The 72089-nt window shown below is 44.4% G+C and overlaps 1 long non-coding RNA gene across 1 annotated transcript; it reads left to right on the forward strand.

Moving 5' to 3' along the window:
• Positions 1-32083: 32083 nt before the first annotated feature.
• Positions 32084-34258, forward strand: LOC123040204 (uncharacterized). The gene is made up of 2 exons (XR_006418082.1): positions 32084-32401; positions 34023-34258. It is a non-coding gene; the product is annotated as an uncharacterized lncRNA (long non-coding RNA).
• Positions 34259-72089: the final 37831 nt, after the last annotated feature.

Below are 72089 nucleotides of genomic sequence, written 5' to 3' on the forward strand. Positions count from 1 at the left end.
GACTGAAGGCTGCCGAAAACCGAACTGGAAAGCCAAACAGTTGTTGTGGGAGCTTATACGGCCGGCCCATAAGAAACTTTACGTGTGCGCCGCTTATGATTACCAAAGTATTTGGCGCATAAGCACCAAACAGGAAATGGAAGATGAATTTCCATAGGTGGTTCACATAGCTAGTTTCTTGTCGGTAGAAAAACTCTAGCTACATTTCTTTGGTGTTATATGAAAAACCTAGTTTTTGCGGCATCCAGATACCTATTTGGTGTGCCACGGCACTTGTCGAGAAAACATGCACATACATGAGTTGTTGGGCCTAGCCTGGGTGGGGTCTTGCCTGTTTTTTCTTTTTTGACATTCTTTCTCTTCTTTTTTTCCTTTTCCTTTAATTAATTTATCTACTTTATTTTATATACTCGTGAACACTTCTAAATTTTCAGAATATTTTTGGGAAAATTTGCTAACACTTTTTTTAATTTTTTATGAATTTCTAAAATTATAAAAATAAAATAAAATTCATTACTTTTCATAATTCGTAAAAAAATCTAAATTTCAAAAGATTTCTCAAAAATTGACGAACATCTTTTTATAAAATTGTGCACATTTTTAGTTATGTTGCTTTTGAATTCATGAACATTTCTTAGATTCTGATACATTTTTTAACTCATATAATTTTTTGGGATTCTTGAAGAATTTTTAATGCTTTTATAGGCAGTTTTCGAAAAACAATATGATTCCATAACCGGTAAGCCCAACGCATCCTGTAGCCCTTCTATCCCATCCAAAATAATCGATCGAACCAAACTTAAATGTCAGCTGGGATGGGATAGAAGGTCTACCGGATGCGTTGGGCTTACCGATTGTTTTTGAGAAGCATCGTCATGTCCTTGTGACTCGAAGAGAATAGCCAGGACTTTCGTCACACTAGCTAGTTCATAGTCACCACACGTAGGGCAAAGAGTAAACCTATAATCGCCAGATTATTTCCATCGTGTAGAAAACTCCAATTTTGAGGCAGTGGGCACATTGAACTATTAAACCACTAGCCATACATTGCCATTAATTATCCTTTGTTTTATTTTCATTGTTAGCAAAAAAATTCTGTACTTTTCAATTCATATATCACTAGATTGTGTATGAAGAACTTGGGAATAACAATAGTTGGATGAAGCCAATCGGATGGTAGAAACATGTCAAACCCGAGTGTTGTTGACCATTAGATCTAGTTCGTTCCTTTATTAGATTCTGCCATGTCCATGTGTACTACCAAGAAGATTCTGTGGTTGGGCATAAGCCATATAGACATCTTGCAACAAACTTAAAACACACTTCTACTTTATTCTAGAATCTGCCACACTCATATCTCCTAATTTCTTTTTGTATCCAAACTATCATTCATTCCTACTTCGTACTGAAAGCTATGTACCTTCATAAATCATATTTATGTGCGCAGATACAGTAAGAGCTTTGAGACAGCCAAAAAGGACACCTAGAAGAACACGTTCGATATATTTTACGTGATTTTTGCATCTTATAATTCATGCATATGCCTCACAATTCCATCCGCATGTTATAATTAATACAGTAATTATTTGTCTATATTTTGTTGTAGTTTGATTATCCCAGCTCTCACGTGCTATGCACGTATAACTTGCTAGTATTCATCAGTTCTTCTCCATGAGCAATATTACCACAATACCATCGTCGGGAGACATGTTGACGATGGTGTGTCCTAAGATCTAGTTCTTCTGCTCTGGAATTCTCTTTCTGACGATGGTGTGTCCTAATATTTTGCTGAATTAATTAAATCTTGACCCAAAAAGGAGTAATACCAACAAGAAATTAAACATAAGCTTTGTTCTGCTCTTTTAGTTGGATTTTACTTTCGTTGCCTTCAGCATACTAAAATATACGTCTTCCAGTTAGATTGGAATTTCCCAAGTCCATCTGATATCTCTTTGACATTCCATTCCATTTCTTGGTTTTAACTTTATTTTTTTATTGATTTTCATTTTTCCTTCTTCTTTTTTATTTTTATTTTTTATGTTTTTAAATTCCTGAACATTGTTAAATATTGTGAACCTTTTGAGATTTATGAACTTTATTAAAATTCATGAAATTTTCATATTTTGCGAATATAATATATATTCCCCAAAAATTTCAAATTCGTGATTTTTTTAAACGCTTCATTTCAAATCAGTGAGAACCTTTCCAAATTCATGAAGGTTTTACACTAGTAGAAAAAGGGTCAAATGTGAAGCACAATAGTGCCGGTTTGAATTTCAGCCGGCACTAATGTGTACATTAGTGCCGGTTCGTGGCGGCGATCAATAGCACCTGTTCGTGGCGAACCTTTAGTACCGGTTCATGCCACGAACCGGTACTAAAGAGGCTGTGTCAGCCTGCGGTCAGGCTATGGCCCCACCATCACCATTTAGTGTTGGTTCGTACCACGAACCGGTACTAATGAGGTTATGGCAAGCTGTTTTTAGTCCCACCTCGCTCCCCTAACAAGCCTTTTACCATCTTAAATATGTTATTTCTCAAACTATCACAAGCACTTGGTCTTCATTGAACTCTATGTGTCTTCATCGGTTTATAAATCGTTGATGACTCATATTGACAATTCAGATTGTACACACAAAGATCATTGATGATCAAAGTATTTTTTATGTTATAAGATCATATTGACAATTTAGACTGTAAAGAAATATAAGATCATGATCTAAATGCTCTTATATTTTTTGCGTTCAGTATGCACCAACTGCTAGGCGGGAGGAGCTGTTTAGTACCGGTTCGTGGCGAACCTTTAGCACCGGTTGGTGCCACGAACTGGTACTAATGAGGTTGTGTCAGGTAAGGCTTGAACCAGTACTACAGTTTCTTAGTAAGCTGTTTTTTAGTCCCACCTCGCGAAGAGAGAGGGACTAGGAGCGGTTTATAAGCCCTGAGTGCAGAGACGATGAAGAAGAGGCTCAATGCTCACGTTGCTTAGCTTCAAGCCTTCAGGAATATGGTAGACTGCACGGAGCTATGCGCAGTGCAGTTTACACTATTCCGAAAGGCTTGAAGCAAATTAACGAGCATTGCACCTCTTTTTTATTTTTAATAACTTATTACAACTCCGGACTTCTTCTGTTATGGCAAAAACTAATTGCACGTCGGCATTTCTTTTTTTTAAACTTTGGTTATAACTCCAGACTTTGACCATCAAGTTTTGCAGAAAAGAAAAAATTGTTGGAAATATGCCCTAGAGGCAATAATAAAAGTGTTATTATTATATTTCCTTGTTCATGATAATTGTCTTTTATTCATGCTATAACTGTATTATCCGGAAATCGTAATACACGTGTGAATACATAGACCACAATATGTCCCTAGTGAGCCTCTAGTTGACTAGCTCGTTGTGATCAACAGATAGTCATGGTTTCCTGGCTATGGACATTGGATGTCGTTGATAACGGGATCACATCATTAGGAGAATGATGTGATGGACAAGACCCGATCCTAAGACTAGCACAAAGATCGTGTAGTTCGTTTGCTAGAGCTTTGCCAATGTCAAGTATCTCTTCCTTTGACCATGAGATCGTGTAACTCCTGGATACCGTAGGAGTGCTTTGGGTGTGTCAAACGTCACAACGTAACTGGGTGACTATAAAGGTGCACTACAGGTATCTCTGAAAGTATCTATTGTTTTATGCGGATCGAGACTGGGATTTGTCACTCCGTGTAAACGGAGAGGTATCTCTGGGCCCACTCGGTAGGACATCATCATATGCGCAATGTGACCAAGGAGTTGATCACGGGATGATGTGTTACGGAACGAGTAAAGTGACTTGCCGGTAACGAGATTGAACAAGGTATCGGTATACCGACGATCGAATCTCGGGCAAGTAAAATACCGCTAGACAAAGGGAATTAAATACGGGATTGATTAAGTCCTTGACATCGTGGTTCATCCGATGAGATCATCGTGGAACATGTGGGAGCCAACATGGGTATCCAGATCCCGCTGTTGGTTATTGACCGGAGAACGTCTCGGTCATGTCTGCATGTCTCCCGAACCCGTAGGGTCTACACACTTAAGGTTCGATGACGCTAGGGTTATAAAGGAAGCTTGTATGTGGTCACCGAATGTTGTTCGGAGTCCCGGATGAGATCCCGGACGTCACGAGGAGTTCCGGAATGGTCCGGAGGTAAAGATTTATATATAGGAAGTCCTGTTTCGGCCATCGGGACAAGTTTCGGGATCATCGGTATTGTACCGGGACCACCGGAAGGGTCCCGGGGGCCCACCGGGTGGGGCCACCTGCCCCGGGGGGCCACATGGGCTGTAGGGGGTGCGCCTTGGCCTACATGGGCCAAGGGCACCAGCCCCAAGAGGCCCATGCGCCTAGGGAACCCTAGAGGGAAGAGTCCTCAAGGGGGAAGGCACCTCCGAGGTGCCTTGGGGAGGATGGACTCCTCCCCCCCCCTCTTGGCCGCCGCACCAGATGCCATCTGGAGGCTAGCCGCCGCCCCTTGGGGTGGGAAACCCTAAAGGGGGCGCAGCCCTCCCCTTCCCCTATATATATGAGGCCTAGGGGCTGCCCATATCACGCGATTTGATCTCTCTTGGTGCAGCCCTGCCTCTCCTCCTCCTCCTCCTCTCCCATGGTGCTTGGTGAAGCCCTGCGGGATTGCCACGCTCCTCCACCACCACCACGCCGTTGTGCTGCTGTTGGATGGAGTCTTCCTCAACCTCTCCCTCTCTCCTTGCTAGATCAAGGCGTGGGAGACGTCACTGGGCTGTACGTGTGTTGAACGCGGAGGTGCCGTCCGTTCGGCACTTGATCATCGGTGATCTGAATCACGACGAGTACGACTCCATCAACCCCGTTCACTTGAAAGCTTCCGCTTAGCGATCTACAAGGGTATGTAGATGCACTCTCCTCTCTCCTTTCTACTCGTAGCTGGTTTCTCCATAGATAGATCTTGGTGATGCGTAGAAAATTTTGAATTTCTGCTACGTTACCCAACAGTGGTATCAGAGCTAGGTCTATTGCGTAGATTCTTTGCACGAGTAGAACACAAAGTAGTTGTGGGCGTTGATGTTGTTCAATATGCTTACCGTTACTAGTCCAATCTTGTTTCGACGGTATTGTGGGATGAAGCGGCCCGGACCGACCTTACACGTACTCTTACGTGAGACAGGTTCCACCGATTGACATGCACTTGGTGCATAAGGTGGCTAGCGGGTGCCAGTCTCTCCCACTTTAGTCGGAACGGATTCGATGAAAAGGGTCCTTATGAAGGGTAAATAGCAATTGGCATATCACGTTGTGGTTTTGCGTAGGTAAGAAACGTTCTTGCTAGAACCCATAGCAGCCACGTAAAACATGCAACAACAATTAGAGGACGTCTAACTTGTTTTTGCAGGGTATGCTATGTGATGTGATATGGCCAAAAGGATGTGATGAATGATATATGTGATGTATGAGATTGATCATGTTCTTGTAATAGGATTCACGACTTACATGTCGATGAGTATGACAACCGGCAGGAGCCATAGGAATTGTCTTTATTTTTTGTATGACCTGCATGTCATTGAAGAACGCCATGTAAACTACTTTACTTTATTGCTAAACGCGTTAGTCATAGAAGTAGAAGAAGTCGTTGGCGTGACAACTTCATGAAGACACGATGATGGAGATCATGATGATGGAGATCATGGTGTCATGCCGGTGACAAGATGATCATGGAGCCCCGAAGATGAAGATCAAAGGAGCTATATGATATTGGCCATATCATGTCACTACTCTATTTGATTGCATGTGATGTTTATCATGTTTATGCATCTTGTTTGCTTAGAACGACGGTAGTAAATAAGATGATCCCTTACAACAATTTCAAGAAGTGTTCTCCCCTAACTGTGCACCGTTGCTACAGTTCGTCGTTTCTAAGCACCACGTGATGATCGGGTGTGATGGATTCTTACGTTCACATACAACGGGTGTAAGACAGTTTTACACAGCGAAAACACTTAGGGTTAACTTGACGAGCCTAGCATGTGCAGACATGGCCTCGGAACACGGAGACCGAAAGGTCGAGCATGAGTCGTATAGCAGATACAATCAACATGAAGATGTTCACCGATGATGACTAGTCCGTCTCACGTGATGATCGGACACGGCCTAGTTGACTCGGATCATGTGATCACTTAGATGACCAGAGGGATGTCTATCTAAGTGGGAGTTCATAAGATGAACTTAATTATCCTGAACATAGTCAAAAGACCTTTTGCAAATTATGTCGTAGCTCACGCTATAGTTCTACTGTTTAGATATGTTCCTAGAGAAAATATAGTTGAAAGTTGATAGTAGCGATTATGCGATCAGTAGAAAGCTTATGTCCTTAATGCACCGCTTAGTGTGCTGAACCCCAAACATCGTTTGTGGATGTTTGGAACATCGAACATACACGTTTTGATAACTACGTGATAGTTCAGTTAAATGGTTTAAGTAGAGGCACCAAAGACGTTTTTCGAAACGTCGCGGAACATATGAGATGTTTCGAGGGCTGAAATTGGGATTTCAGGCTCGTGCCCACGTCAAGAGGTATAAGACCTCCGACGATTTTCTTAGCCTGCAAACTAAGGGAGAAAAGCTCAATCGTTGAGCTTGTGCTCAGATTGTCTGAGTGCAACAATCACTTGAATCGAGTGGGAGTTGATCTTCCAGATGAGATAGTGATGTTTCCCCAAAGTCATTGCCACCAAGCTGCTAGAGCTTCGTGATGAACTATAATATATCAGGGACATATATGATGGTCCTTGAGATATTCGCAATGTTTGACACCGCGAAAGTAGAAATCAAGAAGGAGCATCAATTGTTGATGGTCGGTGAAACCACTAGTTTCAAGAAGGGCAAGGGAACAAAGGGATACTTCATGAAACGGCAATTCAACTGCTGCTCTAGTGAAGAAACCCAAGGTTGAACCCAAACCCGAGACTAAGTGCTTCTGTAATAAGGGGAACAACCACTGGAGCAGCATTACCCTAGATACTTGGTAGATGAGAAGGCTGGCAAGGTCGATAGAAGTATATTGGATATACATTATGTTAATGTGTACTTTACTAGTACTCCTAGTAGCACCAGGGTATTGGATACCGGTTCGGTTGCTAAGTGTTAGTAACTCGAAATAAAAGCTACGGAATAAATGGAGACTAGCTAAAGGTGAGCTGACGATATATGTTGGAAGTGTTTCCAAGGTTGATATGATCAAGCATCACACGCTCCCTCTACCACCGAGATTGGTGTTTGCGTTGAGCATAGACATGATTGGATTATGTCTATCGCAATACGGTTATTCATTTAAGGAGAATAATGGTTACTCTATTTTTGAATAATACCTTCAATGGTCTTGCACCTAAAGGAATGGTTTATTGAATCTCGATCGTAGTGATACACATTTTCATGCCAAAAGATAGAAGATAGTAATGATAGTACCACTTACTTGTGGCACTGCCATGTAAGTCATAATGGTATAAAATGCACGAAGAAGCTCCATGTTGATGGATCTTTGGACTCACTCGTTTTTTGAAAAGTTTGAGACATGCGAACCATGTCTATTGGTATATATGCATGAAGAAACTCCATGCAAATGGACCGTTTGAACTCACTTGATTTTGAATCACTTGAGATATGCAAATCATACCACATGGGCAAGATGACTGAAAAGCCTCGGTTTCAGTAAGATGGAACAAGATAGCAACTTATTGGAAGTAACACATTTTGATGTGTGCAGTCCAATAAGTGCTGAGACATGCAGTGAATATCGTTATGTTCTTACTTCACAGATGATTCGAGTAGATGTTGAGAATATTTACTTGATGAAACACAAGTCTGAATTATTGAATGGTTCAAGTAATTTCAGAGTGAAGTAGAAGATCATTGTGACAAGAGGATAAAATGTCTATGATATGATCATAGAGATGAATATCTGAGTTACGAGTTTTGGCACACAATTATGACATTGTGGAAATTGTTTCGCAATTAATACCGCCTGGAACACCATAGTGTGATGGTGTGTCCGAACATCATAGTTGCACCCTATTGATATGGTGCGTACCATGATGTCTCTTATCGAATTACCACTATTGTTCATGGGTTAGGCATTAGAGACAACCACATTCACTTTAAATAGGGCACCGCGTAATTCCGATGAGATGACACCGTATGAATTATGGTTTAGAGAAACCTAAGTTGTCGTTTCTTAAAGGTTTGGGGCTGCGACGCTTATGTGAAAAAGTTTCAGGATTAAGCTCGAACCCAAAGCGGATAAAATGCATCTTCATAGGACACCCAAAACAGTTGGGTATACCTCCTAATTCAGATCCGAAAGCAATATGGATTGTTTCTTGAATCAGGTCCTTTCTCGAGGAAAGGTTTCTCTCGAAAGAGCTGAGTGGGAGGATGGTGGAGACTTGATGAGGTTATTGAACCGTCTCTTCGACTAGTGTGTGGCAGGGCACAGGAAGTTGTTCCTGTGGCACCTACACCAATTGAAGTGGAAGCTTATGATATTGATCATGAAACTTCGGATCAAGTCACTACCAAACCTCGTGGGGTGACAAGGATACATACTACTTAAGAGTGGTACGTAATCCTGTCTTGGAAGTCATGTTGCTGGACAACAATGAACCTACGAACTATGGAGAAGCAATGGTGGGCCCGAATTCCGACAAATGGTTAGAAGCCATGAAATCCGAGATAGTATCCATATATCAGAACAAAGCATGGACTTTGATGGACTTGCCCGATGATCGGCAATCCATTGAGATAAATGGATCTTTTAAGAAGAAGATGGACATGGACGGAAATTTCACCGTCTGTGAAGCTCGACTTGTGGTGAAGAGTTTTTCACAAGTTCAAGGAGTTGACTACAATGAGATTTTCTCATTCGTAGCAATGCTTAAAGTCCGTCGGATTCATGTTAGCATCAGCTGCATTTATGAAATCTGGCAGATGGATGTCAAGACAAGTTTCCTTACCAGTTTTCGTAAGGAAAGGTTGTATGCAATACAATCAGAAAAGTTTTGTCGATCCTAAGAATGCTAAAAGGTATGCTAGCTCCAGCGATCCTTCTAAGGACTGGAGTAAGCATCTCGGAGTTGGAATGTATGCTTTGATGATGATCAAAGATTTTGGGTTTGTACAAAGTTTATGAGAAACTTGTATTTCCAAAGAAGTGAGTGGGAGCACTATAGAATTTCTGATGAGTATATGTTGTTGACATATTGTTGATCAGAAATGACGTAGAATTTCTGGAAAGCATATAGGGTTATTTTGAAAGTGTTTTTCAATAGAAAACCTGGATTAAGCTACTTGAACATTGAGCATCAAGATCTATAAGGATAGATCAAAATGCTTAATAATACTTTCAAATGAGCACATACCTTGACATGATCTTGAAGGTGTTCAAGATGGATCAGTCAAAGAAGGAATTCTTGCCTGAGATGTAAGGTACGAAGTTAAGACTTAAAGCTCGACCACGGCAGAATAGAGAGAAAGGACGAAGGTCGTCCCCTATGCTTAAGACGTAGGCTCTTCAGTATGCTATGCTGTGTACCACACCTGAAGTGCGCCTTGCCATGAGTCAGTCAAGGGGTACAAGAGTGATCCAAGAATGGCTCACAGGACAGCGGTCAAAGTTATCCTTAGTAACAAGTGGACTAAGGAATTTTCTCGATTATGGAGGTGGTAAAAGAGTTCGTCGTAAAGGTTACGACGATGCAAGCTTGACACCTATCCGGATAGCTCTGAGTAGAGAGACCGGATACATATAATGGAGCAATAATTTAGAATAGCTCCAAGTAGAACAGTTGTTTGGAATAGCTCCAAATAGAGCGTGGTAGCTGCATCTAGGAGATGACATAGAGATTTGTAAAGCACACACGGATCTGAAAGATTCAGACCCGTTGACTAAAACCTCTCTCACAAGCAACATGATCAAACATAAAACTCATTGAGTGTTAATCACATAGTGATGTGAACTAGACTACTGACTCTAGTAAACTCTTGGGTATTAGTCACATGGCGATGTGACCTGTGAGTGTTAATCACATGGCGATGTGAACTAGATTATTGACTCTAGTGCAAGTGGGAGACTGTTGGAAATATGCCCTAGAGGCAATAATAAAAGTATTATTATTATATTTCCTTGTTCATGATAATTGTCTTTTATTCATGCTATAACTGTATTATCCGGAAATTGTAATACACGTGTGAATACATAGACCACAATATGTCCCTAGTGAGCCTCTAGTTGACTAGCTCGTTGTGATCAACAGATAGTCATGGTTTCCTGGCTATGGACATTGGATGTCGTTGATAACGGGATCACATCATTAGGAGAATGATGTGATGGACAAGACCCAATCCTAAGACTAGCACAAAGATCGTGTAGTTCGTTTGCTAGAGCTTTGCCAATGTCAAGTATCTCTTCCTTTGACCATGAGATCGTGTAACTCCTGGATACCGTAGGAGTGCTTTGGGTGTGTCAAACGTCACAACGTAACTGGGTGACTATAAAGGTGCACTACAGGTATCTCCGAAAGTATCTATTGTTTTATGCGGATCGAGACTGGGATTTGTCACTCCGTGTAAACGGAGAGGTATCTCTGGGCCCACTCGGTAGGACATCATCATATGCGCAATGTGACCAAGGAGTTGATCACGGGATGATGTGTTACGGAACGAGTAAAGTGACTTGCCGGTAACGAGATTGAACAAGGTATCGGTATACCGACGATCGAATCTCGGGCAAGTAAAATACCGCTAGACAAAGGGAATTAAATACGGGATTGATTAAGTCCTTGACATCGTGGTTCATCCGATGAGATCATCGTGGAACATGTGGGAGCCAACATGGGTATCCAGATCCCGCTGTTGGTTATTGACCGGAGAACATCTCGGTCATGTCTGCATGTCTCCCGAACCCGTAGGGTCTACACACTTAAGGTTCGATGACGCTAGGGTTATAAAGGAAGCTTGTATGTGGTTACCGAATGTTGTTCGGAGTCCCGGATGAGATCCCGGACGTCACGAGGAGTTCCGGAATGGTCCAGAGGTAAAGATTTATATATAGGAAGTCCTGTTTCGGCCATCGGGACAAGTTTCGGGGTCATCGGTATTGTACCGGGACCACCGGAAGGGTCCCAGGGGCCCACCGGGTGGGGCCACCTGCCCCAGGGGGCCACATGGGCTGTAGGGGGTGCGCCTTGGCCTACATGGGCCAAGGGCACCAGCCCCAAGAGGCCCATGCGCCTAGGGAACCCTAGAGGGAAGAGTCCTCAAGGGGGAAGGCACCTCCGAGGTGCCTTGGGGAGGATGGACTCCTCCCCCCCCTCTTGGCCGCCGCACCAGATGCCATCTGGAGGCTAGCCGCCGCCCCTTGGGGTGGGAAACCCTAAAGGGGGCGCAGCCCTCCCCTTCCCCTATATATATGAGGCCTAGGGGCTGCCCATATCACGCGATTTGATCTCTCTTGGTGCAGCCCTGCCTCTCCTCCTCCTCCTCCTCTCCCATGGTGCTTGGCGAAGCCCTGCGGGATTGCCACGCTCCTCCACCACCACCACGCCGTTGTGCTGCTGTTGGATGGAGTCTTCCTCAACCTCTCCCTCTCTCCTTGCTGGATCAAGGCGTGGGAGACGTCACCGGGTTGTACGTGTGTTGAACGCGGAGGTGCCGTCCGTTCGGCACTTGATCATCGGTGATCTGAATCACGACGAGTACGACTCCATCAACCCCGTTCACTTGAACGCTTCCGCTTAGCGATCTACAAGGGTATGTAGATGCACTCTCCTCTCTCCTTTCTACTCGTAGCTGGTTTCTCCATAGATAGATCTTGGTGATGCGTAGAAAATTTTGAATTTCTGCTACGTTACCCAACAAAAATAGCAGGAAAAAAAACTATAGCTGAAAAGAAAAAAACTATTAAAATGACCGTGAAATTGAAAATCACTACAAAATAAACTCTGAAAATGTTGAATTTTGGCAAACTAGATGAAAAACTACTCAGAAATAAATAGAAGAAAATAAATATAACAGAAAAGAAAAAACTATACAAAAAACTACGCAGAAATAAATAGAAGAAAATAAAGCAGAAAAGAAAAAACTATAAAAAAATTGGGGCGCTGCCCTGTGGGCCTGCTAGGCCACGGGCGTGTAATTACAGGCCTTAAAGGCCCAGCAGACTCACAGGGCAGCGCGCAGAATTTAGGCCCACAAGCCTGATATATAGAGGAGTTCAAAGAGGTAGCCGCGGCTGGGTTTATAAACCAGTGTGGCTGCCCTTCGCCAGGCGAGGTGAGACTAAACTTTGGGGTGGCAGCGCGAGACCTTTAGTACCGGTTGGTGGCTACAACCGGTACTAAAGATCACCCTTTAGTACCGGTTGGATCCACCAACCGGTACTAAAGTCCTGCTCTTCCTGCCTCTTGGCCTGGCCAAAGTTGGCCTATAGTACCGGTTGGTGGCTACAACCGGTACTAAAGGCCCATCCTATATATATATTACTTACGAAAATTTCAGTTACATCTCCCCACTTTCGTCTCCAACCTCTCGACATCGCCGCGCGCCGCTCGATCCCGTCGTCGCCGCCCGTCGCCCGTCGTCCGTCGTCGTCGTCGCTGTCCCCGCCGCCGCCCGTCGTCGTCGTCGTCGTCTCGCGCCGCCGCCCCGAACGCCGCCGCCGTCCGTCGTCGTCGCCACGTGTCAGGACCCCGACTCGTTGTCACATCGATCTAGCCGGTAACACCTCATATCACTTTGCGGCCTCACGTACGGTATCCCCACGGGTGTCGCCTTACCTTTGCCCGGGACCGATTGCGCATTTTGGCTCACGTATATGATAGTGTCGCTAGCATCCATATGATAAAGATCCCGGGCTGACATGACTAGTCGTAAACCCAAAGTGGCACAGACTTACAGGGATAGGCATCCATGACCCAGCTTCGAACGTGTCGGTCATCAGCAAGTGGGTCCGGGCTGTAGCACTGGGCTAGCAGGACTCTGGTAAACTGGGCTGTAGCGGGCTAACAGGACTCCGGTACTCAAAGCGTGACATTTCCCCGAAGGGACAGACACAGGAACGAAGAAGGACACATGCCGGCCAGCCTAAGTGTTCCAGAGCAGTAGCAAGCTACCATGGCTCAGCGGTAACACTAGGAGACATTTCCCGGTAAGAGAGGCTACTAAAGATAAACAACTAGATAGTCAGATCCCACACATACCAAGCATTTCAATCATACACACAATATGCTCGATATGTGCAAATACAACGAAGCATCACAACATGACTCTACGACACAAGTACTTTATTTAAGGCTCAGGGAGCCATACATAACATACACAAAGGTACGGGTCTCACGACCCAACATACAAGTCATACAGTCATACAAACCAGCAGCGGAAGTAACTTGTCTGAGTACAGACAACTAGTAAAATAAAAGAGGCTTGGAAAGCATAGCTATACTACAAGGTCCTTCACAAGCTCAGGGTCACCACCTGGGTCTTTAGCCTACTCGTTGATGTCAACGTCTACATAGAACCCATCAGAAGGGGTTGCAGCGTCTTCTGTAAAAATGTAGATTATAGCAACATGAGTACAAAGGTACTCAGCAAGACTTACATCAGATCCTACATACATGCATATTATCAAGAAGGGTTGGTGGAGTTATTGCAGCAAGCCAGCTTTGACTCTTGGCTAGACTATCCTACGATACTCCAACTTGAAATGGTTTTGCGCACACGAGTCCACTACTCACCACTTCAATACACTACCGAGGATCCACCTCCGTCTTCCTACGGAAGAGCCATCCTCGGCACTCACACTTATCTTGAGGCTTTTAGCAGTTTCCATTTACTTGTCTATGAACTGTATAGGCAACCAAGTAGTCCTTTACCGCGGACGCGGCTATTCGAATAGATTATGATAACCCTGCAGGGGTGTACTTCTTCATACATGTTTCCACCACTTAGCGTCTGCACACGACATGTGCTCGGCAGACTTCAAGCGAAAGCCGACGTGGGTGTAGACCACGACCTACCTAAACACTTAAGCCTCTAGTCCAGGTTTATCGCCTATTCAGGTTCCATCCGCAGGGAGTCCGGCCGAGGTTTCCCATACGGCCCCGAACGATGTGAACAGGGTTCCCGAGATACCTAACGGGTATTCGGTACACCCGGCCACGTACCTACCGCATCACAGCCCACCCCTACGGTCAGCGCTGTCCACGGCCTCCAGTAGGCTACAAACACCAGAAACTACTTGCAACTCCTGGACAGAGAGCTAGGGTGAATAAGAAGTCGAGCGGGGTCATATTTCAGGGCCCAATGCATGGTAGTAGCTGTATCTTAAATCACACATACAGATCTCAGTGCTTAAGGTCGGCTTCAATGAAACAACCCACCATGTACTCCTACATGGCCTCTCATCGATACCTTTACCAAATCGTGTTCACCACACCACTCTCATTTCCGACATAATCATTTCACTCTAGCCATCACCCAGATGAACCAGACCTGACACAACTCTAAGCATAGCAGGCATAGCAAGGTAGGAACAACACATACATATGGCTCAATCAACTCCTACACATGCTAGTGGGTTTCATCTAGTTACTGTGGCAATGACAGGTCATGCAGAGGAAATGGGTTCAACTACCGTAGCACACAGCAGTTTGAAACGCGTTGTCTTAATGCAGTAAAAGAGAGCAGGAGCGAGAACATGGGATTGTATCGATATGATCAAATGGTTGGTTGCTTGCCTGATGGTTCGATGCACTGATACGGTTCTTCGTTAGGGTAATCACGGTACTCCTCGGAGGCAGAACCTGCCGCAAAGAACATCGATACACAACCATCACCAAACAATGTGCAACAATATGATGCATGCATGAAACATGGCAATATGAGTGTGTTGGGCTAATGCAACTAAAACCAGAAGGGTTTGAACAAATTTGAATCAAAGATTCAAATTTCAAACTCAAACATGGCCTTTTAAAGTGCTTTTCCTTGTTCTGCTTAAAACATCAATTTAACTTGTTTGATCATGCATGAAAATAGTACAGATGGATAGATTGGATTTTTCTGATCATTTTTCATATATAATTTGTCCAATTTGGAGTTACAGAATAAAAGTTATGAATTTTTGAAGTTTAAATAATATTCTGGAATTTCCTGATTTAATTTAAATCCAGAAATATAATATTGCACCAGCATGACGTCAGCATGACGTCAGTGGTCAACTGCGGCTGTCTGGGGTCAAACCTGACGTGTGGGGGCCACACGTCAGTGACAGGGGGGTTTAACAGGATTAAATTAATCCTAATTAGGGATTAGTGGCGCTGGGGCCCACTGTCAGTGTCAGGGGGGGTTGACTAACGGTAATTAGCACTAACTGACCACCTGGCCGATGGGGCCCACGCGTCAGTGACCCTGGGGGGGTCAAACCCCAGGTCAGACAAGTCAAACCCGCCGGCGGTTAGTCGCCGGCGAGGTCCGCGGCGTAAAGGGGCCTCGGGTTTCCTCCGTGGTGCTCCAAACGGCGTGCGGCTAGGTGCGTTGGATAGCTAGCTCGATGGCGCGTCGGACGGTGGCCGTGGCTGGGCCTGGGGTGGCCGGAGTCGACGGCGGCGAGCTCGGCTGCGGCCGCGCCGCCGGGGTTGGAGCTCGAAGGCGAGCTAAGCGAGGTGCTAGGGATGCTCTACGGGGCCTTACGAACTTGTTGGACTCGCCGGGGTGACCAAATGGTCACCGGAGCTGCGTCGACGGCGAGCTCGGCGACGGTGGAGGTTCGGCCGTGGTGGGAACCAGGTTACGGCGTGGGAACGAGGGGAAAAAGAGGGGGAAACGGTGGCGGAGCTCACCGCGGTTGCAGTGGGCGTCGAAGCGGGCTCGGGGACGCGCTGGAGACGGCGAATTGACGGCGATGATCTCCGGTGGCTGAGGAGGGGAACGGCAATGTGGGCGGCGATGCAGGGCTTCCGGAGGCCGTGGAGCGGTGGGGAGGAAGAGGGGGTCGCGGCGGAGCTCCTGAGCTCAGCGGAGGGGCGAGGGGTGGCCGGTGACGGCTACTATGGCGAACGGCGGCGATGGTGGTGTTCGGCCGTGAGAGAGAGAGAGGGAGCAGCACGGGAGAGAGGGGGGATACGGCCAGGGGATCGGGGCGGCACCGAGAAGAAGCGTCGCGGCGTCGCGCTGGCGGGGGAGGCAGGCAGACGAGCTGGTGGCGTGGCGCTCCGGCCGTGCGCGCGCGCCGGCCACACGCCTGGCCGACTGGCGCCAGGAGGACGACGGCGGTGGTGGGCTGGGCTGGCTTGCTGGGCCGGCCAGCTGGCTGGGCCGCACAGGGAGGAGCCCAGGTAAGCTCCTCCTGTTATTTATTTTTCTGTTTTCTAATTTCTGACATTTGTTTTGATTTAAATAATATATTAAATCATTTATTTAACTTATGCCAATTTTTGCAGGAGCTAGATATATTATTCCAGAGCTCCTTTATAATTGGCATAATATTTGGACATATATTAATATATATAATTAATATATTTCCAATGCAAATATTTATGCATTAATTCCAAATGCCCAAAATAAATACCTATGAGCTCTTAAAAATATTGGTTTGATTTTTATCTCTGTCCAATATTTTCAGAGAGCAACATGAGCATTTTCTTGGACCCTTTTGGAGAAATTTTTATTTGGGTCATTTTCAAAATGATTCTGAGGGTTTCACAGATCCCCATTTCAAGTTTCTGATGAAAGAGTAAACATGATGCAACACTCTAATGCATGACTAGCTAGGGTGTGACAACTCACCCCCACTCAAAAGAATCTCGTCCCGAGATTTGGGTTCCTCCGGGAAGAAGGCGGGATACTCAAGTCGAAGACGATCCTCCCTTTCCCAGGTTGCTTCATCCTCAGAATGGTGCGACCATTGAACTTTGAGAAACTTGATATTATGACGTCGGGTGGTACGTTCGGCCTGATCGAGGATACGAATGGGGTACTCTCGATATGTAAGATTATCTTGGAGATCAAGCGTTTCGTGGTCCACTTCACGGATAGGATCCGAGAAGCAACGCCTGAGTTGAGAAACGTGGAAGACATCGTGGACTCTGGAGAGGTGCGGAGGTAGTTCCAACTGGTAGGCAACTTCTCCTCGTTTGGCGAGAATGCGAAAAGGTCCAATGTAACGAGGAGCCAATTTGCCTTTGATACCGAAACGATGGGTTCCCTTCAGAGGGGTGACCCGAAGATAAGCCTTCTCGTCAACCTCGAAAGTCATAGCCTTATGTTTTCGGTCATATTGACTCTTTTGACGAGATTGGGCTGTTTTCAACTTTTCACGAACGATACGAACTTGTTCTTCTGCTTCCTGAATCATATCCGGGCCAAAGAATTGTCTTTCCCCGGTCTCTGACCAGTTAAGGGGTGTTCGACACCGTCGTCCATAGAGAACTTCAAAAGGGGCTTTACCCAAGCTAGATTGATAGCTGTTGTTGTAAGCGAATTCGGCAAATGGAAGGCACTTCTCCCAGTCCATTCCGAATGAGATAACAGAGGCTCGAAGCATGTCTTCTAGAATTTGGTTGACGCGTTCCACTTGACCACTCGACTGAGGGTGGAAAGCGGTGCTAAAGGAGAGACGGGTTCCCATAGCATTTTGGAAACTTTCCCAAAATCGAGAGGTGAAAAGACTTCCTCGATCCGAGTTAATTTCCAAAGGAACACCATGGAGGGACACTATTCGGGAGATGTATAAGTCTGCCAGCTGACTAGCGGTTATACTCTCACGAACAGGTAGGAAATGGGCTACTTTGGAAAGACGATCGACAACGACGAAGATAGCATTATTCCCTCTCTTGGTCCTGGGAAAACCGGTAATGAAATCCATACCAATTTTATCCCATTTCCATTCAGGAATAGCTAAGGGTTGAAGGGTGCCAGCAGGCCGTTGATGCTCTGCTTTTACACGACGACAGACGTCGCAATTAGCAATATACTGAGCAATTTCTCTCTTCATCCTAGTCCACCAGAACCTCTGGCGTAGGTCCTGATACATCTTAGTACTACCGGGATGAATGGTGAGAGGAGATTCATGAGCCTCCTTAAGGATCAACTGCCGTAGATGCTGGTTCTTGGGAACCACTAGACGGTTCTCAAAGTACACAACACCATGATCATTTGTGGAGAAACAACTAGCACCTCCGCTAGCAATGTTCTCTTTGATTTTAGATATTCCCTTATCTCGCTTTTGGGCAGCGATGATTTGATCCGTAAGAGTAGGTTTTGCCACCAAGGTGGAAAGAAAACCTTGAGGAACAATGTGAAGGTTAAGCTTCCGAAATTCCTCATGGAGAAGCGGTTGACTTTGTTGTAACATCAGGTTGTTACAATAAGATTTACGACTTAGCGCATCAGCCATGACGTTGGCTTTCCCTGGGGTGTAGGTTATTCCTAAGTCGAAGTCTGTGATCAATTCAACCCAACGTCTTTGCCTGAGATTCAGATCCGGTTGGGTGAAAATGTACTTCAGACTTTGGTGATCAGTGAATATTTCGCAACGATTACCGAGGAGGTAATGTCGCCAGGTCTTAAGTGCATAGACTACGGCTGCAAGCTCTAGATCATGAGTAGGATAATTCTCCTCATGTGGGTGCAATTGCCGTGAAGCGTAGGCAATTACATGTCGATCTTGCATAAGGATGCAACCTAGTCCTTGTCGCGAGGCGTCGCAGTAGATAACAAAGTCCTTTGGAGAAGTCTGGCGGTACCAGTACGGGAGCAGAAGTCAGGCGTCTTTTCAGTTCCTGAAAGCTGTGCTCACATTGTGGAGTCCATTCGAACTTCTTATCTTTCTTGAGGAGTTCGGTTAGAGGTTTAGCAACCTTGGAGAAGTTCTCGACAAAGCGACGACAATAGCTCGCTAAGCCTAGAAAACTCCGAACTTGCTTGACCGATTCAGGTGGAGTCCAATTAAGGACGGCTTGAACTCGCTCAGGGTTAACAGCAATACCTTTACCAGATATTACATGACCCAGATAGGTCACTTCTGACAACCAGAATTCACATTTAGAAAATTTGGCATAAAGGCGATGCTCTCGAAGTTTCTTCAACACTAGCCTTAGATGTTCGGCATGTTCTTCCTCGTTCTTGGAGTAGATGAGTATATCATCGAGGTAAACCACGACGAATTTATCCAAATACTCCATGAAGATTGAGTTCATTAACCGAGAAAAGGTGGCTGGAGCGTTGGTTAAACCGAAGGACATGACGGTGTACTCGTATTGGCCATAACGAGTAACAAAGGCCGTTTTAGGAATGTCCCCGTTTCTGATTTTGATTTGATGGTAGCCCAACCTCAAATCCATCTTGGAGAAGACTGAGGATCCAGCGAGCTGATCATACAGGTCGTTGATCCTGGGAAGCGGATATTTGTTCTTGATTGTGACCAAATTGACAGGTCGGTAATCTACAACCATCCGGTCCGTACCATCCTTCTTCTTGACGAATAGGACGGGGCAAGCCCATGGAGATGAGCTAGGTCGGATGAAACCCTTTTTCAAGGACTCATCGAGTTGTTTCTTAAGCTCGGCTAGTTCTAGGGGTGCCATCTTATAGGGTCTTCTAGCAATCGGAACGGTTCCTGGAATGAGGTCTATTACGAACTCAACATCCCTGTCAGGTGGAACACCTGGCAATTCCTCTGGAAAGACATCCGGGAAGTCACGGACTACCGGAATGTCCTCAAGGTCTGGCAAAGGGCTGGCGTTAAGAGAATATAATTGTCGCTTGGCTATTCGGGTCAAGACATTGACTATCTTCCCCGAAGGATGGGTGAGTTGAACAGTCCTAGAGAAGCAATCAATTTTGGCTTGATGAGCTGACATCCAGTCCATACCCAAAATGATATTAATATCTGAAGATTTAAGGGCTATCAAAGACGCGAGGAAAACAAGTCTGTCGACTTGGATTTCATTTCCATAACTTACCCTAGAGGTCTGCCATCTAGAACCAGGAGTAGAAATTTCCATAGTGGATGGCATGTCACAGAATGCAACGTTATGCAAACGAGCATAGTTTTCGGATATAAAAGAATGAGAGGCTCCTGTATCGAAAAGAACAGATGCCGGGTGGCAATTAACAAGAAGCGTACCGAGAACGACGTTGGGATCCTCTTGAGCTTCTTCGGCAGAGATACAGTTGACATGGCCACGTGAAGCGGTGACCGGTTTGGCGTGGAATATTTTTCCTGTCGGCTTGCCACGGCCAACAGCTTTAGCAGACTGGTTGGGGTTGGTCTGGGGACACTCACGCATATAGTGACCAGATTCCCCACACTTGAAACAAGTCACGGAACTGGTACGTGGAGGAGCATTGTTAGTTGGACCCCCATAGGGCTTGGCCGGTGCAGACTGTTGAACAGGGCGAGGCGCCTGGAAAGATGGCCTCGGTGTGAACCTGGGTGGCAGGGCGGTGTTGGGTACCCACACGCGGCGCTTCTGAGGACCAGCACCGGATGAGGAACCCATGTCACGGCCATGCTTGCGTGTTGCGTCATAGTCAGTCTGACCAGTTTCAGCACTGATGGCTTTGTTGACAAGTTTCTGAAAAGATGTGCACTCATGCAGACGGAGGTCACGGCGAAGCTCAGGACTAAGGCCCTTACGGAACCTTGCTTGCTTCTTGGCGTCAGTAGAAACTTCCTCGGTTGCATATCGTGCGAGATTACCAAACTCCCTGCTGTAAGCATCCACAGAAAGTCGGCCTTGGGTGAAACTGCAAAATTCTTCACGTTTACGGTCCATGAGACCCTCCGGAATGTGATGTTCACGGAAAGCCTCGCTGAATTCAGCCCAAGTAGTGACATGGCCCGCTGGGCGCATAGCTCCATAATTCTCCCACCATAGACTGGCGGGGCCTTCAAGATGATATGCACCAAAGGTGACCTTGTCAGCCTCCGCTACCAGCGCGGAACGCAGCTTGTGAGAGATACTGCGAAGCCAGTCATCAGCGTCGAGAGGCTCGACGGAGTGGTGGAACGTGGGTGGATGCAATTTGATAAAATCACTGAGTGACACCACGTTAGCCCTCTGATGGTGTGCCGTGTTCTGTTCAATACGCTCCAACAAACGGTTGGTCTCCCGCTTGTTTCTCTCAGCTTCCATCATAACCTCGGCTAGGAAAGGAGGATGAGGCAGATTTTCATTCCTGCCTTCACTGCCTTCGGCCTGCTCTTGAGAAGCAGGGTTAGCGCGCGTGTTGACCATCCTAGGTGAACAAGACAATGATTTAGTCAGGATGATGAAATTCCGACATAGGATAAAAATGTAAGGAATAACTCGAAATGCAAGATGATCATCCGTATGACATGGTAGATACAGAAACTGCTTCTTTATTCCATCGTCATACACACCATACAGGGTTTAGTACAGGACCAAACAAAGTACTATTACGGTGAAAAGAGGATTACATCTCATCGGAGGCATCCCAAGCTCCTATACATTATTTTTCTACTCCTCCGGAAAGAGTACAAACTAGATCATATCCCACGAGTCACGCGGGACGATAGACGACACAGCTAGTGCGAACTAGTGATACTACCACTAACTCAGACCGATCCGTAGTAGTCCTCGTAGAAGTCACCTCCATAGCCTGGAAGTTCAACATGATCATCCGGAAACAGACGATCTCGCGGAGCTTGTGGACCATAGGGGCTAGGATGAGGCCTTGGACCAACAGACGGTGGACTGCGGGGACCACGAGGTGGGGTGATGCCTCCTACATCACGCCAACCCATCACGTCTGGCAGGGCAGATCTCACAGGATAGAGATCGCGCATATCTGAATATCCAGCTTGCACCGCCGGTGCAAACCGAGTCAAAGTGGCCCAGTGGTCAGCACGGGTATTGAAGAGCTCTAACCTCAAGGCCCGATTTTCACGGTCCTTATCCTCGAGCATCTCAGCAGTGGTGCGAGTCCTTGAATCCTCCTGAGTGGGGTCAGCATAGATAGCCTGGAGATACCCTTGTGCTCCCGGAAGTGATCCTGGCATATACCGGAAATCAGAGTCCCGAAATAAACCAGATCTGACTCGCATAATGGTCATCATAGAGTAGGCGGCGTCCTGCACAGCCATCTCAATAGTAACCCCGAGTCCATAGGAGCAGTGAAGGGGCTCGGTGGATCCAGGATAAGATGGAAATATCCGGACAGTGCAGAGATACTGGCTTTGATTGAAGTCCCGAAATTGCTCTTCGACCGTGTACTCGGGATACCAGCGGTATCCAGCCTCAGTCATTACCCTGACCAACTTGGCAGTATGGCCGGGTACATCTAGGCATCGAGTCAGGCGAACCACTTGATTGAGGTCGCGAGTGGCCATCTGAAAGCACAATCATAATGCAAAGGCATTAGAATTTCTAGCAAAATTTCGGCAGCATAACAGCTGTAAATGCTCAAGAAGGATTTTGAGACATTTGACAAAGGATTACATACACACTCATCATCATCATATCAAAGTTCTGAACCATCCTAACAACATAATGTGGTAGTAGAACTGAACTAGGCTTGTATCCATCAAACTTATAAGGTACTACTGATTAGTAACACGTGATCCTGATAGAGAGAACAGATCCTAATTCCTTAACCCCCGGTGGAAGAATGGACTGACTCAGATCAGAATGTCATAAGATAAAGGAGTAAAAAGAGCCTTACGTTCCAACCCACAAACAATTCCCCTACATATAACTAAAGAATTTCTAGACTCAACATCGACCAGTTTGGCTTGGAGAACCTACAGGCAGTCCGGCTCTGATGCCAACGCTGTCAGGACCCCGACTCGATGTCACATCGATCTAGCCGGTAACACCTCATATCACTTTGCGGCCTCACGCACGGTATCCCCACGGGTGTCGCCTTACCTTTGCCCGGGACCGTTTGCGCATTTTGGCTCACGTATATGATAGTGTCGCTAGCATCCATATGATAAAGAGCCCGGGCTGACATGACTAGTCGTAAACCCAAAGTGGCACAGACTTACAGGGACAGGCATCCATGACCCAGCTTCGAACGTGTCGGTCATCAGCAAGTGGGTCCGGGCTGTAGCACTGGGCTAGCAGGACTCCGGTAAACCGGGCTGTAGCGGGCTAACAGGACTCCGGTACTCAAAGCGTGACATTTCCCCGAAGGGACAGACACAGGAACGAAGAAGGACACATGCCGGCCAGCCTAAGTGTTCCAGAGCAGTAGCAAGCTACCATGGCTCAGCGGTAACACTAGGAGACATTTCCCGGTAAGAGAGGCTACTAAAGATAAACAACTAGATAGTCAGATCCCACACATACCAAGCATTTCAATCATACACACAATATGCTCGATATGTGCAAATACAACGAAGCATCACAACATGACTCTACGACACAAGTACTTTATTTAAGGCTCAGGGAGCCATACATAACATACACAAAGGTACGGGTCTCACGACCCAACATACAAGTCATACAGTCATACAAACCAGCAGCGGAAGTAACTTGTCTGAGTACAGACAACTAGTAAAATAAAAGAGGCTTGGAAAGCCTAGCTATACTACAAGGTCCTTCACAAGCTCAGGGTCACCACCTGGGTCTTTAGCCTACTCGTTGATGTCAACGTCTACATAGAACCCATCAGAAGGGGTTGCAGCGTCTTCTGTAAAATGTAGATTATAGCAACATGAGTACAAAGGTACTCAGCAAGACTTACATCAGATCCTACATACATGCATATTATCAAGAAGGGTTGGTGGAGTTATTGCAGCAAGCCAGCTTTGACTCTTGGCTAGACTATCCTACGATACTCCAACTTGAAATGGTTTTGCGCACACGAGTCCACTACTCACCACTTCAATACACTACCGAGGATCCACCTCCGTCTTCCTACGGAAGAGCCATCCTCGGCACTCACACTTATCTTGAGGCTTTTAGCAGTTTCCATTTACTTGTCTATGAACTGTATAGGCAACCAAGTAGTCCTTTACCGCGGACGCGGCTATTCGAATAGATTATGATAACCCTGCAGGGGTGTACTTCTTCATACATGTTTCCACCACTTAGCGTCTGCACACGACATGTGCTCGGCAGACTTCAAGCGAAAGCCGACGTGGGTGTAGACCACGACCTACCTAAACACTTAAGCCTCTAGTCCAGGTTTATCGCCTATTCAGGTTCCATCCGCAGGGAGTCCGGCCGAGGTTTCCCATACGGCCCCGAACGATGTGAACAGGGTTCCCGAGATACCTAACGGGTATTCGGTACACCCGGCCACGTACCTACCGCATCACAGCCCACCCCTACGGTCAGCGCTGTCCACGGCCTCCAGTAGGCTACAAACACCAGAAACTACTTGCAACTCCTGGACAGAGAGCTAGGGTGAATAAGAAGTCGAGCGGGGTCATATTTCAGGGCCCAATGCATGGTAGTAGCTGTATCTTAAATCACACATACAGATCTCAGTGCTTAAGGTCGGCTTCAATGAAACAACCCACCATGTACTCCTACATGGCCTCTCATCGATACCTTTACCAAATCGTGTTCACCACACCACTCTCATTACCGACATAATCATTTCACTCTAGCCATCACCCAGATGAACCAGACCTGACACGACTCTAAGCATAGCAGGCATAGCAAGGTAGGAACAACACATACATATGGCTCAATCAACTCCTACACATGCTAGTGGGTTTCATCTAGTTACTGTGGCAATGACAGGTCATGCAGAGGAAATGGGTTCAACTACCGTAGCACACAGCAGTTTGAAACGCGTTGTCTTAATGCAGTAAAAGAGAGCAGGAGCGAGAACATGGGATTGTATCGATATGATCAAATGGTTGGTTGCTTGCCTGATGGTTCGATGCACTGATACGGTTCTTCGTTAGGGTAATCACGGTACTCCTCGGAGGCAGAACCTGCCGCAAAGAACATCGATACACAACCATCACCAAACAATGTGCAACAATATGATGCATGCATGAAACATGGCAATATGAGTGTGTTGGGCTAATGCAACTAAAACCAGAAGGGTTTGAACAAATTTGAATCAAAGATTCAAATTTCAAACTCAAACATGGCCTTTTAAAGTGCTTTTCCTTGTTCTGCTTAAAACATCAATTTAACTTGTTTGATCATGCATGAAAATAGTACAGATGGATAGATTGGATTTTTCTGATCATTTTTCATATATAATTTGTCCAATTTGGAGTTACAGAATAAAAGTTATGAATTTTTGAAGTTTAAATAATATTCTGGAATTTCCTGATTTAATTTAAATCCAGAAATATAATATTGCGCCAGCATGACGTCAGCATGACGTCAGTGGTCAACTGCGGCTGGCTGGGGTCAAACCTGACGTGTGGGGGCCACACGTCAGTGACAGGGGGGGTTTAACAGGATTAAATTAATCCTAATTAGGGATTAGTGGCGCTGGGGCCCACTGTCAGTGTCAGGGGGGTTGACTAACGGTAATTAGCACTAACTGACCACCTGGCCGATGGGGCCCACGCGTCAGTGACCCTGGGGGGGTCAAACCCCAGGTCAGGCAAGTCAAACCCGCCGGCGGTTAGTCGCCGGCGAGGTCCGCGGCATACAGGGGCCTCGGGTTTCCTCTGTGGTGCTCCAAACGGCGTGCGGCTAGGTGCGTTGGATAGCTAGCTCGATGGCGCGTCGGACGGTGGCCGTGGCTGGGCCTGGGGTGGCCGGAGTCGACGGCGGCGAGCTCGGCTGCGGCCGCCGGGGTTCGGTCGTGCGCGGAAACGGGGTTGGAGCTCGAAGGCGAGCTAAGCGAGGCGCTAGGGATGCTCTACGGGGCCTTACGAACTTGTTGGACTCGCCGGGGTGACCAAATGGTCACCGGAGCTGCGTCGACGGCGAGCTCGGCGACGGCGGAGGTTCGGCCGTGGTGGGAACGAGGTTACGGCGCGGGAACGAGGGGAAAAAGAGGGGGAAACGATGGCGGAGCTCACCGCGGTTGCAGTGGGCGTCGAAGCGGGCTCGGGGACGCGCTGGAGACGGCGAATCGACGGCGATGATCTGCGGTGGCCGAGGAGGGGAACGGCGACGTGGCGGCGATGCAGGGCTTCCGGAGGCCCGTGGAGCGGTGGGGAGGAAGAGGGGGTCGAGGCGGAGCTCCTGAGCTAGTCGGGGGAGCGAGGGGTGGCCGGTGACGGCTGCTATGGCGAACGGCGGCGATGGTGGTGTTCGGCCATGAGAGAGAGAGAGGGAGCAGCACGGGAGAGAGGGGGGGGATAAGGCCAGGGGATCGGGGCGGCACCGAGAAGAAGCGCCGCGGCGTCGCGCTGGCGGGGGACGCAGGCAGACGAGCTGGTGGCGTGGCGCTCCGGCCGTGCGCGCGCGCCGGCCACACGCCTGGCCGACTGGCGCCAGGAGGACGACGGCGGTGGTGGGCTGGGCTGGCTTGCTGGGCCGGCCAGCTGGCTGGGCCGCACAGGGAGGAGCCCAGGTAAGCTCCTCCTGTTATTTATTTTTCTGTTTTCTAATTTCTGACATTTGTTTTGATTTAAATAATATATTAAATCATTTATTTAACTTATGCCAATTTTTACAGGAGCTAAATATATTATTCCAGAGCTCCTTTATAATTGGCATAATATTTGGACATATATTAATATATATAGATAATATATTTCCAATGCAAATATTTATGCATTAATTCCAAATGCCCAAAATAAATACCTATGAGTTCTTAGAAATATTGGTTTGATTTTTTTATCTCTGTCCAATATTTTCAGAGAGCAACATGAGCATTTTCTTGGACCCTTTTGGAGAAATTTTTATTTGGGTCATTTTCAAAATGATTCTGAGGGTTTCACAGATCCCCATTTCAAGTTTCTGATGAAAGAGTAAACATGATGCAACACTCTAATGCATGACTAGCTAGGGTGTGACACCACGGTCCCGTACGTCTCTCGCACCCGAGCGCCGGCGCCCCCGCCCCGTACGCCGCCGCACTCGCCCCGTATGCCGGCGCCCCCGCTCGTGCGTACGGGGCGGCGGCGTACGGGGCGGCGTACACACACATACATACATATACACACACTACACACATATACACACACACACATACACACATTTTTTACTTATTTTCTGTTTTCTGTTTTCTGTTTTTTAGAAAAATTAATTAGATATTAATTAGCTAGGTATGTGAGATTTGAACTAGTTGAATAATTAATATAACTAGCTTATTTTTAGTAAGAAAATTGTCGAACTAGTTTATTTAGGTATATGAGATTTGAACTAGTTGAATAATTAATATAACTAGTTTATTTTTACTAAGAAAATTGTCGTATCTGAGATTTGATTATCTAATTAAAATATTATTTGTTAATGAGTTTTTCTGTTTATTTAATGTTTTTATATATTTTGAGTTTATATAAATGTTATATTAATGTCGAATGTTAGATGAATTAGATAGAAAAGTTAATAGAACTAGTTTATTTTTATTAAATGCTTAGTTGAACTAGTTGAATTAATACATGGAACTAGTTTATTTTTAGTAAATGCTTAGTTGAACTAATTGAATTAATATAACTAGTTTATTTTTAGTAAATGCTTAGTTAAACTAATTGAATTAATATAACTAGTTTATTTTTAGTAAATGCTTAGCTGAATTAATAGAAGTAGTTGAATTAGTAAGTGTTTAATGTTTCGCCTAATATTAACATAGGAAATGTCGTCTGACGACGGAAAAAATTTCGGTATGTGCACATACTGTGAAGACGAGCGCGGCCAGTGCGACAGAAATTTCCTTGTTGATGGTAGGCGATTCAGCATCAAGCTGGATGAGACTTTCGAATTCGATACAGTAAGTCACAACGACAAGTCTGTTTTCGTAATTAAGCATGACTTATATATGCTTCATTTGCCTGACTTATAATTTTTAATTTTCATTATTCTACTAGCGCATCCCATGCCATGCAAGAATTTTTGTCTTGGATAAGATAGGTTTCAAAGATATGAAAACTATGGAGGTAAAGAGAGCTTACCTGAAAACTGAGCATGATGGTTATACTTTCAACGTCAAAGTATACAATGCACACACGTACACCTATTTTGAATGCAAAACTTGGCAAGCACTATGCAAGGCTTATGCATTTGAGCCTGATATGGTTATCACCTTTGATATTCGTCCGAAAGATGATATTGAAGGTAATAGAGACATATGGGTCGATGTGCAGACGCCTCCAGTTCTACCATTATATGAGTTCTTCTCAAATATATTTTTGTCTTTGATATTGCTTACTTCAAAAATAACTGACAACTAATTTCTATTGACAGCTTATCTCCATTCAACGAAACATGTCCGGCGCTTGATAGACAGGACCTTCTACTGTCCCGGAGCTGAACTAAACTGCGAGGAGATAAGTTATTATGTTTCATGGCTTGAGGATCTTCATACTGTCAAGACAAATTTCTTTCCTGCACTTGGAAATGTTAGTACTCAAAACGTGCGACCAATAGTGATGGTATTGAACTACGGTCACATCTATTTAGGAATGATGGTAAGATATTTACTATTTATCCTCAGTGCATATTTTGCATACATTTTTTTTAAAACTTTCATTGTTGAGTATATTAATTAAGTACTATACGATGTTCTTTAACAGGGACTCCCGATGACAGTTGTGCCTCAGGGGATCGAGACTAAAGGTCAGATGTCAATTGTTAGCTTAAGGCCAAGATATCCTGCATTGCACATGAATGTATTCAGGATTTCTAGAAGCGATGAATGCTTAATAGTGAAAGATTGGAGGAAAATTGTTAATGATCACAGAGAAGTACTAGGGGGCAGCAATGAGAAGCGCAGCCCACGATTAGGAGACAGGTTCATCGGCATGCTCCAGTATGATCAATCAGGAGAGCTATACATGTTCCATGCTATTTTACCAGAGAGAGAGTAGCTAGCAGGAGTGATTTAGCTAGTTCTTCATGCTGCTCTTAATTAGTACTTGGCCTTTCATGTCCGTGTTCTTCGTTCTGAACTTAAGTGATTTGCTTTTGTGGTGTTATATATGAATGCTTATAATATCATGACAATCATGTTGAACTCGATGATTGGTTCTAATAGAAATTCTATTTATATATATATATATATATATATATATATATATATATATATATATATATATATATATATATATATATATATGCATAACGTTTACAATGTGTAGTATCATAAAATACCAGCAAACAAAAAAAAGAATTAAAATGGAAACACAAAATTAAATGAAAAAGAAATCATAAAACAAAAAAACCCCAAACCTTATAGTACCGGTTGGTGTTACCAACCGGTACTAAAGGGCTCCAGGCCCCCGGAGCTGGCTCGTGCCACGTGGTTTCCCTTTAGCACCGGTTCGTGCAGAACCGGTATTAAAGGGGGGGGGACTTTAGTGACCACACTTTAGTGCCGGTTATGGAACCGGCACTAAAGGGCCTTACGAACCGGTGCTACTGCCCGGTTCTGCACTAGTGTTACAAATATGCGAACTTTTTCCCAATCCGTCAACTTGTTTGAAATTCATCAAATTTTCCTAAATCCATGAAGTTTTCTTCAAAATTATTGATTTGTTTTTCATATCCATGAACATTTTTGAATTCATGTACCATTTTTCAATACACAAATATCTTTTTGAAATACATGTATATTTCTTTGTTTCTAAGATCCTTGAACTTTTTAAAAAAAATGCGAATAAATACTAAAACTTGCCGGTTTTCTACCTGGAAAATAGGCCAACCGTTGACAATAACAAATGAAAAATAATAATAAGTGAGTGAGTGAGCGAGGGAGCGAGTGAGCCTGACGAAGGGAGCGATCGGGAAGATTAGTGGGCAGGCCAATTCCAGTGACCCATGAGCGCTAGTTCTTAAATTGGCGCCGATTAGGAGGTCTCACCTGAATGAGTCAAGCCATCTCTCTTTCTCCTCTTTTTATTTTCTCTCACCCACCTAGGCCTTGACATATACTCCCTCTGTGAAAAACTATAGGACTTTTTAGATCACAAGGAGATGGGGAATTGGGGGTGCAAAATGGAGAAACCAAGATGATTGGTGGGACAGCAGAAAGAAGTGGATCGTGGAGCCCATGGGACATATGATGAGCTCATGTTTTGAAACGCCAGAGGACAGCAATTGGACAGCACAAGCGGCAGGAGGACGGCTGTTGGAGACAAGCAGCGGCGGATAGAAAGTCGTGAGGGTTTTTTCCGCCTAAAATATTCGGGCGCTGATAGGCGCCGGTGCGCCGGCCCAAATTTGGGCCGGTCGGCTGCCAAGCATTCGATACAAGCTTCCCCAACCGTCTGATTGCTTTGTTACAAAAGTCAAACACGCACAGGAAACACCGAAAAAAAGTTACGTGCGCACATGCCAAATCCTGTGCGCTCGCCGGTCGGTGTGTACGTGGCTTGTAGTATAATTTTTTTGATATAAATGAGACATGTATTAATATGCAAAAAAATAGTAGAAAATTTCAAAACATTCTGAATTTTTGTGTGCAAGCTTTGACAAATGTTTTGTGTGTTCGCAAAAATTTGTAATAAAATGACATTTCTGGAAGTCGTGGTAAAAAAATAAACAAAATCAATGCTATAAAAATGGTATATTTGAAGGCATTTGTCAAGATGAAAATCAGTTTTTTTTTCTCTTTTTTTCAGAATTTACTACTCATCGCGAGCTCAAATGAGCTTGGGAGTAGAAGGGGACTTTCACCTCTAGTCATGTTTTCTTTCTCCATCCCACTGAAAACACATTAATGTCAGGACACCACACGTTGCTCGACTGAAGGACGGAGCTCCGCCGTGGGCAAGTGACATTACAATTATACTTACTAATGACTCAATGAGCCATCACTCACTTTGGAACTGCCATGAGTTACCCTTCCATGCCCTCTAATTCTGCTACTAGGTTCTTTTCATTTCTCAGTATCCTCGCATGTTACATATAGTACTGAGTATACATATCTATACAATTATTCCTCAAATGTTTCGCCTGCTATCACCTTCATTTACACCACCCACTCGACTGACAAAGTGATGTTTACAATATGTACTATTTTTTCTCACTTCTTTGCATCATCTTATATACACGACCAAAGTGTGAAACAGCAGTGTGGACAACTTAGTGTGCGCCTCTAATGACTATTTTGTGCGGGAATGCATGTAACTCTTATTGTTGTCTTGGGGATTGGAGGTGTTGGGAAGAACATGTCCACCCTGAAAAGCCATCCATGTTTGGCTCTTAGAGTTGAAGTGTGTCATGGTGTTCTCAGTCTCTCAATCATTTTGCCTAGCTTCACAAAGTTGTGGCCACAAAATGTACACCCACAGGATCAACCATTCTAAGAGAATCTTACCACAACTTGGGATTCACTTGTCAGTACGCGCTCTTTGGTTCGCACTGACCGAAGTCAGCCATAGTGTTATGATAAACCGTACTCCCACTGGTATGTGTTGCTTCATGGCAGTGAAGTTCAATTTTCTCGACTTTCCTATGTTGTATTGTTGTGGCAAAGTTAGCTCCCAGCACCTGATTATAAGCCTCAGGCTGGCATCATTACAATGTTTGACAAGAGATGATGATTTGTTTACTAAAATCACTACAAGGATACCCCCTATAAAGCAACACATATTCTACATCATTTTGACTATTCGTTGCAAAATTCATAGTAGATACGCATATAAGCGGTGTAGCATATGCGTTGTAGACTTGCAGCTCGTGGCTCTGTTCGTGGTGCAACAGATCTTATATGTTGCGAGGTATTGGTTGCAAATTGTATTTATTATAATACTCCAAATATACATAATTAAAAATATCAGCACAAAAATAAATTAATTAGACACGCCCGCAAAAAAAATGAATGTGGCGCGAAAATCTTTTTTTTTGAGGGAAGCGAAAATCTTTCTTTTAGGGATATGTGGCACGAAAATCTGTACTAACCGACCGAGCAAAACCAAATTGTGCGGAGTCCACCACTTTTATTCTCCGATCTAGATTTATATTCTCCTTCAAGTCCGGATCGATCTAGGTCTACTACGACACAAATCGATCATCCAATCTTCTCTCGCTTAGCGGGAAGGCTGGAAGGCGGCGAGGGCCCGGGGAGTGGCGGGAAGGCGGAGACGGACAGGGGAGCGGTGGCTTTGCGTGCAGCGAAGAAGGGAGAAGCGGCGAGGCCGCGGCAGGAAGGCTGCAGGTCGTCTGCTAGCATCCCCTACTCCTCTGCCCGCCCCTCCAGCCTGCCCACCGGCGGTGCTCTACTCCTTCGGCCACCCATCTTCTCCTTCACCGTGTACGACGGCGAGACTAACCTCCGAGGTAACCCTCTTCCTCCCTCGTTCCCATCTCCTCTCATCCAATGACCTACTTGTGGGCACCTCGAGACATGGCCGTGGGATGTAGGGGGATTTGGTAGATGATGAAGGGGATGGATCGTCAGATTGGAGAGAGAGGAGCTTCAGGCTTGTTACAGTTTCAGAGATGTACTGTACCACTAGGGCTATGTTCAGTTGTTTGGGATTTGTTCCCAATAAGGAATTAATCACCATTGGGTTTGTGTGAAACCTCTGTTTGTCAATCTAATCTCTGTTGGGGCTTGACCCATATCCCTCTTAATCCCTGTCGATGTTCGGTTGGTCAGGGATTGAACAAAATTTGTACAGGAATATAGTTTAAATTGTACTAAGTAAACATTCATATCTGAATTCAGTTTGTACAAGGAATGTTTAAAATATTCAGAAAATGTAGTGTAAGCATCGCACTGAGTAAGCATTCATCTCTGAAACTAACAATTAGGTTCTATTTCTAATGTGAGTAAACATTCAGGGAATGTATTCTTCCTCTCTTCTATTTCTAATGCGACCCCTTACTGTCATATCCATTGTGAAAACATTTAAGTTCTAGTTTTAGTATAGAGTACATATATATATGGGAGTAAGTCAACACAAGTGAGCATAATCAGAACAAGGACCCTATCTGTAACATAATAGGAACATATATTTTTAATTCTTATAAAGCAAACTCACAAGAGTCTCTAAAAAATATAACAGATGTCTGCTAAACTTAACGACGACTTTAGGAATCTTTATCGAGTAGTACTCTGAATCCAGTGTTGGTTTTTCTATCCAAATTTGCATAAGAAGGACAAGATGAGAGACGATTGCATGAACCTCTATATTTTCATATGTCAAGAGTAATACTTGGACCTATCTCCAATTTGTTGGAGTACATACACTTATGTCATTTGTTGACAAGAAGATTATATCTACTTCAGAGTATTTTCTGAAACACAGGTGGAAAATAGTTTGAAAATGCACAAAGATGCACGTTGATTAAACTTGTTCTTAACTTCCATTTGTTTCCCTTAACATGTGAATGCCTCTCTGTTTCCTTGAAGATCAATGCTTCTGTTTTATTTTTGCTCGAGTGTTTGCTGTGTTCAGCTCAGCTCAGTTCGTTGCCGGTTTCAGTCAACCAAGAAAGAAAAAGGAAATCCTTGACTTTTTGTGTATATTTCGCATGTCGTATGTTCAAAATATTTTTGCTTTTAGTGAATTGTTAGATCAAAGGATTCAAAATTGTACAACATGGTTCCAGGTGTTTGGGAATAGTTGAACTTTGGCAGCTGCTGCTCGTGTTGTATCATGATGGAAATTCAGTCCATCAGCAATTGAATTCGACTATTTGAACATGCTAGCTGCTGTCGTACAAGAGGTGAAGGGTAGTTATACTGTTTACTGCTTGTGATGTACTATGTGTTCACAAATTTTACCTAGATGTATTATGTGTTCACAAATTTACTTTTTCTGTTACGCTGGACACAATACCACAATAAAGGTAAGCTTCCAGTGTGATTCTGTTATTTACATTCTTAGTATCATTGCCACAACCTATGTCGTTTTGGACATGAAACTTACTACTCTACTGCTTCTGCATGCAGGTTTGATGGATAAATAAAGTCGCCGATCTGAAAATGTGGAGCCTAGATGAAGTGATGAATTCATTACTGTTATTTGCTATTTTTTTATGTCCATGTACTTTATAATTTGGACAAGAAGATTTGTAGGTGTGACTGCCCTAAAGTGTCCGTACTTGATCTCAAATACGTTGGTGTTGGTTGTTCTGTTTCCTAAACATTCTTACACATGTTACTGTTAAAGAAAAAACATTCTTACACATGTTCATATGTACCTACATCCAGGTTGTTGCTTATCTTATAATCATCATAGAAGTGTTAAATAGGCTGGTTCCAAGAAATCGATCAATACATTGGTGTTGGTTGTCTCCTTGCCAATATATCACGAGGGCATCTCTAACTTGGAGGGGAACAACAATAGAGTGTTAGTGTTAATCTCTTTGCACCAGAATAATGTAGCTGCAGCTTTTCTTCAGTTAGCTGTAGCGTTTCTTCAGTTAACTGTGCTTTTCTTCAGTTAGCACGGCAAATACCCTGTTCAGCACGTCGCAAATAATCTATCTTGTGTTGTGCATGTCTCTGTTCTTTGCCACTCTGTTGCGTGAGTTGAATTCAGTTCATCGTTGATCCACACCGTGAGTCGATCCTAGCCTGATTTCCACAGCATACCGCAAATGTCTGGTCACATTTTGAATGGAATTTAACAAAATATATTATGCAAATTAAAAGAAAAGACAATTTTTATTCAAACTTAAATATTCGTTCCATACAGCCGGACTATATTTTGTCCAGATAGTTATTAGAACTTCTAACAAAATTAACCTCCCCTATACTTGATGGTGATCTCATACGCCTGGCCGGGCTGGCCGGTGGCACCTCCGTCGTTGCTGTTGGAGTCGGGCTTCCAGTGGCAGAAGAGTGCGGAGTCACCGTAAGGCTTCCCGACCGCCGTCTGGAGCTCGCAGATGATCCTATTCACTTGTTCCTGCGCCATGTGTAGTGTGGCCACGGCCACCAGGGACGTGGGCGCAGGAGAGACAGGCGGCGGCACGGTGATCTCGCTTGGAGACCACTGCTTGCCGTACTTCAGCATCTTCTCGTTGAGGCCGCGGAGATGACGCTTTCTCATCTTCGCTGTGGTCTTCGACTGGTCGATGACCCAGTCCGTCGTGTCTAGTCACATCTCTCCGACAAATGTCACAGGCATATGGTTCGCATGCGGCGCGGGTGGCGTTCTTATCTAGCCAGCCACTTCAATGCATCGCCCACTGATAGCCCGTGTCCGCTCTGGGCCCGCATGGATGTAGCATGCAGAGTGGAAGTGCATTTGCACGGGAAAGGGGGCCAGCACGGGAGATGTTTTTGGGTGGTTACGGTTGTTCACGCGTACGTGACGGCGGTCCAGGCGCCCGCAAAGGCCCCCATTGTTTGCATCCGGTTTGTGAGATTTCAAACTACCTGAGTGGTCCGTGGACCGATGGGGTATCGTGTTGGATGGCAAACTATGTCAGGACACGTACATCGATCTGGATGTTTGCAATGTTTTGAGGGTCCACATTAGCGCTGACCCTCAAAATGGATACACTCTTTATCCGTAGACTTGTCCGAAGTGGTCCAAAGACAGTGAGGTTGTAGCTGGCTATACAACCGTGCTCACATCCATTTCAAAAGAAAATTAGAATGAACCGGACGAATTTCATCAAACACGATGCAATTCATTAAATTTCATTCGTAGTTTACATAAAACTTATGATATTTCATCCGTTTAACTAAAAACTAAAAAAACACTATGTTAACTTTGTAGCGGGAAAAGGGAGCTGGGTCCTGACCGGTCGTACTATCATCGTCATCCGTGTAGTCCTTCGACCAGGAAAAGGGCGCTGGGTCGTGTTGCCTCCCTGGTCGCCCTCTGCTCGGTCGACACGATGCCCCGCGACGAGGAGTCGGCTCCGCTGTAGCCACCGAGGTAGTGGATGAGGCGGTCGTGCGGCTTCGCAATCGCCAGCGGCACCTCCTCCTTGACGGACTTCTCGCGCCAGTTGTGTCACTGTGGCGACGTCGGCCGGTCGATCCAGGCATAATGGTTGTGCGGCGGTGAGGACGGCTCCACCTTCATGCGACGCCCGATCTAGATGCCGCAGTTGCATGGGGAGGGCTTCTCCACATACCGATGGGGACCGTGTTGGATGGCAAAATGTGTCCGGACCCCTTGGTCCGCAAGGATGCGAGTGATTTAGGGATCTAGTTGGGGATGCCTTTTGACCTCATATGTACTCCATCCGGTCCTAAATATAAGTTCCTTGTTGGAATCTCTAAAAAGATTTATATTTAGGAACAGAGGGAGTAGGTTGGAACATGAAAGTTAAGAAATTTGTTGTGTTTTGGATTAATTTTTTCTATTGTTTGAGCAACAGAATTCATTTTTACTTCCACACAATTGTACAAACATAGAAGAAGCACATTCTGTTTAACGCAAATATATGTACAGTCATGGGCCAGATGATAATAACAAAAAATATAATTTGTTTCGCTCCTAATTATTAGTCTCACCCGTATTTATTTTTGGTTTCTCTTCATTTTCCCCCTTTTCCTCCATTCTCTCCCGCCAATAGCGACTAATCTGCCAAAGAAAATGTTAAGTACGCGCGCTTCATTACCATGGCCCCACATCTCATAGGCATCCAGGACAGAGACTAACATCGGTCAAACAGATTGCGATGAGGTAATTGCGCAAATAAAATCGGAAACCTCCCCTCATATCAGTACGGTTCCCTTCCTCTTCTCGTGCTGGATCCATCGCACGCCCGGCAGCCGGTGGCGGAGGCATCACCACAAGGTGAGCAAGGTTAGTTGCCAATCTACTCCCCCACAATTATCCTCTCTTGCTCCCTATTCCACCGATCTGTGCTCTTAATCAATTCACGTTTCTCTTGCAAGGCAAATCCGACTCGTAGATTGTTTAGATCTGGCTGGTACGTGTTGGTAACAATCCCGTGTGTTCATCTAGTAAGTGCCCTGCTCCCTATCCCTCATTGCTACAATTCATGGTGTTCATCTAGTAAGTGCCCTGGTACGTGGTGGTAGATTGTCCAGATCCGGCTGGTACGTGGTGATAACAATCCTGCGTGTTCATCTAGTAAGTGCCCTGCCCCTTATCCCTCATTGCTGCAATTCATGCCCTCCGTATTGGTTCTCAGCTGTTTTTTCCTTCACCCACCGATAGATATACATAGAGATCAGATGATGATTCTAGTTTAATCTGAAATTGATTCATTGTTCAGTTTACTCATTGCAAAAGTTTTCACTGTCAGTCGACTGAAAACTTTTTCAATCAGATTTTCCGGCCAATTGGTGCCTGACAATTTGTTCCTGTTTGTACTTGTCATCAGTATGTCGATGTCAATTTTATCTACCGGCCCTGCTAGTGTTTCTCCATTGAGTTGCTTCAGTCTAATGACAGAAAAACGAAGAAACGTGAAACACTCATCAGATTATATCAATGCTATTGTAAAATTGAGACCACCACCAATTACTCTGGCCAAATAACAATGAATCATAGTAAAAGCACACTGTAAAATGAACCAAAATGTCACTGTTATTAGTACTTTAGTATCAGACTAGGAGCAGCAAAACACACTTGGATGCTCTGGTTCAAATTTACTATAACTACGCAGTAGAATACAGTCCTTGCTACACTGTAAATCATACAATAGATACACTGTGGACAAAACATCATTAGTTTAAGGAGCAACAGAACAACTATGAGCCTAATGGTTCAAAATGTATTACACTTTGCAGAACAATTACAGTACTTAAAACTTTGTGGTAGAATACACTGCACACATACCAAATAAAGTAGTTTAGTAGCTGCTGGGAGCAGCAAACAAAATTCAGCAAAAAACAATAGGAAAAAGAAACCATTTAGGACTAAAGTTGAGAATTACTATAGCTTTGCAGTAGAGTTGCATTTCTTGTGACACTGTGAATATAAACAAAATGCATCGTAAGAATAACAGAAATTACTAAATCGTTGTGTTATATATATTTTAGTTTCTCAAACAAGCTATATTGTACGTTACGTAATTTATTTAAACTCTTGGTCATTGTCATGTTGCAGCAGATGTGTCTCAGACAAGAATTAACGTTGTCGAATCTAATGAGGACTACATGACAGAAGAACCAATCAAACATCATAATTCTGCTGAAAAAGATGTCGAATCATCTGATGTCTAAGAAATAGCTACTAATGATAAAGAAGGTTTCACAGATTGTGATGATGCTGATGTAGATGAAAATGAAGATGGTAAGTTTGCTCATTCCTTATTGATTGCAATATATGATTATTCATCATAGTAACATATAATTTGTGGTTCATAATGGTGGCAGTGCACGGCAATTAGAAAAAGGTTCTGCTGCGCACAAGGTATCTCCATAGTCTGATATACATAATTACGATCAAACTATAGTGCTCCCATGTTTATGTGTGTTTACTTGTTGCTATGTGAATCTTGTTCAGAACCAAGAAACTTTTGATCAGAATTTCAGTACACGGCAAGGGAAAATAAATGCTGCTGCACACAAGGTATATTTCCATTACCATATACAATATGTTCAAAATATATCGCTTCGATGTTTATGTATCTATTGGTCATGTTGCTATTAGAATGGTGTTCAGAACAAAGATACTTTGCTTGAGAATGTCAGTGTACGTGTGCGAGAAAAACTTCTGCTGCGAACAAGCTAGTATCTTTTCATAATCAGATACATATTTTGCTCAAACTATAGTGCTAGCTTGTTTATTCGTTTATTACCTCTACTTTGCTATAAGAGTGTTGTCCAGACCCCCAAAAAAAGCTGCTAATGCAGCCAGTAAGAGAGCTCAAAGTGGTTCGCTGAGTTGGTTGGGTGCCAGTGAACTACTTGTAAGACTGCTCAAATTCATTTCATATGTTCCCCTATTTTGTCTGTCTTGTCACGGGTGATGAGCATAATTCTGCCAATGGTAACTTTGATTTTCTCTAACATGCAGGAACTAAAGTATTCTTGAAGAGCCTGAAAAATCATAATTAGCACGTAGCTCTAGGTACAATTGTAAGTTGTGATCCTAAATTTAAACTTGATGGTGCTGAAATTAGAAATGGATTCCGGGTTGTGCATGTCGATATGGCACTTGTGAAAACTGAAAATTTGGTACGGAGTTGAAAAAACTGCAATACTCTCGGTAATGCATAAAAAAACTAATATCTTGCCTCTATTACTACTTGCATCATGGAAATCTTTGTGTATTAACAACTCATTTTGTTATCTTGTTTGTAGATTCAAAAGAAAATGGATGACTATATGGTGTGTGGAAAGTGTACTGCAATGATGATGTTGATGTTCCGGTTCATAATGATGATGATGATGGATGCTTTCAGTTTTAGTTAAGTTGTAGGGATGGCATATATTGGATGTTGTTCCTCCTTGATTTTTAGTTAAGTTGTAGGGAAGTTGATGTATGCTTTCAATGTAAGTTTTGTTGTCAAGAAAATAGTCAGATTATGCATCACATTTGGATGATCACTAGTGCAGAACCGGGCAATAGCACCGGTTCGTAAGGCCCTTTAGTGCCGGTTCCATAACTGGCACTAAAGTGTGGGCACTAAAGCCCCCCCCCCCTTTAGTACCGGTTCAGCACGAACCGGTGCTAAAGGGAAACCACGTGGCACGAGCCAGCTCCAGGGGCCTGGAGCCCTTCAGTACCGGTTGGTAAGACCAACCGGTACTATAAGGTTTGGGGGGGTTTTAGTTTTATGATTTCTTTTTCATTTAATTTTGTGTTTCCATTTTAATTCTTTTTCGTTTGCTGATATTTTACGATACTACACATTGTACACGTTATGCATATATATATATATATATATATATATATATATATATATATAGAATTTCTAGTAGAACCAATCATGCATATATATATCATCAATGTCTCACAAACCATCATATTAATTAATTCACACATACACACATGTATAGCTATATACAATTTCTCCTACATATGCATGTTGCCTTCGGAGCCAGTGGCAATAGCCTAATTGGTGCCTTCGGAGCACGATGACAATTGGAAGTGGTTTTCATGGGGGCAGTAGCGGGTAATAGTATTCTCCCTTCGGATTTATGACCTGGTCGAGCAAAAATCCCGCTATTTCCTCTTGAAGTGCTTCTACGCGCTTCGTTTCTAGGAGCTTCGCCCGCACCTCTCTGAACTGTTAAGAAGGAGATCAATATGCATGTGTATTAGTTGTGTGACTAGATATCGATAATGGTGTAAAAATTGTGAATAGTGTTCTGACAAGTGTACCCATTCTTGTCTTTGAGATCTGGTCCTTTCGGACGCCATCATGCGAATGTTCTCGCAAACGCAGAATGCACACAGATCAGTCCCCTGCGCCTGCTTCAGGGCCTTTACAAGAATGAAATTTGATCAGATATAATTAATCAAGCATGATAATTAAAGAGATGGCAGCTAGCTAGCTAGCTAGTACTACTTAATTACTTACCTTGGGTCTTCCCCATTTAAGCTTTTCTTTCCATTCGCCTTCCGTAACGCTGATGAACCTTGCCCAAGCCCCACCCGCCGACAAAGAAAATGAATAAAGGAGTTATTAAATAGTTCATATCATGAAATGACGAACTAAATAGGCTGAGATATATAGTTAATAATGATTGAAATTACCTGTTGACTATCCCAAACTAGATGTTATAGTCAGTTTTTTCTTTGAGTAGTGAGTCCAGTATTTCAACTGTTCCGGCGTCAACTTTAATGATACACAAGACCCAGTGAAATCTGCATGCACACACGTTTGCATGTCTTAATTAAGCAGGCATATGTAAGCAAAAACATGTAGCTAGCTAGTAGGTAAAAAAAGAGAATTTGTAGTACAAGACAGTGTGACTCGCCGGAAGTTGTAAGGAAGTAGTATATCTTCATTGTATTTGAGGCGCTTCAAGAACTCTAGCATGCTGTCCTCTACGGCCTTTTGATGACGTGGATCTATTTTCCATGTGTATTCATTAACGGTGTTTGGGTCAATGAACCCAATGCCAAAGCGTCCACCTTTTCTCATTTCATACATCTTCATCCTGCATATAATACCACAGAAAAGAATATAGTGAGGATAATTACAGGTAATGATTGATCAAAAGGATCACTACAACTAGCTTGAGACTTAAATTACAGAAAGAAATCACTTACAGACAATAGCAACTGACGATAGATTTGTCGAGTGCGTCTTGATTGTATAACTGAAACAGTTCAGAATACTCAACGGACACAGCTTTCTCATGGTAGTAATGCTCCTCCTTGACATTCACCATGAGGGACAATCGATCGGAAATCTTGGTAATGTTCATGTACCATTGATGCAATTCATACATTCTCGTTGGGAGGTTCTTGACCTTGTCTGGCTCGACCAAAGGTTGGCCCCGGACATATTTCCGTTTTATTTCATCCTCTCTAAGCACAGGCATGGGCTCGATCTCGAGGAGTTGTCCAACAGTGATTTTGAGAACTTCAGCCTGCATTATATGGTCCTCCGTTATTACCATATTGCCCACCTTAGGAACGTAAACTGTTTGCCCACAATAATATTGGGTGCACGTACTGTCACGTGTTGTTGGCACAACAAGCGAGGGGATCGATTGCGCTGCCTGTTCTCCCAGCTGGGGAATGGTTTTCCCGCATTTTTTGACAGCTGCTTCTTGTTTGCTCGATCCCGAGCTCGCCTCCTTATGTAGACGTGCTCGATTTAACTTCCTGATGTGGCGCTCATAGTCTGTGTCAACAGGCTTGGGAGCTGGTGGTTGAGCCATACGAATGAAGTGGTCAATCGTTTCCTCAGGCACTTTCTCCCTTGGCGGTGGTGGCGGTTTCGGTGCAAAATGGGCTTCCACCTCGGACTTTGATATGGCTGCGATTTCCTCCTCGGACCTGTCATAAGCCCTCTGCGGAAGAGGCGTGAGGCTTGGACCATATTTATATCGCTTGCCTCCGCCTGTACTTCCTGTACTACCTCGACTCGTACCGCTACGCACCATAGCTGCGGGGTGTCTCTTCTGTGATTGCTGAGGCGGCGGAGACGGCTGACGGGGCTGAGTTGGACGAGGAGGAGTGGCCGCCTGAAGCTGTGCCGGACTTGGAGGAGGAGTGTCCTGAGGTTGTGCCGGACTTGGAGGAGGAGTGGACGTCTGACGCTGTGGCAGACTTGGAGGAGGAGGAGTGGCCTGACACTTTGCCGGACTTGGAGGAGGAGTGGCCTGACACTTTGCCGGACTTGGTGGACTTGCAGGAGCGGGAGACTGATGACTCGGTGGCAGACTTCGACGAGGAGTCGGCTGACGCGGTGTCGGTGGCCTTCGAAAGATGATGCAATCCTTTTTCCATAGGATGATACGATGGTTGGCCTCTCCAAGAAATCGCTTGTCGTCACCTCCAGGAATGTCAAGCTCTAGCTCCGAATATGGGTCCACCACCTCATCAACCAAGACACGAGCATAGCCCGCTAGAATCGGGTTGCAATGGAAGGTTGCCTCGGGGGGATTTGTAAAAGCAACGGCATCCGCCACCTTCATGGATATGTTCTTCATTTTGACGTGTAGCTCGCAGCTAGTGTTCTCCGTGATGTCATCCACGGGGTATCTACCCAGCATTGCGTCGTCCGGGGAAGAACCCACGCTGCTTCTCGGCATGGATGGGGCGGTGCTATCCAATGCTGGATCATTCGCTAGCTGCTGCAGCTGCTGAGACCCCCTTTGCTGGGTAAGTGAGTCGATCTGCTCCTGCTACCGCTGGAATTTGACTACCAATTCCGCTTGACTTGCTTCTAGGCCTTGAAGGCGTTCATAGTCTCGCTTCCTCTGCTGCTCCTCCATCTTCCTCTTCTTCTCCTCCGCAATCTTCTTTCTCGCATGGGTTCTGTAGTTGGTGTTCCAGTCTGAAAACCCCTCATACCACGAAATAGCGCCCTTGCCTCGTGTTCTTCCCGGGTGTTCAGGATTTCCCAGGGCACGCGTAAGCTCGTCGTTCTCTCTATTGGGCTGGAACACCCCCGATCGTGCCTCTTCTATTGCAACAAGTATCACATCGTCGGCTCCCTTCAGACTTGCCCTCGTCGAAACATTGCCTGTCTTCGGGTCCAACTCCCCCCCATGTGCATAGAACCAAGTCTTGACCCTGGGGGGCCAGCTCTTAGTAACCGGAGTGGCACCTGCATCCTCCATCTCTTTCTCAAACTTATCCCACTTAGGCATTGCCACCGCATAGCCACCTGGCCCCAGCTTATGGAACTTATCCTTTTTTCGGCATTCTTCTTGTTTATTCTCGACCGTTCCTTAGCTAATTCCGTATCCTTGAATTTCACGAAATCGTCCCAATGAGCACGTTGGTTCTCTAGTGTTCCCTCGAATACTGGAGTCTTCCTTCCTCCCTTGACGTACTTGTCCCATTCACGATTCTTGTGGTTCTTGAATGCAACCGCCATCTTCCTAAGAGCAGCGTCCTTGACTTTCTGCACATCTGCTTCTATGAAATGATCTGGTAGGGTGAAATGTTCCATGAGAGTATCCCAAAGCAGATCTTTTTGATTCTTGTCGACAAAAGTAACATCTGGACGTGGAGCAGCGTCCTCTTCGCCTTTTTGTCTTTTGTCTTTTGCTGGCTCTCTCCATTCTTGAAGGGAGATCGGGAGTTGGTCCTTCACAAGAACTCTGCACTGACGAACAAACTTGTCCGCAATCTTCTTAGGCGCTAATGGTTCGCCATTAGGTCTGACTGCCTCGATATTGTACTTTACGCCCTCCTTCAACTTTTTGTTCGGGCCTCGTTTCGTCCTTTTGCCTGGAGATTTGCTCGATCCGGATGGATGAAAGAACAAAGATCGATTCGTTAATATATTTTCAAGTCATTTAAAACATGTGATGATCACCAGATACCTGCTTATATAAATATATATACCTCGCCGGTCTTTGTTGTTTCAGGATCAACATGTTCTTCGTCATCGTCATAATCGTAGTTCATGACTTCATCAATTCGGTCGTCGCGATCGAATATCATATCACCCTCTCCAGAGTTGTTTAGAAATTTGGGGCCATCATAATCTTCTTCATTCTGATCATCATCTGGCCCGCGTATCATATCGAACATGGTCTGTTCTCCCTCTTTGTCGGTATTGTCTGCCATAGCTTTTATTTAACTAATTCAAAAGAAATATAAAACAATTTAGTATTCAAATTACATCGTCTCGAATAATAGATATAATCTCGAATACTTCATCTAGAATAATACATATAATCTCGAATACATCGTCTCGAATAATATATAATATTGAATAGTACATCACTGGCTAGCTAATTAAAGATCGAATACTACAGAAGAATCTAGGACACTCGCCGTTCCTGCGGCGCGGGCGGTGGACACCCAAAGAGAAGGAACCCTCACAGGATCATAGCTGAAGTGAGATCCCCGAAGATACTGCCAGGTATTGGAGAACCTGCCGCCCTCTAACGCAACCATGTAGCGATGGACGTGCTCGTCCTCCCCCCTGACACGGCGACGTACCACCTCCGACGGGGCCAGGTCGCTCCGCACCGAAACTGGCCCACGCGAACGCCACCAAACGAGATCAGGGTCGACGACGGGACCCGGGGCCGGGTTCCTCATAAGGCGGCACGCCCCTCCAGGCAGCACCTCCCAGTGCCAGCCCGGCGGAGCCCAGTCCCGGACATGGGTCGGCTGGACGTCGTCGCGGATGGGTCGACGGCGAGGATGCGGGCCGGGCATCGTCGAGAACAAATACTAGCTACATGCCCGCAAAAAGTAATATTTTTTTAATGATTGGATTTTTATAACTAAAATTTCTAACATTTCTACTATTTCAAAAATTTATATACTATTTCATACTAATTAAGCATCTAACACTAAAAATAGAAAACACAACTTCTATACATCCATTAAAAAACTGAAAAACAACATTATATACAAAATTTCCATACTAATTAAACACTAATTATATACTAATAATAATAATCTAAATTATATACTAATTAAACATAAAAAATTCCATACTAATTAAACACTAATTTCCATATAAAAAATTTTGATAACTAAAACAATAATAATCTAAATAATCTAAACTAATTAAACATACAAAATACGTATATAGTAATATATACATGCATTAATTCATACATATGTGTGTGTGTGTTCCATATAAATAAATTTGATAACTAAAACAATAATAATCTAAATAATCTAAATTATATACTAATTCATGCTTGTGTGTGTGTGTGTGTGTTTTGATAACTAAAACAATAATAATCTAAATAATCTAAATTATATACTATAATTCATGCTTGTGTGTGTGTGTGCTCGGGGCCGGGAGGGGTGGCGCCCATGGTGGCCGCCGGGGGCGAGGGAGAGAGGTTAGAGGGGGAGAGCTCACAGCGGGGCGACGGCGATGGCGAGGCGACGACGGCGACGGGGCCGGGGCCGGGGCGGCGACGGGGACGGGGGCGGCGATGGGGACGGGGGCGGGCCCGGGGCGGCGACGGAGACGACGGCGGCGACGGGGACGGGGGTGGCGATGGCGACGGAGACAACGGAAACAGAGGAAGAATGAAAATTTCGTAAGTCGAGTATATATAGAAGGCACCTTTAGTACCGGTTGGAGCCACCAACTCGCACTTAAGGCCTGTTTTGGCCAGGCCAAGCGGCGGGAAGCGACCCCCTTTAGTACCGGGTGGTGGCACAAACCGGTACTAAAGGCCCCCCCTTTAGTACCGGTTTGTGCCATGACCCGGTACTAAAGGGGTCGCGCTGCCACCCCAAAGTTTAGTCCCACCTCGTCGGGCGAAGGGCAGCCGCACTGGTTTATAAACCCAGCCGCGGCTACCACTTCGAACTCCTCTATATAGCAGGTTGTGGGCCTAAACTCTGCGCGCTGCCCTGTGAGTCTGCTGGGCCTTTAAGGCCTGTAATTGCACACCTGTGGCCTATCAGGCCCACAGGGCAGTGCCCCAATTTTTTTATAGTTTTTTTCTTTTCTGCTTTATTTTCTTCTATTTATTTTTGCGTAGTTTTTTGTATAGTTTTTTCTTTTCTGTTATATTTATTTTCTTCTATTTATTTGTGAGTAGTTTTTCATCTAGTTTGCCAAAATTCAACATTTTCAGAATTTATTTTGTAGTGATTTTCAATTTCACGGTCATTTTGTAAACGATTGAAAAATAGCAAATGTTTTTTTTTCTTTTCTACTTTATTTTTTCTTCTATTTATTTCTGAGTAGTTTTTTCTTTTCTGCTATATTTATTTTCTTCTATTTATTTTTGAGTAGTTTTTTTATATAGTTTTTTCTTTTCAGCTATAGTTTTTCTTTCTTTTCTGCTATTTTTTTTGTTAGTGCCCGTAGTTTTCAAATTTGAATAGTTTAAATTTTGAATTATTTGAAATTAGTGTGAATTTGTTTGCACATAAAATTTCTTCGCGTTTCAAATGCCAAAACACATAACTACCCTAACTATTACAGAGATTCCCCTCTCGGTGCGAAACACAGAAGAAAGTGATGATAGCTAGTGAAGCTGATCACATCCCAGATCTTTGGGTGTGAAACTTTTTCTTCGCGTGTGTCCCTTTGCGCCGTAACCATGGAAAATCTTCATCATTTAACGGGATGCTCGGGTCAATATTCACTGTAAATGGAGCAATTTCATCAAACTTTTCATAATCTTCTGACTTGTCTGTCTTGTCATCCAGTCCCACGATGTTTCTCTTCCCAGAAAGAACTATGTGCCGCTTTGGCTCATCGTACGATGCATTCGCTTCCTTATCTTTTCTTTTTCTTGGCTTGGTAGACATGTCCTTCACATAGAAAACCGGTGCCACATCATTGGCTAGGACGAATGGTTCGTCTGCATACGCAAGATTGTTGAGATCCACTGTTGTCATTCCGTACTACGGGTCTTCCGTTACCCCGCCTCGTGTCATATTGACCCATTTGCACCGAAACAAAGGGACCTTTAAACCACGTCGATAGTCAAGTTTCCATATGTCCTGTATATAACCATAATATGTTTCCTTTCCCGTCTTGGTTTCTGCATCAAAGCGGACACCACTGTTTTGGTTGGTGCTCTTCTTATCTTGGGCGATCGTGTAAAATGTATTACCATTTATCTCGTACCCTTTGAAAGTCATTATATTCGAAGATGGTAACTGGGACAGCAAGTACAGGTCATCTTCAATAGAGGTGTCATGCATGGTACGTGTCTGCGACCAGCTGGCGAAACTCCTGGTTTGTTCACGTTTAATCCAGTCATCAGACCGCTCCGGGTGTTTGGAGCGTAGAAAATTCTTGTGTTCATCCATATACGGAGCCACCAAGGCGGAATTCTATAGAACTATGTAGTGTGCTTCAGTGAGAGAATGTCCGTCCATACATATTATTTGTTCCCCTCCTAGCGTGCCTTTTCCATCCAGTCTGCCCTTATGCCGCGATTCAGGAACACCAATCGGCTTAAGGTCAGGAATAAAGTCAATACAAAACTCAATGACCTCCTCATTTTGATGGCCCTTGGAGATGCTTCCTTCTGGCCTAGCACGGTTATGAACATATTTCTTTAAGACTCCCATGAACCTCTCAAAGGGGAACATATTGTGTAGAAATACAGGACCCAAAACGTTGATCTCTTCGCATAGGTGAACTAGGACGTGCGTCATGATGTTGAAGAAGGAGGGTGGGAACACCAACTTGAAACTGACAAGACATTGCACCAAATCATTCTGTAACCTTGGTATGATTTCTGGATCGATTACCTTCTGAGAGATTGCATTGAGAAATGCACATAGCTTCACAATGGCTAATCGAACGTTTTCCGGTAGAAGCCCCCTCAATGCAACCGGAAGCAGTTGCGTCATAATCACGTGGCAGTCATGAGACTTTAGGTTCTGGAACTTTTTCTCTGCCATGTTTATTATTCCCTTTATATTCGACGAGAAGCCAGACGGTACCTTAATACTGAGCAGGCATTCAAAGAAGATTTCCTTCTCTTCTTTGGTAAGAGCGTGGCTTGCATGACCCTGATGTATGCCGTCTTCTCCGTGCATACGTTGTTGGTCCTCCCGTGCCTCAGGTGTATCTTTTGTCTTCCCATACACGCCCAAGAAGCCAAGCAGGGTCACGCAAAGATTCTTCGTCACGTGCATCACGTCGATTGCGGAGTGGACCTTTAGGTCTTTCCAATATGGCAGGTCCCAAAATATAGATTTCTTCTTCCACATGGGTGCACGTCCGCCAGTGTCCTTTGGAACAGGTTGTCCGCCAGGACCCTTTCCAAATATCACCTTCAAATCCTTGACCATATCATGTACATCAGCACCAGTACGGTGGCGAGGCTTCGTCCGGTGATCTGCCTCACCATTGAAATGCTTGCCTTTCTTTCTTACGGGATGCCTGCTCGGAAGAAATCGACGATGTCCCAGGTACACATTCTTCTTACAACTATTCAAATATATACTGTTGGTATCATCCAAACAGTGCGTGCATCCGCGGTATCCCTTGTTTGTCTGTCCTGAAAGGTTACTGAGAGCAGGCCAATCATTGATGGTCACGAACAGCAATGCCTTTAGGTCAAATTCTTCCCCCATGTGCTCATCCGACGCACGTACACCTGTTCCATTCCACAGTTGTAAGAGTTCTTCAACTAATGGCCTTAGGTACACATCAATGTCGTTGCCGGGTTGCTTAGGGCCTTGTATGAGCACTGGCATCATAATGAACTTCCGCTTCATGCACAACCAAGGAGGAAGGTTATACAAACATAGAGTCACAGGCCAGGTGCTATGGTTGCTGCTCTGCTCCCCAAAAGGATTAATGCCATCTGCGCTTAGACCAAACCATACGCTCCTTGCGTCATCTGCAAACTCCTTCCCGTACTTTCTTTCGATTTTTCTCCACTGCGACCCGTCAGCGGGTACTCTCAACTTTCCGTCTTTCTTACGGTCTTCTCTGTGCCATCGCATCGCCTTGGCATGCTCTTTGTTTTGGAACAAACGTTTCAACCGTGGTATTATAGGAGAACACCACATCACCTTGGCAGGAATCTTCTTCCTGGGGCGCTCGCCCTCGACATCACCATGCTCATCGTGGCTGATCTTATAGCGCAATGCACCACATACCGGGCAAGCGTTCAAATCCTCGTACTCACCGCGGTAGAGGATGCAATCATTAGGGCATGCATGTATCTTCTGCACCTCTAACCCTAGAGGGCAGACAGCCTTCTTTGCTTCGTACGTACTCTCGTGCAATTCGTTGTCCTTTGGAAGCATATCCTTTATCATTACCAGCAACTTTCCAAATCCCTTGTCAGATACACCATTCTTTGCCTTCTATTGCAGCAATTCCAGTGTGGTGCCCAGCTTTTTCTTGTCACCTACGCAATTCGGGTACAACAACCTCTAACATGCGCTGCAACTTCTTCTTCTCCAAATCACTTGCGCAGTTTCTCTTTGCATCGGCAATGGCCCGACCTAGATCATCAACGGACTCATCTGATGCCTCTTCTTCAGCTTCTTCCCGCATTGCCGGCTCAGCTTCTTCCCGCATTACCGGCTCAGCTTCTTCCCCCATTGTTGTATCATCGTATTCAGGGAACCCATGGCCAGGATAGCTGTCGTCGTCCTCTTCTTCTTCATTGTCTTCCATCATAACCCCTCTTTCTCCGTGCTTGGTCCAAACATTATAGTGGGACATGAAACCGGACTCAAATAGGTGGACGTGAATGGTTCTTGACGTAGAGTAATTGCGATCATTCTTACAGCCAGCACATGGACAAGGCATAAAACCATCCGCCCGCTTGTTTGCCTCAGCCGCAAGCAGAAAAGTATGCACGCCCTCAACGAACTGGGGAGAGCATTGGTCATCGTACATCCATTGCCGGCTCATCTTCATTACACAACACCGAATAGACCAAATTAATACAAGTTCATACATAAAGTTCATACAACACTTAAATGCAACAAACAAATAACTCTCTAGCTAAAGCATTTAAATGCAATAACAAATGTGATCAAGATCGCAACTAAGGTAACAATTGATCCAACAGCATAATGATACCAAGCCTCACTATCGATGGCATATTTTCTAATCTTTCTAATCTTCAAGCGCATTTTCTCCATCTTGATCTTGTGATCATCGACGACATCGGCAACATGCAACTCCAATTCCATCTTCTCCCCCTCAATTCTTTTCAATTTTTCTTTCAAGTACTCATTTTCTCTTTCAACTAAATTTAACCTCTCGACAATAGGGTCGGTTGGAATTTCCGGTTCACATACCTCCTAGATAAAAATATCTATGTCAACTTGATGGGCATTGTCATAAACACGAAATGCAACAAATAGTTTTAAAAGAGAATATACCACATCCGAATCATAACAAGGACGAGGGCCGACGGGGACGGATATCAAAACCATGGCACTATGTATAACAAACAACGTACGGGTAAGATAATTATTATACGAGTAACTATATATCCAAATCACACAAACATCATTTTTTTATATATAAAATTTCATGAACAAGAGGCTCACCACAAGGTGGTGCCGGCGACGGGACGGTGCGAGCGATCGATGGTGGTTACGACGGAGATTTAGAAGGCACTAAGTAAACCACACCTACATATGCAAACTAAGTGTTATTTTGACCTCAAATTGCATATAAATCAAATACTACCATATATAATTCCTCCCAAATTACTAAAACCCACAATTAATCACTATATAAACCAATGCAAGAGCTAATCTAGCAATGAGAGATGAAAGGACAAAGTTGCTAACCTTGGTGATCATTTGAATGGATGAGGGCCTGCAAATCTTGACAAATCTGGGGCAAATTTTGTGATGAACTCGAGAGGAAGAAGGGAAGAACAAAAGAGAGGGAGAGGGGAAAGGGGGAAGAACAGAGTGCGGGTGGATGAAGGATTTATATAGGACGACCTTTAGTACCGGTTCGTGCCACGAACCGGTACTAAAGGTGCTGGAAGGGCCCCACTCTGACAACATCCTGCCACCACTCTCATTAGTACCAGTTCGTGGCACGAACCGGTGCTAAAGGTTTGCCACGAACCGGTACTAAAGAGCTCCTCCCGGCTAGCCGTTGGAACCGGCACTAATGGACACATTAGTGCCGGTTCTGTTACAAACCGGGACTAATGTGTCACATTTGACCCTTTTTCTACTAGTGGATGTTCCTCCTGTAATATACACTATTGTAATCCAACAGTTCTATCTAATACATGATTTCTTCCTCTCTGAGTATATTATCTTGTTTTCCTTCATTTCAAATATATAATTATCACAATTATGTGGAGCATTAATTTAATTGCTAGTAATATATAACAATATTATTATTATTATTATTATTATTATTATTATTATTATTATTATTATTATTATTATTATTATTATTATTATTATTATTATTATTATTATGCACATTATATATGAACCAACACTTGAAGCGTTGGAAATTCTTTGTTGCAAGCAATGGGTTTTTGATTCCTGTACATTAAGCACCAACATATAATAGTGTTGTAAGAGTCCATTTTATCTGTTGTAGTCATGCAACGGTCCCCTTTACCAACGCCAATATAAGTGTTGCATTATGCGCTAGCAACACTGAATATGGCAACGCATCCCAAGCCGTTGGTAAAGACATCAGCAACGCATATATGGAGTTTTAGATACGGAAAAATGTTATATGGGTGGTCCTGTTGTAGTGAATCCATTAGAAGTTGCATATATGTGGCGTCGTGGTGATATGTAAAGCTAGAAGTTTGGAAATTTTTTTCTTTCATCAATGTTGCTGCTCTGTTACTAATGTTTTTAGACTTCAGAAACCATACATGTATGCATACAAGTTATGACAATGGTACCTGTCGGTGGGAAACAACACCTATGGGATCACAAGAATCCCTACTACGGTTGCGGGGCACGGGGTTGTGAGAAGAACGGGACCAGTAACCAGCACAAGGATCGTTTACCTAGGTTCAGACCGCGGGGATGCGTAAAACCCTAGTCCTGCTTTGTGGATGTATTGCGTGTTCTTGAGTTCTTGAACTAGCTACGGGCGCTTTGTGGTTCAAAAGAGCCGAATCCTTTTCCAGTACGCCATGGGGCCTCCTTTTATAGGCGAAAGGGGCTGCCACAGTGGCACACAGGAGGTGTAAAGGCCTACAGTGCTGCGAGCTTATTACTCGTGTTACAGGACAAGACACATTTAATGCGCGGCTTAGGTGTCCCCTCACTTTATCGGGGACGGGAGTGAGGCCCGTCCCGTCCGTCGCCGCTCCTCCTCTCTTCGGCACGCGCCCTGGCCAGTGATGCATGCGGTGCCATGTAGGCAGGCAAGCAATTGAGGTGGCGCGGTGGTGGAGCCTCCACGAAGATCCGCATGCCGCCACGCAGGTGTGTGCTGAGTTGGCCTGGAAGCCGCATGTTGCCACGCAGGTTCCTGCCCAGCTGGTTGGGCTGGCAGCTGTATGTGAACGGTGCGGACATGGCAGGGTCTTTGCCGGGTGGCCCGGCATGGGTCTTGTCATGGCACGCTGTCATCCCCGGCAAGGATCTTGCCGGGGGCCTTGTGGATTTTTCTTGGTAAGGATCTTAGCGAGGATTGTTGCCCTCCAATCCTTATCTGATCTTGAGTATCCTTTGTCTTCACAAAGATCTGCATGCCACCATGGAGGTACCTCCCAAGCCCTGGCCCAACGTAATTGATGGTGTTGGAGACCGTGGGTTCGAGGGTGACTCACTCCGCTGGTGTGGGCGAGCAGCCCCGGCAAGGGCCTTGCCGGGGCTGCCGAGGCTGTCCCCGGCAAGGGTCTTGCCAGGGGAACCTGCTCCGCCCATCTGCTCTCTGTGGCCTTGGTCCTTGATGTCGCCTTGTTTGTCTCGTGCTCTCGGCTTCTCTCCAGCTCCCCTCCTTTGCCCTGCTATGTGCGGCCATGGCGCGTGGCGGCTCCGACTGCCCGTGCACAAGTAAAGGGGTCAAAAGTAGAGCCCCTACTTTGACTAGGACACGCACAAGTACTGAATCGGACACAAACTTACGTGACTATTCCTAACACAACTCCAACTACTATTACCCGGCAGCCTAGTCGCCGGCCACCTTGATCACGATTAACCTAAACTAACTGATGTTGTTTGGATTACCCAACAACGCTGCTAATAGTAATAAATATCTGAAAAAGCATGAGGCATCAACTGAACACAGGAGACTCACACATCTATCTATACCTATACTAATTAGGAACTTCCTGAAAATTCCCACGTTAATCAGTAATTAAAAGTCGTTAATCTGGTGGGACCGAATTATAACGGTGCAGATCAATCTATAAATTTCCATGTTAAAAAAAATGAACAAACTCGCGACTCCACCCTCCCAATATCTCCTGTAGGACAGCAAAAGAAAAAAAAACTCAAAACGATAGAAATCAACACGTTAAAAAGATAGTACATGCAAAAGAAAAAAACAAACGAATGGAAATCCCCACGTTAAAAGGATAGTATGTGCGCTCTGCCTCTCTCTTCCAATCTCTCACGACTCCCCTCTCCAAATATCTCCTCGAGGTCAGCAAAAGTTAAAAACAAACTGAACCAGCCCAACAAAATAGATCGATCAAGAAGGGATCTTCTCCTCACGCTCGATGACCACCGCCGCCATGGCTGCCCCAAGCCTTCTATCTCAATCAGCCAATCAAAATTGATCAATCAAGGGTAGGCTCTTCTCCTCACGCGTTACGCACGACGCCATAGTGGACGTCCCATGCCTTTGCCAAGTCGATCCTTGATGTGTTGCCTCTGCATTAGCAAATCATGGTGTTTTGCGAGCAGCGGACGTTCAGAACCATGCACCACGTTTGGTACGCTGGCTACAAGACGTATTGTTTGCCGATGGCACCCGCAAGGTTCCCTTGATTCCTCCAACCCCCACATCCTTATATTTTCTTTATTCCCAGCTAACTCAGCCTTTGATCACCAGAAGGATAAAAGGATGGATGCATCTAGCTGCTTGCATTGCTTATTTAACTTAATATTAGGAGATCGTGGGAGATAAGTTGCTGGGCTCTACTTGCCTTCACCTCCAGAAATATCAAGGTAACTGATTCATGTGGGTTTGATTAGCTATATGTGCAATACACAAGGGAATTCATCACCTTAATTAATTTATTCCTTATGCATGCAAACGGCAGAGAGGCTAGGAGGCTAGCGGAGAATTGCATCGACGATATCGATGGCAATCATCAATCCAATATCCATGGCGCTTTCAACCAAGTCGCAGTGACCTAATGCTAGGCCACTGCCATTTACATGAAGGCTTAGGTAAGGCTAACATGATGAGAGTATACCCGTATGTCGCTACATGGCAGACTGACTCAATGAGAGGAGCTCCGTCATGGTTGGAGAGCAGAGAATGTTATGGCGTCCGATTTTCAGGTTAGCATATCGATGTTCATGCTCTGGTTCTGCGCTCTGCACATCAGTGATGGGCAGGAGCAGCCTATGATCGAGTCACAAGAAAAAGTCCCAATACAGATGTACGTCCAGCCTATGCTATTGTCTCATTTGAGGAGAAAAACTTCTTTGAAAACTGAGACCGCTCAAGATGGTAATTAGTGGTAGTTCCATTTTTTTTCTTTCTTACAGAATATGATATAAACTATATAAAAAAATTTATAGCCCGAGAAAGTAATACTACCAGAGGCCTAGCGGTCTGGACATCAGGGGCATGAGACAACCTGGGATTGTTCAGGGCAGCGCTGCTGGACACGTTGGTCCGCAAGCCAAACCTGTCGCTGTCCAGTTCAATAGACTAGGAAAATCAGGACCTTCATACATGCACTTCAGGTATGCAATTCTAATGTACATCACAATTTCAACTATGCAATACGAGCACTGCTGAAAGCGTATATATATGCATGAACTGAAGTATGTATCGGTTTATCTATGACGGGTACACTACAACAAGTACAATTGAAAAAAGTACAATCTAAAGATAACATTATAACACGATGTTCCTTTAAATTAGAAAGCTCTATTCTCTACCTCTTTATAGCAATTAATCCCCCATCTATTGTCTTATCCCAATATCTCATGCCTTCAAGCGTTATGGGTGTCTATTACCTGATCTCCACATTTCTTGCATTTGCGTTGTGGTGGTTGCTGCACGTTCGGGCAGGAGTAGCCCCACGGCCTGCAACACAAGATATGTGGGAGTCTAGAAGTAGTGTCAATCACAGGCCCACATCCATGTCTGTAGCATAAATATCATGCACGTCATTGATGCATGCTTCTGTACAGTGGTGAAACCTGAACAACAGGGTATGACGTCGATCGACGGCCACTGGTTAGTATTGACTGGTGCAATCATATATTTCTTCTGATCTATATATCTTCCACTTTGACATTTATCTCTTCCACCACATGGAATTGCAGTTCATATAAAATCTGTGTGGCGATGATGATACTGAAACAAAGTCTAACACAGATGAAAAACCTAAATATGAAAAGTAGTATTTCCAAATGATATGTTCTCCTTCAGAACTTGGTATGGTTATCAAGTATTCAATCTACAACAGGTTATTTCCCCTTCTGATATCGACAATTTGAACCTAACAGAATTCTTATGTACTTTTCTTCTATATTAATAAGCCTATACAATCAATTTGCCACCATGTTCATGACCTGACCTTATGTGAGCTTGACATACTTGGAGACAAAGTTAGTACGAAAAGATGCACAAGCAGTTGTTTCAGGCGTCCTGATCCGCTCCTCTGTTGTACTCAATGTGCATCAAGTGATGATTCAGAGTCTTGAAGGAGCCCGTAAAATTGCATACAATAGGTTTGATCTGGGGATTGTTACATTTTGACAAAAAAATTCTCCTTGATTTTTTTTAAACTGGATGTATACAAGATACCAGTGAAGCACAAGGATACCATTGAAGTTGTGTATTCTTCTAATTCATGGTTATAAAAAAGACACAGTGGGGGAAATATGTACAAGGTAACTAAGAACATGACTTGCGAACTATGTCACAAGTAGGCCGTTTAAGGTTCACAAAGTTTAGTATCAACACTTAGAAATATATTTTTTTCAGTTCGTCATATGACTATCACAAGAGTACAAGACACCACAATATATATGTGGCATTTTCAAAAGCACACGATAGACAAGTTTAGGCCACAGATGCAAGAATGACGGTATACATGATTGCAAATATTTATATTTTATTGACAACTAATTGAAATCTGGTCAAAAGTTAAAGCATACTAAATATTTTGGTTGGGACCAAAGTTTCATGTAAGCATCATGTTTATTCACATGTTTAAAATTTGTACACAATAATTTTCACATGATTTACATCTTTGGGAATATATTAACAAATCTTCAGTTGTAAGACATTGGTGTATTAGCGACTGAAACACATGCAAGTCATGGAATTATATGATTTGACACATTAAGTTCTGAACCAGGTGTACGAAGATGATCAGACTAACCAAATTGGTGAAGAGTTTATCACAAAGATTGGAAGATTTACATTAATTGTCAATAGTAGAAAAATCTACTAAGTAAATTTATCTATTGATATGTCATCGTAGATTTCATGATAATGCGGGATTTGGAAATCCTGGGGCCATCGAAATCCAAAATAGATGTTTATGACTTCCTTATAGATGCTAAATGATTTAGTTCAAGTATCTAACTAATAATTAATCACTCATTTTTATTTTCCTTCCCATGTTAGTACTATAACCAGCGTTCATAGGAAAAATTGTTAACGTCTACAATACCTCACTGAACATATTTGCACATAAACTAAAATTTGTATTTTTTTAATTGTAAACATGCAAATTGTTCTATATAAAATTTTGATTTAGGAACTGAAACGCAGGAATTATATGAACTTGCCACCAAAGCAGGCAGTTAAAGAATTTAAATTAATCACAACATATAATTCTAATTCAGCCTCACCTTTCTAGGCTAGCCCGTGCGAATGCACGGGTTGACGACTAGTGAAGTTAATCCATCAGAGTTGTCAGTGAACAAGCTGATTTCAGCATAGCGTCAGCACTAAACAGTAACATAGTTGATACTAGTTTTGAAATTCTGACTGCGCAAAAATAATAGGATATATTTCTGCTTAATGGAGAAGTGCCTCTAATCGAACCATCTTGGCTTAATGAAGAAACCCATCACAAAGGAGGTATCCCATGATGTGCGATGGACCGAAGCGACATGATGATTCCTTGATGGCAGAGGCACCACACAGGCAGGGACAAACCGAACACTGAGGAATGCCAACATACTTATTTATTGACTTCAAATGATAACAATGGACGGCATTATGTGATGGTGGTAGAACCTAAGAATAGAAGGCAAAAAACAAAAGGATAGTCCTTACCAGAACAGATCATGGATTCCTCCATAATTCAACATAGCCAAAGTCATCTTCCAACCTCAGGAAGCACGTGGATAAAGTAACTAACAAGTTTTGAAATTCTTAATGTGCAAAACTGAGCTATGGTCGTTTTGTTTGAATAACTCAGTGTGCAAAACTGAGCTATGGTGCTGACAAATTGCTCAGCTCTGGAACAGGTTCTCTGATTGCAGATAATTATATTTTGTTTCAGAATCACGGGAGGTTGAATAAGGAAAATCCAAGAGCAATTTACTCAGATGGCACAAAATGAGATCTATGGATGAGTCGACAGGAATCACTTGTTCGTCTTCTGGGAAGATGTAAGATGAATAAAACTCTCTTTAAGGCTGTGAGGAAGAACCACGGGCGGGTCCTCATCAAACTGGAAGTTTTTTAGGGTATCATCAAACTGGAAGTTGGCTACCAAATTACCTTTTTAGTCAGAGTGCAACAACTGGCCATAACAACTGACAAGAACGTCTCCCTCCTCAGAAACAACCTTTGCGCACCAATCCCCCTGATCATTGAAACGCCTGGTACCCATCAGTGGCAGCTTGATCCGATACTCCAACGCCCAAACGTCATGCTGATGGTCCTGAAGTTTGAAGATGCTCGTCCCTCCATTGGCTCCTGCTCTGACCCCAGCAAACTTCTGGATATATCAAAGACACAAGCCGTCCTTTGGTTTAAAGGAACCAAACGTGAGGACGATAAAGAACCTACTAGTATTGCCTAGTCTTCGAACCACTTGCCAGCAGAAGATGGCCATTGTTGACCTCTTCAACTGAGAGCTAAGGATGAACTACTGGATGCGAACGAAGGTTAGGATAGGATGAAATAAATTTGTAGCTCATTTTCTGGTGAGGAAGTTCCACTTCATATACTAGGAACCACACACACGTTTGGGTGCCAAGATTGTATTGTTGCAAACAGTATCAAGGATATTTGCTTCACTGCTAATTTCCCAATATCTCTCGGTCCTAGAGTTACATATTACTTCTCATGGAAAGAAAGGTTTATTCTGTGCTTGCCGCCAACATTGGTTATTTGCCTTGTGGTGTTGTTCCAGAAAGATGATACTTATAAGGATATGGTGTGTGTGATCCACCTCATCACTCACCATCTACCGAGATACTGCAACGTTAATTAATGATTGAATGACACTAGTGAAAAGCCATAGTACTATGACATATGCTTACCGAACCTATAAAGATAGGCGAAGATACAATGCCCAACAAAAACATGTTGTACCAACTACACATTACAAACCACATGCTACACTAATTAAGGAAGATACTCAAAGATTTGACAGTAAAATGATGAAAAAAGTCATTCCTTTACCTGGAAAGCATATAGTAACTGAAGAGGGGAGGACGATAACCATGGAACTAAAAGCATAAACATTGCTCGGTTTATGGAACCAAGTGTCGCGTGCAAGTCAACAGTAAAATCAGCATGCTTAAAAAATGTTTTCATCTTACCAACTACATCAGAGGATTAGTCAGTCCGAAATCAGAAATGTACATGTTGTGTTTCATCTCTCGTGCCACGTCACTGGAGCAATCAAGAAAAAATCTACCACAAATAGAATGGTAAATAAAGGAACATTGGAAACAAGGCAGTGTTGTATCTATTTTGTAATGCTCATGGTGGCGTTGATTCTTGGATCATTCTCTAAACCAATCTCCGATGGTTATTGACCTTGAGTTACCATAGGCACGATGAACCTGAACAAAGAGGTTCGAGTTTCTCCCATCAGCTTGATCCTTGTTGGTGGGCACTGCAGCTTGCCACCCATGTCAAACAAGCGCATAACATGCCCAGGGTTCACTGGTGGTGGGCGCATGTGCCGGAATGACTCCACCACCATGTCGAACACCACGATCCTGTGGTGGCAGGGTGCGGAGTCTGCCTTCAAGTGCATGCGTAGGCTTTCATGAAGAAGGACCGGCGCGCCAAGGATGCATGGTGGAGACCAGATCTAGCCTAGCATAGTGTAGTGTTGGGGTGAAGGATGAATCAAATTGGAGGCGGAGGAGAGGCTTAGACGACGGCCTGTGGCGTCAGCTCGAGCGGAGCGGCAGGGAATGAGGGTAAGGAGGGCGACTGCGACGACTGAAGTAGACAAGTCCCAGAATTTCAGAGTTTCTTTTCTCTCTTTTTTGTGAGGGAAAAAAAGGAAAGAGAACAGACATTCTGAGCTTTTAATGCAAAGAAGAACCAATTGCATGCGGGGAGCTTTGTTTAAAGGAAAAATGAAGAAGCATGACTTCTGTCATTTTCTTGTACCAACCAGTCCTAATATTCATCTTGCATCACAAAGAATGAAAGTGGAATATTCTCCTCCTCAATGCAATATTTAGCAAGCGCCCTGTTCATCTTCAACAGTGAGATCCAAGTATACAGAATTACAGACGGAGCAAAAGGACACATCCATGGGAATGTCCCAGTCGTGGTGTGGAACACTATTATGTTACTAAACATATTCCCCCATGTATATACTATTATGCAGGGTCAACCATGGGTTCAAGTTACAAGATTTACAAGATGTACAAGATACTATTATGCGCGAGGAGAGGTATTGACGCCATGGCACGGTTTGTGCCTTTTGACTACGTTCTTTAAACATACGAGTCCACAATGTGACATCATAGAGAATGTTTCCCATGTTAGTGAGGGTGGGGAGTGACTCGCACGGATAACCTTTGGGTTCCTTGAGGCCCAAGTTTTCCAAAAGACGGCGAAGAGCACAGTAGACCAGACGGATTGGCCGAGACTCGCCCAAATCTGGCATGCAACAGGGCACAGAGGAAGAGGTAGAGCGCGTCTTCCGAAGGATCATCAAGTCTTGGGCAGGAACTGTTTGGCACAATACATTTGCGTACCATGTTCGCTTTTGTAATGAACCTTTCTATGAATATAGGAACGGAAAAAAATCCACTTCGTTTAGGGCCTTGGGCATCCAAATATGGGTCGTGTTGGGGTCTATGTCGTATGTGGACATGAGCTGAGCATATGCCATCTCGTGCCATCTTGAAGGAGAAGGGCAGACCGTGGATGGTGAATTTTTTGTCTCGCTGGTCTTCTAGGCCAAAGTCCTGCAACAAAGAAAGCTCCTTAACTAGTTGTACAGCAGCCACATTAGTAAGACGATTCCAAGGTTAGAGAGTAGCCCGTCTTGCATGACCATCAAGATTGAAATGTTTTTATTTGATGGACTAGGAGAATAGGTTAGAAAAAAGTTCCACGAGGTAGTTAGTAGCGAGACAGGTGACGGGCCAGAAGAAGGTGTTGGAGCCATTATAAGTGAAAGCAAAGGTGGTTCCCTGGACAGTGGAAAGTTCTGCGGTTGCTGTTTTATAAAGAAAGGAACATTGTGATGGATTATTTGACAGTGGTATGGATGCTGAGCAGGGAACCACTTAACCCAAGGGAGGCCAGGTGATTGTTGCAGCTTGAGATAAACTGCTAGTACTTACTATAATATTATTTAACTATTGTTGTCTAACCAACGATGAAAAGAAGTAATTAGAAGAACTCCTAGTTACCAAGTGAACCCTGCATGGGATGTTTTGCAGTAATGATTTCCTTCCAACGATCAACTCAGATATGAGCAGGTCTCGATGATACTGGTACGAAATGTTTGTCAATGAGGAAGAACCGAACAGTGTAACGAAGACCATGCGTGGACGGTGGTGTTCGGTGCCTAGGGAGACGGCGCGGTGACTACTGTACCACGTAGACATCAACGCGCGGGGACGGTGCAGTGGACTGCGTGCCGTGGCGCTATTGCCTGAAGGGGCGATGCAGGGGAAGCGTGTGTCGGTGCAACAACGGGGAAGACCTCGGGACGGCGATGTAACGACAGCCCGTTACTCAATCGATGGAGAGATGCGTAAACTCGGGGACAATCTTCATAGGGACCTGCGGAGGCGCACGCAACCGACAGATCAAGTCGATCGTGCAGCATGGATGAAATGGATGCGGGTGGTCAGATGATTAATCCAATCGTCTCAGGAAGTCGGGGAGCCTGGATGACAGCAGATGACCACAAACCTCGGGCGAGCGAAGCAACAGGAGCAGCCTTGCGGGCACGCGCGAACATATATGCAGCGGACATAGCGTCACATGCGTATGCAACTAGGCCACGCCAAGGTCACGAGCTGGACATGAGGCTGATTCATACGCGTAATACACACGAACAACCAACGCTGCCGCGTGACGCCGGAGCGGAGATGCACACAGCGCGGCGGCCCAGATGGAGGCAGTTTATGGAGGAGTCCCGATCAGATTAGGCAATGACCGTCGATGCAGAGCAATGTGCAGACGAATGCGTGGATGACGGCCAGCGCCTGTCGCGTGAGGCAGCCTAGTCCAAGAAGAGGCCGGTGTAGTCGATGCTGAAATTGAAGTAATGGCGCGCGAGGGTCAGTGAGCAGCGGGCGACGTAAACCAATCTTAGATTCTAAAATCAAAGAAGAAACGCCGATTAAACGACCGGCGAGAAACAAAAATCCGGATCGATGGATCAGAAAAATGACTTTGGACAGCCGATCAACACGATCGGTAGACGAATCATAGCTACAGGATGCTTAGCCCCCGGTAGAGATCATGGAGATTGACCTCTCCCGAGGGCAGCGCGGCGCAAAAGTGATGATGGAGCTAGATCTATGAACTTGCTCAATACCATGTAAGAGGATTAGAGGGGAGAGAATTAGCGTATTCACGAACTTGATGATGCTCCTCGTGCTAGTTAGCTAATCTATTGCCGTGTGGCTTTTAATTCAGTTTTTCTCTTGTTAACCGGGTAACTCAATTTTCTTGTACAAGCATAACCACACATTTAAGTGTGCCTATCAACTTAAGAATTGTAATTATCATCAGTTATGGTTTAGTTACTTTGCTATAGATAAAGAGGGGGTAGAATTGATCGAATGAATAGCGATAGTCTATCTATTGAACAGTGCATTTAGAATTTCCACTTCATAATCACGCAGTGGAATAGTGGCTTTATATATACTCTCCGTATCAAAATTATAAGACGTTTTTAGAGTATTTTGGCAGAGATAGTACAAGAAAAAGATAAGATAGACAGAAAGTGACGGTTCTTACTCGCTTTCACATGTTCCTATCAATATGCAATACAGTTACGACACCAACTACCACCTTATATTATTACTCGGTGTGTTTTTGACATCTATAAATACCATATGCGTCTTCTCCTTCTGGTTCTTCATATTGTACTCTTGTTGTTCCTAAATATAAGTTTGTTTATAGATTTTAATATGAACAACATATGGAGCAAAATGATTGATTATACACTCTAAAATATGTCTATACATTCGCATGTAGTCTGTACTGAAATCTCTAAACAAAACTTATATTTAGAAACGGAGGGGCACTCTTTTTGTGTGTGTTTAGAAAAGTAGTTCTTTTATACATTTTTGTTGAGCATGGGAGGTATCGGGAGTTTGAAATCCTAGCTCACAAAGCTATCTTGTACGAAACGGCCGGCATGTACTCTTCTTGAAACTAGAGGATACTATGCACTATGCTGCGGCAATAGGTTAATGAAACAAAATAGGTTGATTAAAATTAAAAATACACGTGAATTATTGTATATGATTATGTATCTCTCATATCTAAAAATAAGTAACATGCCTTGTTCCGCTTGTGTTTCATCAAGCCCTCCCACATCATTCTTCCCATCTCCGACGCCTTGTTTTTCCTGCCTAGTTTTCCCTAACCTCCTTGCCCTAGACCCCCCCCCCCCCCGGCATGATCTCACCCAAACTATCCGTGCGGTTGACGCACGACCACCGTCCACCATCTTCTATTGCCGCACGACGTCTCCATCCATAAAAAGCATGTTGATACGCCTCCAACGTATCTATAATTTATAAAGTATTCATGCCATGTTTACAACAATTTTATATGGTTTTGGTATGATTTGAATGGAGCTAACCCGGACTGACGATGTTTTCAGCAGAACTACCGTGGTGGTGTTTTTTTTGCAGAAATGGAAGTCCTCGGAATTGGATGAAACTTTTCGACATTATTTTTGGAAGAAAAGTGAAATAATGAAACAAAGAACCACCAGAGGGGGGGGCTACTTCCCATAAGACACCAGGGCTCGCTATCCCCCACTGGCGCGCCCTGGTGGGTGGTGGGCCCCATGAGGCCCATCTTCGCGTGATTCCAATGCTGAAAAATTCTATATATACAGAAACTTCCACAAATAACCCGAGATCAGAAGTTCCGCCGCCGCAAGACTTTGTAGCCATGAAAAAACAATCTAGACCCTATTCCGGCACCCTACCGGAGGGGGAAATCATCACTGGTGGCCATCTTCATCATCCCGGAGGCCACCATGATGAGGAGGGAGTAGTCCACCCTCGGTGCTGAGGGTTTATACCAGTAGCTATGTGTTTAATCTCTCTCCCTCTCGTGTTCTTGATTTGGCACGATCTTAATGTATCGCGAGCTTTGTTAATATAGTTAAATCATATGGTGTTTCTCCCTCTCTATTTTGTTGTGATGATTGAGTTTTTCCTTTGAGATTTCGTTATTATCAGATTGAATACTTTTATGGATTTGAGAGCACTTGATGTATGTCTTGCTATGAATACCCGTGGTGACAATGGGATGTCATATTGATTCACTTGATATATGTTTTGGCACTCAACTCGTAGATTTCTGAGGTGACATTGGGGTAATCTTGCATAGGGGTTGATGCACGTTTTCGTCCTTATTTCTCCGGTTGAAATCTTGGGGCACTCTTTGAGGTTTTTTGTGTTGGATTGAGTATTAAAAATCTGAAATTGTTTGATGCATGTCATATAATAAACTCACGGATACTCGTGGTGACATTGGAGTATCTAGGTGACATTGGAGTTGGTTGATATGTATCATATGTGTTATTTTAGTACTAACTCTAAGATAGAATGATCGGAAAGGATAACTTGGTGTTATTTTAGTATGAACTCTTGGAGAGATCGATCGGAAATGATAAATTTGAGGTGGTTTCGTACCCTACAAACAATTTCTTCTTATGTTCTCCGCTAGATAAGAACTTTAGAGTGATTCTTCATCGCACGTCGAGGAATGGTTATATGATCCAATTATATTAGAATTATTGAGATATTGCACTAGCGAAAGTACGGACCCTAGGCCTCATTTTCAAGCATTGCAATATCGTTTGTGCTCGCTTTTGTTACTTGCTATCTTGCTGTTTTTATTGTTCCTATTACAAAAATCAATATCTACTATCCATATTACACTTGTATCATTATCTCTTCGTCGAATTAGTGCACCTATACAATTTACCATTGTATTTCGTGTCTTGGGGACACAAGGGACTTTTCATTATTTGGTTGCAGAGTTGTTTGAGAGAGACCATCTTGATCCTTCGTCTTCCACAGATAGATAAACCTTAGGTCATCCAGTTGAGAGAAAATTGCTACTGTACTACAAAACTCTGTGCTTGGAGGCCCAACATGGGTCTACAAGAATAAAGTTGTGTAGTAGACATCACACGTCACCTCACTGCTCATGGCCGCCTCGAGCTCCGGCACTTCCAGCCATCGCTGCAGGTCGCAGTCTTTGTCCCGTCGAAGCACAACACCTCCCTGATCGCCGTCGATAGGTGATGATGATGAGGTTGTCTGCAATATCAATATTGGGTTTTTGGTGGCGAGCACCTGATCATGTCGCCTCGACTGCAGGTAGATGATACTCCTTATGCTAGTAAGCCATCTGCATGTGGTCTTTCATTCAGGTTTTCTCTGGTTAACCGGATAACTCAATTTTCTTATACTGCATCTGCAAACCTCCCGCCTTGCTTCATATGTTCGGCAAAACAAATTGACGATTCAAGGGATTTTATTGGTCCAAAATAATTTGGAGGAAAAAGTAAGACAAGCGAATAATGTCTACACTTATCCCTTATTTGTTTCTGACCCCAATGCGTATCCACCTTCCACAGCTAATAATTTCTCACTCTCAAAAGCAAATAGAAAAATCCTTCCAGCATTACTTGAAAACGCAACATTAAGCTCAACAAATGCCTTTCCTCTCTCCCAAGGCGAGGTTAGGGGTTGTCACTATGTGTATGCATCGGCGATATTTGGTTTCAGGTTCTTTAGATCGATTCAAGGATTCAAAGGCGACGACCGCGGCTTCAGGGCGCTGGTCCTTAGGGTCACGAGCTGGACATGAGGCTGATTCATACGCGTAATACGCACGAACAGCCAACATGTGCACGTCGGCTGCAGCCAACCCTACGGCGTGACTCCGGAGCGGAGATACACACAGCACGGTGGGCCAGTGCAACGCAAGCCATGCAAGTCAGGGCGCGACACGTGCCATCTTGCATGAAGTGGATGCAGGCGGTTGATGGAGGAGTCCCGATCAGATTAGGCGGCGACGGTCGGCGCAGAATAATGTGCGGACGACGGCCGTTCTGGGCCTGCGCCTGTCGCGCGAGGTCTCCTAGTCGAAGAAGAGGCCGGTGCAGTCGATGCCGAAGTCCAAGTAGTGGAGCGCGAGGGTCGCCGAGGGGCGGGCGACGCAAACCGATCTTAGATCATAAAAAAAATAGACCGATAAAAAACGACCGACGAGAGACAAAAACCGGATCAATGGATCGGGAAAAACGACTCTGGATAGCCGATCAACGGCAAAGGCGGACGAATCGTAGCTACAGGATGCTTAGCCCCCGATAGAGATCATGAAGATTGATGTCTCGGGGGCTGCGTAGAGCAAAAATAATGATGAAGCTAGGTCCATAAACTTGCGGCCGATACCATGTAAGAGGATTAGAGAGGAGAGATTTAGTGTAATCGCTGAACTTGACTCAGCCGCGACAGATGATGCTCCTTATGCTAGTTAGCCAATCTGTTGTTGCGTGGCCTTTAATTCAGTTTTTCGCTTGTTAACCGGATGACTCAGTTTTCTTATACAAGCATAACCACACATTTATGTGTGCCTATCAACTTCAGAATTGCAATTATCATCAGTTACTTTGCTATAGATAAAGAGGCGGGAGAATGGTTCGATGAATAGCGATAATCTATCTATTGAACTTGAACAGTGCATTTATGCGCACTGGGCTAGTGGCTTTATGTATACTCCTTCCTTACCAAATATAAGACATTTTTTAGAGTAGTTTAACCTACAGAAATATCTGTACGCCACCAAAATTACCCGCTAGCCTCCCGGGTCGCTTCCAGCGACTCCGGAGGCGCCGCCGCCGTAGCCCCCGGAGGCCCTCCCTCGCAGCCCCGTTCACCTTGCCGCCGCCGGAGGAGGCCGGCTGCCCGGCGGACGGCGGCGGCGGGGTGTCTCCGGCCGGTTTCTTCTGTTCTTCCCCCCGGTGGTCGCCTTCCGATCTGGCCGCCGCCGTTGTTGCTGGCTTCCCGATCTGTTCTGGCCGCTGTCGTCTCATGTCGTGAGCTTCCCGATCGGTCCATACATGGTGCCTCCGTATCTGGCAGCTACCTTTCCGGCTCCGATCTAGATGAGGTCCATGGCTGGGAGTTTGATCAGGAGAAGCACGTGGGTCTGGTGCATGAGTGCATATACACAAATGCACATGCGTGGACATGTATGCAGATGATCGGCGGCTGCAACCCATGGTATTGGCGTCCACCTAGTTGACTACGTCATTGGGGATTGGATCCAGGACGGCGGCGGCCTCACCGCGGATTGTTGTCGCCATCAAAAGATTCTGTCAGAGTTTCATCTCTGCAGATATGGTGGTTCACTTCGACGGCGAGATGCAAACTATGGACGATGTCTTGATGCAGAGGAATTGTTGTGCAGTGGCGGCGGTCATATCGCTTGTAGCTGCTGGGATCGTGGAAAAGTGGCGGCGACAACACATGAATGACCTTGACGGTGGTGCTACTTGAGCACCTGGTCTTGAGCTCCGGGGTGAAAGCCTTGGTCTGCACCGAGTTAGGTATACCTGACAATGGCGATGTTTTGACGTTGTTACCTTATTGAAGGCATTGTTCGGAATGTTCGGACTGATTTTTCAGAGTGAAAACTTAGATTCCAACCTTCGGTGGCTGGATCCGATGACGGTGACACTTGAATGTCACTCCCTTCCTTAAGGTGTTGCTGTTGAAGAACCTCGTCATCCGCGTGGTGTCATGAGATTATCGGTGCAGATATGGTCATTGTTATAGTTTGCCGATCGTGATGTGATCGCTTTGGGGGCTTTTTCTTTTTTCCTCGCCCACGCATAGCTTTGGTCTTGTATGACTTTGCTATTTGTCGGCGTGTTTTTCTGTGCATGCGTTGATGTTGGTTGTGTGCATCCTAGCTATGCAGAGGCCGGGTGTGTGCTCATTGTGTTTGTATCTTCTTGATGCTTCATTTTGAGTCAATAAAATCCACCCTTTATCGAAAAAAAGACATTTTTGGTACAGAGATAGTACAAGGGAAACATAAAATAGACAGAAAGTGACGGTTCTTACTCGCTTTTATGTACATGTATGTTCACATGTTCCTATCAATAAGCAATACATTTACAATATCTACCACCTTATATTATTACTCGGTGTGTTTGTGACATCTATAAATACCATTTGTGTCTTCTTCTTCTCGTTGTTCATATTGTAGCTATAACATAACTTAGACGTCCAATAGTGATGGAAATGCCTAAGAAGTAGCCGTGTGATAAGCTCAACATATGAATTTTTTTTGGCAATGCAATATATTCTAGATTTTTTTGTGTGTTTAGAAAAGTAGTCCTTTTATACAATTTATGTTGAGCATGGGAGGTGTCGGGAGTTTGAAATCCTAGCTCCTAAAGATATCTGGTACATATTGGGCAGCATGGACTCTTGTTGAAACTAGAGGATACTGCGCACGATGTTGCGGGAATTGGTTGATAAAAAATTGAGTTGATCACTACTAGGAAAAGGCCTACTAATGGCGCACCAGTTTTGCCTACTAATGGCGCATCACTGGTGCGCCATTACTAGCACGCCATTAGTAATTTTTACTAATGGCGCACCACTGATGCGCCATTAGTATCTTGTATACTAATGGCGCACCACTGGTGCGCCATTAGTATAGGCCACAGTGCGCCATTAGTATAGGCCACGGTGCGCCATTAGTATTTTTGAATTTTGAAGGCGGGAAAGTACTAGTGGCGCACCGTCTAACCCCCACCGTGCGTCATTGCTATTTTTGAATTTTGAATTTGGATCTGGATCGTGATTTTTTTGCCCATTTTTTGCTAGTTTTTTTTGCTCGTTTTTTGGCACGATATTATTTCAAATTTTGTTCCTGTTTTTGGATCTTGTACGTTCTTTTGCCGTGTTCTTTTGCCGGAGAGGAGTTCGCCGGAGAGGAGGAGGAGGAGGTCACCGGAGAGGCGCTCGCCTACATCGCCGGAGAGGAGGAGGAGGTCGCCGGAGAGGAGTTCACCGAAGCATCGGAGAGGAGGAAGGAGAAACCATGAGGGAATGGGAGGAGAGGAGGGAGGAGGAGCTCACCGGAGAGGAGGGAGGAGAAACCGTGAGGGGAGGGGAGGGGAGGAGAGAAGGGAGGAGGAGGTTCCCGGAGAGGAGGAGGTCGCCGGAGAGGAGGAGGAGGTCGCCGGAGAGGAGGAGAAGGAGTGGAGGAGAGGAGAGGAGGAGATGGAGTGGAGGAGAGGAGAGGAGGAGATGGAGTGGAGGAGAGGTGGAGTGGAGGAGGTGCGCCCAGCCATATATACGATATAGTAATGGCGCACCGTGGGCAGGTGCGCCATTACTAACTTTTTTTTATTTTTTTGACTTATTTTGAATTTTGAAGGCGGGAAGATACTAATGGCGCACCATGGGCCGGTGCGCCATTAGTAACTTTTTTTTTATTATTTTTTTGACTTATTTTGAATTTTGAAGGCGGGAAGATACTAATGGCGCACTATGGGCCGGTGCGCCATTAGTAACTTTTTTTTTGACTTATTTTGAATTTTGAAGGCGGGAAGATACTAATGGCGCACCATGGGCAGGTGCGCCATTAGTAACTTTTTTTATTTTTTTGACTTATTTTAAATTTTGAAGGCGGGAAGATACTAATGGCGCACCATGGGCAGGTGCGCCATTAGTGAGTTTGATTTTTTTTTGAATTTTTTTGCCTCTCCAGATCTTAAAAGCCCCGTATCTTTTTTTCTGTTAGGTTTTTGAGGATTTTGAAAATGTTTAACGTTCCCCCGTTAAATTCGGATGTAACTTTTTGAGTAGATGATTTTTCATATAAAAAACTTTTTCATCCGAGTTAGTATGCAAAAGTTATGCCCATTTTTACAAATTCTCGAGAGATTTTGCAAATGAAGTCGAAATTCATATTTGCAAATTTTCCCAACAACTAGACCACATATCACATGGGAAACTTATTTTCTTTTATTTTTTTGACATTTTCATCATTTTCTTTTATTTTTTTAAAAACTGAAAAGGCGATCCACCGAGGGGTGGGGGGGTGTGCATTCGGTGGAAGTGGTGCCCAAGTTACTAATGGCGCACCGTGGCATGGTGCGCCATTACTAGTTCAACTAGTAATGGCGCACCACTCCCACAGTGCGCCATTAGTAGTTTTGACAAAAAAATTTAAAATTTTTTTTACTAATGGCGCACCCGCGATGTGGTGCGCCATTAGTATTTGGACACTAATGGCGTACCAACACATGGTGCGCCATTAGTATATAGTAATGGCGCACCACATGTCTGGTGCGCCATTAGTGTCAATTCCATCTATAGCCCTTTTCCTAGTAGTGGATAACATGAGAATCAAAATTAAAAATACATGTGAATTATTTTATGTATTTATCTAAAAAAGAAGTAACATTCCTTATTCTGCTTTCATTTCATCAAGCCCTCCCACATCTTCTTCCCATCTCCCACGCTTGGTTTTCCTACCCATTTTTCACTAACCTCCTTGCTATAGAGCCCCCCCCCCTCCACTCATGATCTCACCCAAACCATCCGTGCAGTTGACACACGCCCACCGTCCGCCGTCTTCTATAGGTACACGATGTCGCCATCTATACAAAGTGCATCACCTCACTTCTCATGGCCGCCTCGAGCTCCGACACTACCAGCCACCGCAGCAGGACGCCATCTTTGTCCCTTCAAAGCGCATCACCTCCCCCTGATCGCCTCCGGTAGGTGATGACGATGAGGCCGTCTGCAATATCAATATTGGGTTTTTGATGGCGAGCACCTGACCATTTGCTGCGGGTAGATGATGATCCTTATGCTAGTTAACCGATCTGTGGTGTGGGTTTTCTTCCAGTTTTCTCTAATTAACCAGGTAACTCAATTTTCTTACACTGCAACGGCAAACCTCCTGCCTCGGTTCGTCGGTTAGGCAAAAAATGACAATTCAAGAGATTTTGTTGGTCCAAGATAATTCAGAGGGGGAAAACTAAGACAAGCCAATAATGTGTTACACTTTTCCCTTATTTCCTTCTAACCACAATGTCTATCCAACTTCCACGGCTAATAATTTCTCACTCTCAAAACGAATAGAAAAAAAATCCTTCAACCATTACTCAAACACGCAACATTAAGCTCAACAAATGCAACTTTTATCAATAAACAAATTAACATCACTATAAAACGTGACACTATTGGTCTACTAGTAGTACTCAAAAACAAGGATCCTCATCCGCGATGGCATCCACGATCGATCCTACTACCTCAACATGGACCGAAAAACAGTGGGAACCATACGAGGGCGTCAGGAGAAGCAGCTCGCGGGTATGCATCGTGCCCAGTGGCAGAGCCAGCTATCTGGCTAGCTTTGGCGTACACCACACCTAACTTGCCACACCTAACTTGATACATCTCTTTTTATCCATTTTGATGACAAGTATTTTCGGACGGAGGAAGTACCATATATACTAGTACATCTTTGAAAATTTGAGCCAACACACTACTCTAGATCGATGGACATCTGCTTGTGTGCCGGGATCTGGTTGCTGGTTCATATAGATGATGAGTTGATGACCGGTTATCCTCATTCATGTGCAAATGCTAACACAAAGTAATATGTCCTTATATAGTATCTAGCTTTTGTATTATACATAGTTTTTTCACTCGAAAGCTCCGCCACACCTACAAATTGTTCCTGCCTTCGCCACTGATCGTGCCCACTGTTTTACACGCATGCATAATCAAGCAGAGGCACGTGGTCAGTGCTGTTGTGTCAATCAAGTCGTAAAAAAATGTAGTAGTATTATTGTCCACTGCCCAGAGGTGGAATTAACACACACAAAAAACCAATAGGACAACGAGGCATGCATGTGATGCCATGTGGACACACAGTTTCGTCCCGGCCGGCAGTGCAGATGCTTCTCGGTCTCGCAGATGTGTTGCTGGCTGGGCTGATTCATGCGTGGAAGATATTACAGTACTAGCTAGGTGAGCTCCGGGTAGTGGTATTGGAGTTTGTTTACATGGATGGATTAAGTTTGGCAGATGTTCCAGCGGATGCGCATAATGTGGGCACAATCTCAATGGATCGATACAAGTTTTTTTCTCTCGAATACGCATAGCATGTGTATCATATATTAGAGGAGAAGAAA

This window comes from Triticum aestivum, chromosome 2B (assembly GCF_018294505.1).
Source record: "Triticum aestivum cultivar Chinese Spring chromosome 2B, IWGSC CS RefSeq v2.1, whole genome shotgun sequence".
NCBI classification, from domain to species: Eukaryota; Viridiplantae; Streptophyta; class Magnoliopsida; order Poales; family Poaceae; genus Triticum; species Triticum aestivum.